This window comes from Fistularia commersonii, chromosome 14, assembly GCF_037954325.1.
Source record: "Fistularia commersonii isolate RoL2024-O1a breed Wild chromosome 14, RoL_Fcom_v1.0, whole genome shotgun sequence".
NCBI classification, from domain to species: Eukaryota; Metazoa; Chordata; class Actinopteri; order Syngnathiformes; family Fistulariidae; genus Fistularia; species Fistularia commersonii.
The window spans coordinates 16085432-16157337 of NC_141297.1; the positions used below are offsets into that span (position 1 = coordinate 16085432).

At 40.6% G+C, this 71906-nt stretch overlaps 3 protein-coding genes across 5 annotated transcripts in view; all 3 read left to right on the plus strand.

Annotated features, from left to right (window-relative positions):
• The first annotated feature begins 11503 nt into the window (after nt 1-11503).
• rbbp8nl (RBBP8 N-terminal like) lies at nt 11504-27520 on the plus strand. Of its 3 annotated transcripts, none has more exons than XM_086159777.1 (13): nt 11504-11593; nt 16373-16438; nt 16559-16601; nt 17024-17119; nt 17222-17334; nt 17980-18055; nt 18154-18329; nt 18623-18666; nt 23052-23119; nt 24407-25109; nt 25226-25325; nt 25413-25477; nt 25991-27520. In XM_086159777.1, the coding sequence occupies exons 2-13, from the start codon at nt 16378-16380 to the stop codon at nt 26126-26128; spliced, it is 1683 nt and encodes a 560-aa protein (XP_086015903.1). In that variant the 5' UTR covers nt 11504-11593; nt 16373-16377; the 3' UTR covers nt 26129-27520. The 3 variants fall into 3 exon arrangements, with proteins under 3 accessions (XP_086015903.1, XP_086015904.1, XP_086015906.1); XM_086159778.1 differs by having other exon boundaries at nt 25229-25325; XM_086159780.1 differs by lacking the exon at nt 16373-16438 and having other exon boundaries at nt 11544-11593.
• A 2409-nt stretch (nt 27521-29929) lies between these two features.
• hck (HCK proto-oncogene, Src family tyrosine kinase) lies at nt 29930-52578 on the plus strand. The gene is made up of 13 exons (XM_086159556.1): nt 29930-30052; nt 32855-32981; nt 38418-38451; nt 38926-39019; nt 43501-43596; nt 44161-44264; nt 45339-45491; nt 46568-46720; nt 46797-46979; nt 48115-48191; nt 48597-48750; nt 48883-49014; nt 50740-52578. Exons 2-13 carry the CDS (start codon nt 32862-32864, stop codon nt 50940-50942), a joined length of 1503 nt encoding a protein of 500 aa, XP_086015682.1. The 5' UTR covers nt 29930-30052; nt 32855-32861; the 3' UTR covers nt 50943-52578.
• A 1873-nt stretch (nt 52579-54451) lies between these two features.
• The window catches only part of tm9sf4 (transmembrane 9 superfamily protein member 4), a 19606-nt gene continuing 2151 nt past the window's right edge, over nt 54452-71906 (plus strand). Inside the window, exons 1-18 of the mRNA XM_086159689.1 lie at nt 54452-54473; nt 58606-58716; nt 62213-62312; nt 62401-62557; nt 62662-62803; nt 63718-63841; nt 63910-64031; nt 65699-65810; nt 65911-65981; nt 66202-66334; nt 67876-67957; nt 68045-68120; nt 68230-68313; nt 68869-69044; nt 69154-69217; nt 69336-69455; nt 69977-70066; nt 71106-71906. The exon at nt 71106-71906 is cut by the window's right edge and continues 2151 nt beyond it. Of these exons, the coding sequence (XP_086015815.1) occupies nt 54456-54473; nt 58606-58716; nt 62213-62312; nt 62401-62557; nt 62662-62803; nt 63718-63841; nt 63910-64031; nt 65699-65810; nt 65911-65981; nt 66202-66334; nt 67876-67957; nt 68045-68120; nt 68230-68313; nt 68869-69044; nt 69154-69217; nt 69336-69455; nt 69977-70066; nt 71106-71255 (1932 nt within the window). The 5' untranslated portion in view covers nt 54452-54455 and the 3' untranslated portion in view covers nt 71256-71906. The remainder of the gene's footprint in view (nt 54474-58605; nt 58717-62212; nt 62313-62400; nt 62558-62661; nt 62804-63717; nt 63842-63909; nt 64032-65698; nt 65811-65910; nt 65982-66201; nt 66335-67875; nt 67958-68044; nt 68121-68229; nt 68314-68868; nt 69045-69153; nt 69218-69335; nt 69456-69976; nt 70067-71105) is intronic.

Here is a 71906-nt window from a genome sequence, read left to right on the forward strand (position 1 = left end):
AATAAAAAAAAGGTGTGAAAATATGCTTTATAAAAAGGTAAGGCTTTTGCATACTTCCCAAGAATCAAGATTTTTCTCCTCAGGTCAGTGACAGTTCAAATACATCTGGGTAGACCTTTTCTTGTGCTATTAGAGCTATTGTGTGATTGGTCAGGCATTTGAAGTGAGTGTTTTTAATCCCAAAAAGCAGGAGACCAGTCTTTCCCTTTTTTCAAAAATTCAAATTTTGAATTGTTATGCGTCAGGCATGTGTATAGCTAGACCCAAAAGCAGACCAGGGATATGCAGAGTTGTAATAGAGTAATTTTTTATGTTGATGTTAAAGGAAGAGTGGACCAGGCTGGGGCCGGGTGTTCCAGGGAACACGTCATCCAGAAAGGATGAAAGGATTCCTACTCAGAGTTGAGAGGCGGCCCCCAAAAAGGAGAAAATGACGGAGCCTGTTTCAACTGCGGGTCGTACAACCACTGGACCAAAGGCTGCCCTCACAGACAACCCCAAGGGAGAGGTGAACGCTCATGGCACAACAAAATGTAACAAACAGATTGACAGGGGGGCTCAGGGGAGCTGAGTCACGCGTAAAACAATGTTAGTAGGTGGGGAAAACCATTCATTTCCCAAGTAGATTTGGGTGCAGCTCAATCGGTGATATGACAAAGCGAGATGCCAAAATGGCAAACGACCGAGAAATTCGTCTTCAGCACGGGAGCAGGAGGCGATACAATGAAGGAGAGGTTCGCTCAACCCCTCCTCTGCAAAGATGGAGAAATAGAGCTCACACACAGCTTTCTTATCTCAAAGAAGTGTCCAATCAATCTATTGCACAGATAACTCATTCTCACATGTGGCCTCAACCTGATCTGTACACCAAAAGGACTAAAAGTTTGAGGGAAAGACCAACAAATGGTTTCACTTCCCTATGAACCCAAAACCAATGTGTTTTCTGTTCATCACTGGTTGATCTCATTGGGCCCCTCACAAAAATTCAATAATATAGCCATAGATCGTGTCTTTCCTTGAGCACAGCTCATGCCAGTCAACCAACTGCACTGCACTGACAAGGTCTCTGACAACAAATTTGAGCAATCATTTTTTGTGGAACTAAACGATAGTTTGAAAATAGACACCACCTCACAATCACAGCTCTATGAGCTATGCAGCATCTTTCACCCTCACACCAGAACAGATAATTCTGCCAAATAGCTGGATCCGCACCTCATCACATTCTCCAAGGCACCTGTAGACAGGTGGAGAGATTTGGGGCCATTCGAAATCACATGCAAAAACATAACCTTACTTGGTACACAAACACACCAACCTCAACTTACCATCAAAGGATGTCTATAAAATGCAAAACCCTACGCAAATTGAAACCCTCTGATCTGTATACTTACAGTACTTGATGACTCCGGCAACCTTTCTACTTTGTTACTCAATTTGCTACTGTAACTGTGCTGTTTTGACTTAATCCCTGACCTCCCGGAATGCTTGAAGAATATTTCCTAAGGTCTATCAGCAGCTCACAACTATGATGTTGGCCTTATACAGTCCACATCACCGGTGCACATAACGTCCTAATACCCTCTCAAACGTAAAGCAATCACAGGAATCAGGATCTGTGAGCAGTAATTGCTGCAGTCCAAGCGAGAAAGCCTGTAGTTCTAAATCCTCTCCCCATTCTGTCTCAAATCCCAAAGGCCTCCAAATGGTTCTCTGTCACTGACCTGTCCAATGCCTTCTTCAACATCCCAGTACACCCAGACAGCCAATTCTGGTTTGCCTTCAAGCTTGACAGCAAACCATACCCGGTCACCAGGCTATGCCAGTGATACTGTGCGTCACCTCAAAATTTACAATAAGGCACTCCAAGACAGTTTAGCCCTTCTGCAGCAATCCTCAGGAAAAGCTATCATCCAGCACCTAGATGACATCATCTTAGCCTCTGAAACTCATTAGCAATGTGAGGCTGACACTGTTACCCTTTTAATACATCTCTACAAAGGCGGGCACAAAGCTATCTCTCCAAACTCAAATTCATACAAACAGTGACATTCCTAGGTCATGGAATATCTCACAACTCCAAAATCGTATCTCCAAATCGAATCCAGGCAATTACATCATTGCCAAAGCCAATTACATAGAAACAGATGATGTCCTTCCCGGGCACGTTCTCCAACAGTCGTTGCTTCATTCCCAACTATTCTACCATCGAACTCTCACTAAGGAACATGATCCATCAACCACGTCTGGGTGCATTGGATGCGCTTACCTGGACTGACGGAGCACACAGAGCATTCAATGAAATTAAAATAGCACTCCAATGACCGTGCACATTTGGTAGTCTTGACCCCTCCAAACCATTTGTCCAAGCGAAAAGTCCAGCTGTATGACATCTGTTTTCTACGCACCATGGAGATAAGCTTAGGCCAGTGGCTTGATGAAAACCCGATCCTGTCGCAGCAGGACTTTAAGTGTCTATGATCAGCTCATTACATTCCAATGCAGAAGTGAAGCGCTGTAATACCTTCAGCCAGATCACACTTATGCCACTCCCTGACAACAGAGTCCCACGACGCTCACAACTGTATAGCAGAACTTGACCTAACCTGTACCCGCTCAACCTGACTAAAAAGACAAACCTCTGACCAACCCTGATCTAATTCTTTATTTTGACGGGTCTGCCTCCCATGGTCAAAATGGGAAGAATAATGTGTTTTTTGCTGTTGTAACTGACCATGGTTTTGTGTGTTTGGGATCTCTGCCCTCCCACTACTTAGCAGAGGTAGCAGAACTGGTAGCTCCCACCGAAGCCTGTATCCAGGTCAATGACAAAGCAGCAACTACACATGTACGCTAGGTACGCATTTGGCGTTGTACAGGATTTTGGTACACTCTGGAAGTGCAGAAAATTTCTGAAGTCTGATGGGAAGCCAGTTCTGAATCATAAACTATTTGCAGAACTCCTACAGACATTCTCTTACCATCAGCCACAACTGTCTGTAAAGGCTCAGTCCCTACAACCCCGTTTCTTAGGGAAATGCCACCGCTGACACGGCAGCCACAAGCACATACAAATCTATTACTTTGCCATCTGCTGATTGCACGGAACTCCAAGATTTCACCACATCGCCCAAAAAACTCTGGCAATCCTCATGGGCCCATTATGACGCTGTAACAAGGGTATGGTGGGTACCTTATGGCCATCCATGCCTTCCCAAACATTTCCTCAACATTTCGCTAAGTACCACATGTAAAAGGGGGGATGATGTTAGACCAGATGAAAACTCACTGGTTCGCAAAGGGTCTCTCTGTAACGGCACAAAAATATTGTGAAACCTGCCTCATTTGTCATCAACAAAATTCAGACCGACTTGTGAAAGTGACAGCCATGGCAGCACATCCATCCCCAACTGTTCTCCAACTGAACACCTAATGACAGATTTAGTTGAACCAACCCAATCAGAAGGATAACAGCAAGTGTAGTCACTAAAGAACTCCTAACCAAAATCATTCCCAGATGGGGAATCCCAAAAGAAATTCTCGAGGGTTGGTGGGAGACATTTCAAAAAATGGAACTCTAAAAGAAAAGCTAGCAAAACATTGCGGACACAGGGTCATCCTGGACAAAAGCCTATAGTGCTATTGTTTATGATAATGAGAAAAAAACGAACATGTACAAACCTCAGCCCATTCGAAATCCTATTTACTGTTCCTTCAAAGGTTGGTGTTGAAGTCGAAAAGGTATCATATCTATATGAGTATGTTGTGTTATCATATTATACTGATCTATCCTCTCAACTAACAGACTTCCAGCACCAGATGACGGCCGCCCTACCAGTCCCAGCCTCAAGCCCACTACATAATCTCCAGCCCAGGGACCACATGTTGACAGATTTTAGACAGAAAAACTGTAATTCCAAATGTTGGAAAGGCCCGTTCCAGATTTTCCTCATCACCCACACCACTGAAAAGGATGCCAAAGGAGCCATGTCAGTCATTGCAAGAAAGTGACGCACCAACCCCAGCAAGAAATGAAATAGTGCTACGTATGATATGCCAGGTCACCTACAGAACAGATGGTGAATTGAAATGCTTGCTCCGATTGAAGACGCAAAACTTCCAGACCATCGATCAACTAGCTTCACCGTTGCCTGAAGGAACCAAGTATGGAAGGCGCAAGACCGTGGCACCTGTTCAGACTGCCAGGACTGTAGTCTCAGAGAAACACTCAGTATTTTTAATATATTATCAGTTGTGCTTACAATACACTGCGTGTCAGAAAGACCAAAATGCAATGATTCTACGATTCCTGCCACCACAAATAATACAATAACTCCCATCACCGCTTCCGCCCACCCGCGTCTGAAATGATCCTCCACTGATCCTGGGCAAGCCCAAACACTCCAACACCACACCTCTCCCCTCTACTTCATTTGAAGAAGAAAACACTGATGTATTAACCCCTTTTTCCCGACCATGTGCTTTATTTCCAATTTCCAACAGTGAAGTAATGAAATGAATACTCTTAACCTGAAAGGGAGTATATTTGCAGAAAAAAAAGATCACTGTGTCCGTACAATTATGATTGATCAAAGAATGATCAAAAGGGGGTAATGTAATGGGAAAAATATTTTGTGAAATTATGTTCCTGTATGAGACTATGATTATTATCTAAACCAATGTCTATGCTGTATCAATGCTCTCAATGGAAAAGTACTGAGCGTGACACCAGCAACAGAAAATTTCAACAACACCAAAGATCTGGTGAGTGTGTGTGTGTGTGTGGGGGGGGGGGGTTAGCTGGTGGAGACGGGGTTAAGGCTCAAGACATGGAAGGTTGGGTGTATCTTTAGGGAGTCCAGTAGCTTGAAGCATACCGCAGAGGGGTTGAAAATCTTTACAATGGGAAAGAGCCTAAAGTGGAGCTGCCTTCGTAGACTCTACCTGTAGTGGGAGGTACCTCCTCCTCTTGTGATGGAAAGAGCGAGGGTTGGAACCTCAACGTCATCATGACAGGTGACATACATGTTGCTGCGGAGTAGGGAGTTGTGGGTATATTCTACCCAGGGAAGCTGCTGCCTCCAGGAGGGCAGATGTGTGGCACACGCACACAACGGAGGGCAGTTTCCAGAACTTGATTGGCACAGTCTGTCTGGCCATTGGACTGAGGCTGGTAACCTGACATTAGGCTAGAAGTTGAAGGCCTTCCCTATCTGAGATGCAAACTGGGGACCAAAGACAGAAACAAAGTCCTTGGGGATACCATGAAACCTGTAGACATGGGACACTAGGAGATTGGCTGTCTGAAGTCAGTGTCCTTTTTCAACACTATTGCCAGGCATCGGTAGGGCCACACTCCAACCAGCAATGGATGCAATCTGCCGTTCTATGGGGGTTATGGAGCCTTAGCCAGGGGAGGCAGAGAACAAATTACTGAATCCTCTCATGATGGTTGCGTAGATAATTAAGTTGATGGACACAGTGCAATGTATGATGGGGCAATGAGTCGGTCATCTAGAGTGTTAGTCCTCTGGTGGTCTTTTGCCAGCTCAAGAGGGAAGCTCAACTGGGTCACAAGCTCGATGCCAATGAAACTATCCACCCCTGAGTCAACGAAGGTTTTTAGCGGGTGGGAAGTGCCGGACCACTTAGGGACATGGGCAAGCTCTTACAGTGATGGGGGCTCAGTTGAGAAATGGTTTGACTTACCAGTGTGTTTGAAAAGAAAAACATGCAGATCCGCTGGCCAGTCAGGGATGGGTGCTGGATCAAAAAAAGTTTGATTTAGTCGAGTTGCAAAATAACCTGCACACCGAAACATCAAAAAATATCCCTTTTCTCAGATGCCTTTTATCAGAGATATGTGTTAACAAATGTATAATTGTGGCACCATTTTTAAAGAGAAGGGAATGATCATGTGATTGATTCCATCTTTTTCATTTTTTGGGGGTCTTTTTCTCTTACCCCTTGGTGACGATTCACCATCTAAGGGGTAAGAAAAGCCCATGGGGACCAAGAATCAAGAAGGTCCCAATGCCGGGAAAATAACATTATCTATGACTTTTGGTGTGAAATTCTAACTAAATCCTCATTCGATTTGATGGCACTGACACTACAGGAAATCTTAGTTAATTTAACTAAAGGAAGGAGAGCACCATGTACAAACAACTACCAACAGATAATATCCATGATAAAGATAAATTGTCACTATTAATGACCAAAAAATGACCAGAAAAAAAGTACTAGAGAAAAAATTACAGCCTATAAAAAGAAAAAGTTTGAATAGTACATAGAGGATTACAAGAGGGACAGGTATGCAGGTGGCGCAACTTATCCAGTGATCAGCGGTAGGTCCCAAACATGGAGACGCAGCAGAAATACACCTCTCTCACAGAGTTATATCTGCCCTCAAAAAAAGCCTATTGTTTACACCAACCACACATGTTAATGAGTTTAATTATTAAACTCATTAATATGTATCAAATTAAATTGTATTAAACTTTAATACAATCATAGACATCAAGAAATTCTGATGATCCCTAAGATTAAGATGAAGACTAAGATTGTTGTCCATTTTTCAAAGGACAACAAAATGATCCTAAGGCACCTGACTCTCAACCTCCAAGAAGTACCCAACATCTACCCACCATGTAGGGACTCTGATTCTTCCACTCAGCCCTCCCCAGCAGCCAACACTAAGCCATCCACTCTGTTCAGAGCAAAATCTATATGCATACCACATAAGTATAGAATTTCCTCACTGGACTCCTGCTGTCGCCTGGTAGACAGAAACACTTCCATAATCTTGAAGAATAAAACAGATTATAAACTGGTAAATAATCTGACAAAAGAACAACAAGAGGAATTGAAAATTTTAAAACAAGACAATAATGTGGTGATACAGAGTGCGGAAAAAGGTGGGTCTACAGTAATTCTGGACCACTCGGACGACGATAAGGAAGTGAGGATTAAACTAAAAAATGTAATTCTACAGACTACTGTCTCACAACCCCACAGGAGAATTCAAACAACATTTACACGCTATGCTCAACAACCTATTAGAAAAAGGATTCATTATAAATTAGGAACACAAATATATGAAGATCATGTCCCCGATTATTCCAGTATTCTATTCATGACCAAAAATCTACAAAGAATTCACAGATATCCCCCCATGCAGACCGATTATTGCAGCCATAGGTTCACTCACCCAAACAATATCAGCTTTTGTGGATTACTTGCTGCAACTTCTGGTGACTCAATTACCATCATACACAAGGAATACAATGGACTTCATTAACACCATTAAACCCATTATGCATATTGCCAACAGTGATATCCTGGTGACAATGGACATTGAATCCCTTCATACAAATGTTCCCTTTGAGGGTGGACTCCTGGTCACAAAATATTTCCTGGATAGGAGACCTACTCCTAACCATAGCACCAAGATCATTGTAGATCTCATAAAAAAACCACACACTACTCGAAGACTTTCATGAATTTTCATGAGGATCAACATCTGCAATTTACAATACAGTCAGACACCAAACAGATTTGGACGTCATGGTTAATAAGGAAATGGATGGCAACCCTCTTTTACATGGGGAGTCCAACCATGTTAGCTCTTTTCCGCTTCAAAATGTCCTTTCTGTGTGCATGTAATGGAGAATTATTTGTTCAACTTTATGGAAGATGTCAGCTGCTTAATAAATTTAATTGAAGTGATTCCAGTACTCAAAGATAAGCATAGGACATTTTCTCTTGGTTTCTGGCAAGCCTGTTTGAATGGCATGTTTGACAGCTGCTCATCCTAGCCTGTGGCTGTCTTTATGTCAACCAGCCAAAATATCTGTGCTCAAAGTAGCTGTGCTGATGATTGAGTCTCCATTGCCTTTGTGAGTGAATTGTCCTTTACAATATATCAGCCACTTGGATCTCTTTCCCAGATGTGTGAATGACAATTGTTCAGAGATGAGAGAGCCGGTGCTTTGTGATGCAGCCGCTCCAGCGGCTTGTGGTCTGAGTCCACAGTCATGCCGAGGCCTACATGTATGCACAGAACCGAGCAGCCATAAATAATGGTGAATGGCCCCTTCCCCATTTCTACTTCTGCTCCTAGATGTTCATCATGTCAGAGGCATTCACAATTGGTCAACATTCTTACATTCCTGTCAGTGTTTTGATTTATTCAGCGTCAGTGGCATTTTTTTGAGGTTGACAGCAGAGACTGGCCCTGACTCAGCTGTGATGAACTTCCTTTATCTGCTGGAATGCCTTTTTGTGTGAATGTTCACATCCGAACTTTGTGTCTTGTTGCAGCAGGTGTCTTGGTGGTGCACTTACTTTAGCCAGATTGGGTGCAAATCTAGCAAGCCGATATAATTTACTGCAACAAAAATGTTCTCGAGCTCTGCCTCATTCTTCTGTGGTTGCATGTCTTGTACAAATTTTATTTTGAGAGGATCTGGTTTCAGCCCTCCTGCTGTGAGCCTGTGTCCAAAAAGAAACTCACTTGTTCAGTTTCAGACTCCTTTCTCTTGTCCAGGTGGAAAGTGAGAGTCATGCTTCTCTTCTGGTTTTTCCCAAAACAACAATATCGTTCTCAAAACCAGCCACACCTCCACCTTGCAAGACCTCGGGAGAGTATCTTATATCCTATTCAACTGGCAGCATGTATATTCACTACTGGTAATGTTTCATACACAATTGCATTAGCATAAACACATACACAGTAAGCAGCAAAAGACAACATGGCAAATTTGCTATCCACCCTCCATGTTCTAAACTACTCTTACTCATTCTAAACAAATAAGAGTGTAGACTGGTGTGATGACAAAAAGACAGCAGGGAGGAAGAGCTAGAGGTCGCAGAGGTGAAGATGCTAGGGTTCTCTTTGGGAGTGACCAGGATGGACAGGATCAGGAATGAGTCTCTCAGAGGAACAGCACATGTTAGATGTTTTGGAGAAAAAGTGAGAGAGGCCAGACTGAGATGGTTCAGTCAGAGGAGGGATAGAGAATATATTGGTAGACGGATGCTGGAATTGGAGCTGCCAGCCAGGAGGTCTCGAGGAAGACCAAGGAGAAGATTTATGAAGGTAGTTGGTGTGAGAGGAAGATACAGAGAATAGGGTTAGATTGAGAAAGTTATTCATTGTTGCGAATGGTGTTCAACAAAATATCAATTTGTGTCAGGAGATGTGGATCCAGCCTTGATAGATGGAGTGACCTCCCTGAGATTACATTACCTTATTTTTTCCACTAGGGTTTTGACAGCAAGGTGCAGTGATGCGGGGATCCCTCCCTGCTTGTTTCAGGCGCCAGGATACTCCCAGGACACATGACACTGCCAGCTGAGGACACTAGCAGATAAAGCTAGCTGCTCTTGGTTAAAAACTCAAGGTCAGGAAGATGGTTTCTGGTGGACTCCAGTTCGCAAAAGAGCCTGCGCCGTCTGATTAGAGTGGCAAGAAAATGTGAGCCGGGCCAGTAACACATACTAACTGCTTAGCACCAGGTGATGTTTTTCAACATTTGCTGGTGGATTTCAATTACCTACTACACCTGCCTTTCCCCCTGCAGTAGTTAAACATGGTGTTGAGCATTTCATTTCCATTCCCAGTTCTTAAACGGGTGTAGTCTCAACGCAGTAAAACTGGCAACAGCAAAGGAGGAGATTGCCACAATGGTTCCCAAGGGTAATGGGACGTGGCAGCCTTCCCATCTCACATACAAGACTTCTCCTTACAGCTGGCATTTGCCACTATTTTCTCCAAGGTGGATCTGGTGCACGGCCATCATCATGTTCCTGTGTGCGCAAAGGATGTGCCCAAGGCTGCGGTGATCACCCCACTTGGGCTTTTTTAGTTTATGTGATGCCATTCGGCTTGAAGGGCGCAGCACAAACCTTTCAGAGCCTGATTAACTCAGTGTTAATTGTGACCTTGCCTTCAGGTTTGTGTATCTTGACAACATCTTGGAGGTCAGCCCATCAGTTGCAGAGCACATGGAACACCTGACACGGGTTTCCATCGTTGAGACCAACACAGTGTGATAGTCAACTCAGCCAAGTGTCGGTTTAAGCTGCAGGTGATTGATCATTTAGGTCACCACATTTCGCCATGAGGCGCGGTCCCATTGCCTTCTAAGATTCAAGCAGTTGCAGAATTTCCCTGCATAGCCTCTGTCAACCCATTGCAGGTTTTTTTGGGCATGGTAATTTTTATAACCATTTTCTCCCTTGGGCTGCCCACCTCCTTGAGACACTTTATGAGGCTCTGTGGTTTAAGAAGGCAAACAGTCCTGTTAACTGGACTCCCGAATGTATCCAGACCTTTACCTGGGCTAAACATGCCCTGGCTAACTCCAAACCCGTTGCTTATTGACTGTCGTCTGTGCTTGTGTGTCCTGGGCATCTCAGGGATGGGCTGGAGTTCTCAGCAACCAACCCAGCGACCCAAAGGTCCTCACCCTTAGATCAAGGGCTATCAAGCTAGATGACGCAGAGCTAAAAATGGGTTGTCCTGCCTTCCTCTTTGACATGTCCACTGGCCGTCCCGGTCCCATGGTTCCAGTGCCTAGGTGCTGTTGAGTTTTCGACTCAGTGCACTCTCTTTCGCACCCTCGAGGTCAGTGAAGTTGGTTGGTTCCAAGTTTGTCTGGCCTGGCCTCCGCAATGACGTCAAGGTGGCATGTGTGCAAGTGAGCTAAGGTTCATCAGAATACTGGGTTGCATACTAGGCGTCAGCTGGATGGAGCTCTTCTTCTTTGTTAGTGCCAGTCACATCCGTCATTTGGTTTAAAATTAACGGAATTGTAAGATTTTCATCACTGAAAAGCACGTTATCTCTCTGGATTAACAGGACGATAGAATGGAGCAGAGTGGAAGCCAAAGTTTTGTCGCTATAGTGTACATGTGATCGACAGGGTTTTTTTTTTGACCGTCAAATTTAAATAACCTTTTTTTATTATTTCCTCCATGTGTACTGAATGTATATTCAGCTCATGTTTGTATATATGCGGACATGTAGGCATTGAGGTACTTTGAAGGTATCTGCTGATTTGTTTTGTCACATGGACGATCTGCATCTCATCCAAAAGCAACCCATGATTTAGCGAAAGGAATCGACATGAGCTGTGAACCAAGACTGGGTGACTCATGTCTAGACCTGATCAGAATGTTGATGTTGGATGATCTATTGACAACAATTATTCATATTGAAAATTATGTGAAGGACGAGTCTCTATTTGATGGCGCTCAAATTGAAGTTTTCTTAAGAGAGACTGCCTCTGTCTTCTAACCGTCTCCGTATCATGTGGGCTCGACAGAGCCAGTTTAGCCAGTTACGTGGGATTTCAGCAGAACAGGAATATCAAGGAAGAACTTGCCCGGGCCTCTGTGTTTGTGTTCCTCAGGGAATTGACTGCTCTGACCGGTTTTTTGTGGTGCAGAGATGTGCGGGGGAGGGCATTCAGCCTCACCTCTTTTCCCTCTTGTCTTCCCCTGGTTCTGTACCAATCAGTCCATCTCTGAGTTCCGAGCGAAGAGAGGGCACAGCAGTGAGCGGCTGATAGAGTCCCAACTGTGCCAGGTAAGCTACCGCTGAACAAGAGCTGCATATGTGCACAGGGAATGGCTTAATTAGTAATTTATAATGACTTTAATACATGTGTAATATGTGTGTGCTCATGCAAGTGTGCGGTATGGTGTTATTTGGGCTTGCATGTGAAAACTGGAGTATGTCTTTTAATAGTAAACTAATGGTCATTAGAACAACTTGCAAAACTCTTTGGTTTTAGCTGCATTGCAAACAAGAGATGTGTTCACAAGCCAAAGTATGTGTGTGTGTGTGTGTGTGTGTGTGTGTGTGTCCACACACATAAATGAATGAGTCAGTGTGTCAGTCTTTTCTGTTCTATTTCTTTAGAAGGGCAAGATTAGAAATTGAGTAAAAAGAGTTTGATCCATTGAACTCTATCATTTTATCTTTTTATCATTATTCATACAGAGGTCGCATTCCATTGGTAGTGATGAGGGGTTCAAAGGCCGTCCTTCGATGGACATTCCAGTGTATCCTAAAACTTCCTTCCAAGATATAGCACCTACCAAACTAATTATCAAACATCTGCAGAAAATGGGCTTTTCCATGGGAATTTTGGATCCAGATGTGTGTCAGCGCTATGTTGGGCTGTTGGGGACATGTTAATCTACTTGTGTGTGTGTCCGCATGTCATTAGCAGTGATAGCACAAAGGCAGACAGGTCTATTCTTGCACAGTGGTGATCTAAAAAGCCATTTTCCAGACATATCCTGACATGTTTTTCAAGGGTGATCTGCTTTGATCCAAATGCAAAATCTTACTGCTTGCATTTGAGCTTTTGAGGAATATATTTCATCTGAGATCGTAGCAGGGATTGGGGACGGGGCAATTTTTTTGTTATCTGAACATTTTCAAAAAGATATTTTTTAGTAAAATAAAATCTGTCAGGTGAAACACTGAAGTTATTTTTTGCAAGGTGTGAGGAGAGTTAATTTATTTGTTCAATTATTTATTTTACCTGCAGTATTTATTTTTGCCACAAGAGGCTGAAGCTAACGACCAACTCAACAGGCACACAATCCACTCTACAATGTTTCCAATTCAATTTTTGCGTTAAAGGGCAAATGCACCTTTGATACATTAGTGGATTCGATTTTGAATTAGAAGGTAAATTGATCTTTGCGCAATGTGGTTAAGAAAATACATCATGGTGCAGATGAACGAACCACTTTCTCTACAAAATCAAAATGTCTTTACTTGTTTTTAGTAATGCAACGCTGACAGCACTTTTAGCCTGTTGGGTTTGCTGTACAAAAGTAATTACCAGTGACCAGAGCTGATGCTGTGAACGTGACACAGCAATCTGTCCAACAGTCTAACAATGGAAGGCTTTCACACTGAACTTGTAGTTTGACATGACACCATGCCACGAAATGATTTATCACTTGCTGACCCTGAAAGAAATTCAGGACATGACAGTGTCATGCACTTCACTTTCTCATGGCTTAGGTCAGTACTACGCCTCCAGACGCTTGTAATTCACATTTTCTGCCTTTCTGTTCTGAAATCACACGCTTTTGCAGAAAAAGAGCTCAGTCCTCTTTTGCCCTCCCATTCGGAATTCATTGCCTTAATCTTACGCAAGAAACCAGTTCCAAAGTCAAACACAAGTACTTTAGAAAGCAGTTGCTCTTGAGGTATCCTCACGTCACATACTTCTTCACCATTGGTGTTCCTGTAAATGGTTTGATGTCACTCATATGCTTGGCCATGGACATAGAACAGACTTGTTATACGTACGCTTAATAAACACATCTGTTCTTGAATAGCACACATATCCTGTCTAATAATGTGTAAGTTATTTATCGGTCAATAAAACAACCGTGGTTGGTGGAGACGCGGGCTCCACTGGACCTCTGTAGGTTTGTTCTGGGTTCTGGTTCCAGGTTTCTTAGCAATAGTTCCTCTCTGAACTGGAGCTTATGAGTCCTGGGGCCATGAAGTTCACCTGCCATTGTGGACAGTTTGATTGGTGGAGACGTTCTCTGACTGGCAAGAGGGTTTTGAGGATTAAACACCTTTATATCAGAACCAGAAAGACTCTTTAACAGCAAGTTAAACTGTGGCGGGTGTTCTGTCTGATCAAACCACAGGTGCCAGCTTTTATTCGCAAACCTGTCATTGGTAGCGCCTAACCCTGTCCAACATTCATTGGCTCTCCTTCTTTTGACCTTTTTTTCCAAAAATGAGTTTTTGCTCGAACTCACCATCTCACTTTGCACCTCGAGTTCTTGCCCTTTGCCCATTGTTCTTTTAACCATTGCATTTCTACCTGCTGTCTGATATGTCTTGCCGCCTGACAGGACTGATTGTAACCAGATCATCAGTGTTACTTTCTTCATCGGTTGTGGGTCAAAATGTGCGTAGTTATCACAATATATCTTCTAAAGTACTTATTTTTAAGTAGCACACTTCAACTTAAGTAACATTTCTGTCCAGATACTATGATCGAAAGTCACACATTACAACTTCATAAATCAGTTATCCTGTCACACACCCAGTGAGAGCCCTTTCTTAAAGTCTTAATGACTTGTCTTAGATCTTAAAACTACAGTCTAGCTCTTGCTGTCAGAAGGGTATTTGATACCCAAGTATATTTGAAATAAAAGTGTTGATATTTTTTTTTCTTGGCCTGACAGTCTCATGCCTTTTTTTATTATTCTTTAGTTGCCACGCAACTGTGTAAACAACACCAGGCTGTACTGACGCCTGGAAGGGGAAGTTTGTGCGCGTGTGTCTGGGAGTCTCAAATGTCATGAGAGAAGGGTCTATCTTCTTGTCATAATCTTTTGTAATATTAAAATCAGTTACATTTTCCCTTGGTCATTTTTGCTTTAAGTTAAATTTTAATGAATGAATGATCGTTACTATATATTTAAGTATTGAATAGTTAATCAAAAAAATTGTGTCTCTTCAATAGCAGTTATAGCAAGGAAGTTACTGAATACTGAATGAATGAGAGTGAATTCTGAATTATGTCACAAAACATCAGAGATAAGTATGCGTGTTATGACAGTTTGACACTAACAGTGACTTGACTATTGTTCTGTATCTAACAGTATATTCTTTGTGTCTTTTCTTAGTTAATAATATCACATAGGTCATGATGTGTTGTGATTCTTTCCTTTCTCTGTCAGGTAATTACTGTTGTTTTTGGTGACAGATAAGCCCAGCCTATTAATGGGGATTAAATAGGTTTGGCTTCAGTTTAGGTCTCCATAATACTAAGCGTAATGCTTCATATTTGTCTTTACATAGTGAATCCATCAATACATGAACTAGCTCATAGACTAGCTTATTAATTGAGAATAAAGGATTGATAACTTGATTAAACCAAATTAGTCTATTAAGCAAATCATTTTTTGGAGTGGGCAGCACATATTATTCTCAAGTGACAAAGTCAAAAGCACAATACAGCTTTTACATTCACAGTGCAAAGCTGCAGGCCGTCGGGCTGTGTAGAAGCTGCTGATGTTTTACAGGATGCCCTTCCCTTCCTTGGATGCTTAGTCTTATTCACTCTGGGATCAGAAGGGGGCTGCATTTCTTTGAGTTTGTGCACCTTCAGTTCAATAATCAAGCCACTTACAATGGATTTAGAGAGTTATAAATACTTATATTTAATATTGTGGTTACAGATTATCTAGGTGTCCTTGGAGTGACAGAACTATTGTAAGAAAACTTCTTCTTTGCAGATCATATTCAGGTATCTCTGTATCACTGTTCTGCTAGAATTTTCAAGACAATCAAACCAGAAAAATATGACTTTTTACCAAACTATTGGCTTAATGTGAAATTGCACACGCATGTCCATCTATGCTTCCAGTGCAATATAGATTCTGTTATAATACATTAATCTTACTCCATACACACATACATATTATAGTTTTACCAATTTGTCACTTTCCTCTCAAGATTTCCAGTTCTTTTATTTACGTCAAGGTCAGTGGGTGTCAGAGAGATGGGAGGTCAGATTCAGTTCAGCCAAGCTGATGAAAGCGTACAAGCGATGGTAGTACTAGCCGCTATAACAATGAGAAAGGAATGATTAGCATTTTAAATATTTGTGCTCAGGCGGTGACAAAGCCAGCAATAAAAATATGCCAGTTACAGACAGATTTGGGGTTTCATCTGCCCTAACAATTGGCTTTGAATCAGTGCTGGTCTGGTCTAAAGGCTTACTATTTTCAAACAAATAGATGTGTTATTGACTTTAGAAAAACTGAAAGTGATGTTAAATCATTTTAAAACAGGGTCTCACAAACAATGTACTGATACTGAGGCTATTTGGTCAAACTTACATGGGAAAAACTACAATACTTTCAAAATTGAAATTTTTAATTTCCAGTAATAGCTAATATTTTTTTTTTGGTTTGTTTATTTGTTTGTTTGTTTTTTCATACCAAAGGAATATGTGATTTAGTTATCTGTCCATTTGTCTTCCCAACTGTGCCCCTGGTTGTGTTAATCGAATGTGAAGTTTAACTAAAGAGCATCAATATAATTCTTTATCAAAACCTTTTAATTCATAAATATTTGAGAATATTGGCTGATATCAAAATATTAGCTAGACCTGAAAAAGCATGATTCAATAAAATAGTTCAAAGCTGTCTCACAAGAAAACTGTTAATAAATAAACAAATATATATATAAACTAATACACACTCACACACACACATCCACCTGGGGTATAAATCATTTCAGACATGACTGTATATATATTTATATATATTGTTTAAGGTTTATTTAAAGATCTCTGGTGGTTTTCAGTGACAATGGAGGGTTTCAACAACCTTCTGCTGAAGCTGAGGGAGGTCCATCAGCAAGAGGTGGAGGGTAAGAGGAGGCCTTTGTATTAGTGAGAGCAGCTTACAATATTAATGAATGGATCTCAAGATGCTTTACATGATTAAGAAGTTAAACTAAAAATAAGTGTACCAATATTTCATCTCCCAGGATGGCAAATGAAGTTGCACGAGCTGTCCAGCAAGAAAGGCTGGTGAGTGTACCACTTTGCTGCGTTTAAACCTCACAGGATGGTCCCCTATATTACATCTGTATTTTCTTACGTGTTCAAAAAACCTAATAAAACAGGGGTTACAACAAATACAGAATTCTAACTGCATTTTTATTATTGTTATTATTATTATTATTATTGTTATTATTATTATTATTATTATTATTTGCAAATAATCCACTTTTGTTAAAAAATAATGTGGGCCCACCTTTGAAACTAAACTGTGTTGCATTTTAATCATATAACAATGGCATGCTTGACTTTTATCAGCAAAGCATAACTGACATCTACCCGATTTTCCTTGTGAATGGGCATGTATGCATTCTTGGGTGTGTGTGTGTTTGTGTGTGTGTGTGTGTGTGTGTGTGCACATGCGTGTGTGTGCGCGTGTGCTGTGTGCACAGTGATTCAAAGCGAATGGAGGAGCTTTTAACAAGGAATCAGCACATGAAAGAACACCAGAGAATACTGACTGAGAACATCAAGACACTGGAAAACAGGTTCTGGTATTTTGTTTCACCCTCGTAACAGAAGTAAAAATGTGGGGACACGCAGAATACAGGTATTGAGGATATATGCTAAACTGTATATTTTGCATACAGGTTGAGGGCGGGGCTGTGTGACAGATGCACCGTGACGCAGGAAGTTGCCCACAGGAAACAGCAGGAGCATGAAGTCTCACAGATACAGAACATGCAGCACATCGCTCTGCTAGGTACTTTTCCTCCCCGGTCAGCAATCCCACTTTTCTTTCAATTTAATTTCTCTCCTGTCCCCCCTTCCTTTGCACACATTATGATTAAAATATTTAAGACACGAAACGGCATTTGTTGCATCATCACTTGCCAACAAAACAACATGCCATTGTTTTCTTAATTTCCTTAAACTAAGTGTCACCTGTTCCATTTACCTCAATAATACTCCACTTTCTTGTGAACATGAAGAAAGTGGTGCTTTTTATTATTTACAGAGGTTGAGGTTTAGAAGAAAAATTAACCAAATGTCTAAGATCCGGTCTGAAGTAATTTTATTGTCTTCCTGGAAAGAGTGGAAGACTTGCTGTATCTCAATGGATAGAAACCTTTTAATACAGTTGAAAGACAAGATGCTTTGTAATTTCAATGCTACTGTACATGGTCTTCCAGCTCAGAGGCTAATACGCTTACATGCTACAACGTAGCAATGGCCAAGTATTTGTCTTAGAAATATAATTTTTTCAACTCTCAGTTTGCAGTCTGCTTTTGTAGTCCATCTTCAGGGCTACTAGGATGTAGGGGGGAACCCAGGAGTCGGGTCTTAGTGTCCATGATTATTCATCATCACCTACTTCAGTAAATCCAATTCTGCCAATCTGTTGTAGTGGCGGAGGTGACAAACCTGAAGAAGGACAACATCAGACTGAAAGATGAGATCAGGAACTTAAGAGCCTCTTTGAAGTGAGTATATATTGTTTGTTTGTTTGTTTGTTTTCTGGAAAAGATGCGGAAACTGTGATAACAGTTTATCACTATGTGTGTTTTTGTGTGTGGATCAGAGTTCATACCGACCCCTCATTGTCCAACTGTACCACGGATATCAAATCGAGCAGATCCCCAGACCTTTCACCCCTATCTGGACCCATCACTCTTCTCAAACCAACAACCAGCAGGACCCCTATTACACCAACAGATGGAGATGTCCAGAAATCTGAGTCAGAACAAAAGATTGAAGGTGAGGATGGAAAGCATTTATCGCTTTTTATTTAGGGTCTTTTTCATATCAAAATGTAAAAAAAACAGATACAATGTTTGACAGGTCAACTGTTTTAGCAACATGAACACTTATATAACCTTCCTCAGGAAAACTTCATCATGTTTTATAGATCACTGACATTATATGAAGGAAGATCAACTTGAGATTTTTAAAGATTTTTTAGTAAAAGCCAAGATCTAAGTTTTTGGGATCTGTCACTTTAAAGATTATTCTGGTTATTGAGTTTATGTCTGTGTGCTTTTAATAAACAGAAGCAGAGCACAGACTCCCAAGAACATCGAGCAGAAGCTCCTTTGTAAGTTCCTGAATCAGCCGCTGCAGAGAAAATTTGAATTTGAAAATTCTTCTTGAGCTCCCTTTTACATTCATGCTGCATTTTCAGAGGAACAGACAGGAGTTCTTCCGTTTTTTTAATTTCCTACCAAGTCCGGGTTGATGTGGTCACTTCCTAATTGTTGAACACAGGTACATTTTCAAAGAAAGAGAGAACGAACAAACGATGGCTCAAAGCAAAATGTATAATAGTTTTTATAAACTACAAGGATTATTTCCACAGTATTTTTTACAACAAATTAATCGCAGATCAGTGAATTTCAATCAAACCTCATTGAAAACCGACAGCGCCTTCATATGTTCTGGAGCTCAAGAGTTTTTGTAATATAGTGTATATAATTGATAAAAGCTCCAAATCTATTGCCTTTATTGTGAGACTTTCTGAGTAGCTAAGCTAACATTTGCTTGGCTGACGCTTTTCTTTTTCCTTCGACTGTCCCGTTCAAGGGTAAACACAGCAAATCATCTGCCACTAATCCTATCCCATCTTTTTGACCTTTTTGACCTTTCAATACATCAATAAATCTTCTTTGCCAATGTCTCTAAACCACACATCAAATTCTGGTTGAAATGTTTCATGGCAACTTGACTTGGGTTTCTTCAACATCTTTCCTTTCATTCTTGCTGATACTCTTTTGGTACACATAACATCTGACACATTTCTCCATGCATTCCAACCTGCTTGCAAATTTCCTTTCCTCTTTTCCACTCTCTAGTTTCTCCTGACTGTTGACCCTAGCTTCTTAAAAGCTTTTTAAATGCTCTGCCTTTTTATCTCTGCTCGTCTCATTCACATAAATGAATTCTGTCTTGTTGTGGTCAACCTTCATTCCTCTCCTTTACTGGGTGTACCTCGACCTCTCTAGATTTTCCTCCACCTGCTCCCTGCACTCACTACAGATCCCAAAATTCATTGGCAAAAATCATTGTTCATGGAGATTCCTGTCTCATCTGTTAGCTTATCCATTATCAATGCAAACAATAAGGGTCTCAGGGACCTACGGACCAGCACTGTCTCAAAGCTCTCATACAATATATGCCCTGCACCAGACATACCCTATATGGCCAAAGGTATTTGCTCATCCATCCAAATAATCGAAATGTTCCAATCACTTCCATGGCCACAGGTGTATGAAAACCAAGCACCTAAACATGCAGACTGTTTTTACAAACATTTGTGAAAGAATGGGTCGCTCTCAGGGGCTCAGTGAATTCAAGTATGGAACTGTGATACAACAAATCCAGTCATGAAATTTCCTGGCTCCCAAATATTTGACAGTATTTGACAGAAGAGACGGGTCCAAGCAGGTTGGAATGGGTGGAGAAAAGTGTCAGGGGTACTATGTGATAGAAGACTTTCAGCCAGAATAAAAGGAAAGGTGTACAAGACAGTGGTGAGACCAGCGATGATGTATGGACTAGAAACTGTTACAATGACCAAAAGACAGCAGGCAGAACTAGAGGTTGCAGAGATGAAGATGTTGAGGTTCTCTTTGGGAGTGACCAGGATGGATAGGATCAGGAATGAGTCTATCAGAGGGACGGCACATGTTAGATGTTTTGGAGAGAAGGTCAGACTGAGATGGTTCGGTCATGTACAGAGAAGGGATAGTGAATATATTGGCAGACGGATGCTAGAATTGGAGCTGCCAGGCAAGAGGTCTCGAGGAAGACCAAAGAGAAGATTTATGGACGTAATGAAAGAGGATATGGAGGTAGTTGGTGTGAGAGAGGAAGATACAGAGAATAGGGTTAGATGGAGAAAGTTGACTCGCTGTGGCGACCCCTGACGGGAAAAGTCGAAAGAAGAAGAAGAAGAAGAAGAAGAAGAACTGTCAGCTGTATTATAAGAACATGGAAGTGTTTTGGAACAACAGCAATTCAGCCACGAAGTGTTAGGCCACAGAAACTGATTGAGTGCGAAGAGGTCGCCAACTTTCTGCAGAGTCAATAGCTACAGACGTGCAAACTTCATGTGGCCTTCGGATTAGCTGAAGGACAGTGTGCAGAGAGCTTCATAGAATGGGTTTCCATGGCCGAGCAGCTGCATCCAAGCCACACATCACGAAGTCGGATGAAGTGGTGTAAAGCACGTCGCCACTTGACTCTTGAGCAGTGGAGATGCATTCTCTGGAGTGACGAATCACGCTTCTCCATCTGGCAATCTGATGGACGAGTCTCTGTCTGGTGGTTGCCAGGAGAACGGCACTCATCTGATTGCACTGTGCCAATGGTGAAGTTTGGTGGAGGGGGGATTATGGTGTAGGGTTATTTCTCAGGAGCTGGGCTTTGCCCCTTTGTTCCAGTGAAAAGAATTCTGAAAGCTTTAACATACCAAGACATTTTGGACAGTTACATGCTCCCTACTTTGTAGGAACAGTTTGCAGCTGGCCCCAACATGACTGTGCACCTGTGAACAAAGCAAGGTCCATAAACACATGATGTGGATGAACTTAACTGGCCTGCACAGAGTCCTGATCTAGACCCGTTAGAACACCTTTGGAAAAAATTGGAGGGGAGACTGAGAGCCAGGCCTTCTCATCCTCATAAAAAAACTCCTGAGCCTTGTGGACACCCTTCCCAGAAGAGTTGAAGCTGTTAAAGCTGCAAAGAATGGACGGATTCATATTGAACCCAATGGATTCGTAATGAGATGTCACTGAAGTTTATTTGTTAGTCGAAGCAGGTGAGCCAATAGTTTTGGCCATATAGTGTATTTCTTTCTCACTCCAGACTTCATACAGTACCATAGCCTCTCTCTTTGCACCCTGTTATATTTTTTTTCTAGATCTAAAAAGGCATTGTGTAGTTCCATCTAACTTTCAACATAGTACTTTCAACATTCTCAAAGCAAAGACTACATCCGTAGTAGCTGCTCACACAAGCTTACGACTGCTCTTGTTATAGTTTCTTGTACTCTTCCCCATAACTTCATTCCATGGCTCATCAATGTTATTCCTCCCCTTGTTAAGAAAATTGGCACCAGCACATCTCTCCTCCATTCCTCGGGTTTCCTCTCATCGTCTAAGAACCTGTTTAATTATGTCGCCAAAAATTCTACCACCTCTCCTCGACAATTTGATACTTCCGCAGGCATGTCATCAGGACCAACTACCATTTCACTTTTATCCTCTCCACACTTCAATATCCACCATTCTTTCTATACATTCCTGCACTTGCTCATTCCACCACCAAGTCACCTCATCTACTCTCCATCCAGGCGACAAGCTGTAGTTGTCCAGTCAGCTGGAAGCCCCTCCTGACCACCCAGCGCCTGTCTCAGCTCCTTCCTGAAAACACACTTCTCTTTTTAAGTCTCCACCACATCATCATCCCCCCTGACTTTGTCCTCTTCAACTCCTTTGTCACTAGAGTCCTCCTACACAACACCATCCTATGCGATTTTGCTACACTTTTTCAAAACACCGCTTTTCAGTCACTGGTATCCCCCAGATTACATTGTCTACATGAGCTGGAGTCAACACACATGTTCCTGCCTCCATTCTTAAGTTAACCTTTGTCCCTGCCTGAAGTATTACTCCAGACATTTCCATCCTTTTGCAAAGCCTACAACCGCCTTTTCAACTGGCTCCTTGAAACCACCACTATTGCCTGCACCAACATGCCCACTGTCTGCACCATTTATCACCGTCTAAGGACAGTGGGCATCACTTCATGTAACTCATTCCAGAATTCCCCTTCCCATTTAATTTATGACCAACCTGTCAGGATAAACCACTGATAATACCGAACAAATACACCTTCAACTCCATCACTCCTCCATCTGACACTCATTTCACTTTCAGAACATTCCTAACAAACTGATTCTTCAAGAGAACTCCCACACCATTTGTCTTCCCATATCATGATAGAACAGCACAAATCCTGCTCCTTACCTTCTAGCTTTCTAGGACACACACTATATCGACCTCTTTCCTCTGCATCTTTTTAACCAAATCTCCACCTTTCCCTGTCATTCCCAACATTCAAGCTCCCCACTATGAGTCCTAGACTCTTGCTTTCCTCTTCACTTTCTACTAAGAACAAACCTTGCTCCTAAAATGCCCTTCTTGACACATCCCTGTGCATTTAACTTGGCTCAGAACCAACTCAACACTAGCTAAAAACCCCTTGGACCTGCATTTGAGTACGACACATCCGCAAATCTTAATACGAGAATGAAAACAAATTAAAGAAAATAACAACAATGAGATTACTGTAAAGCTTGAAGTATTATTCTCAGGTGAACTAAACAAATAGTGCTAACATAACATAAAATAAGAATGCCGCCAAGATTATTGTAACCAACATTTCTTGTGTCTGTTTGCTTCCTGTTTGCTTCCTTAGCCACTGTCAACCCTGAGCCAGCCATCATTAAAGACAGAAGCACGTTCAACCTGTGTTAGAGAGGGGAGGTGAGAAGCTTCAGAGTTTGTTATTCTAGATAACAGTCCATGGTCACTCCAGTTTAGTGTGGAAATGAATGAAAAAATGGGCAGGGGTCAATGGGGGGAGGAAATACCCTAAGGTGGTGATTGTCATTACAGAAAAAACTAAAGTCATTGAGGAAACAAAACTGACATCCCAGGTTTTTTGTGATTTCAAAGCTTCAAGCTGTCATAGCTTTCAGGCATGTCATTGGCGTCAATCTTTAAAGTAGATAAAGTCAGCCAGCTTTCAGGTAAAACACCATCAAATACCATGTAACAGTTTAGCAATCAAAGGTATTGCCTCTTTCTGTTATGATTACAGAGGATGAGCCTCACCCAACCACAAGGACACTCAGGAGGTAAGGCATTTTATTGACCAAGGGAGATGAATAGAGGGCTGTGCTTGGTCTGGGTTCTTTCTGGGGTGGCATCATGGGAGTCTAGGCACTAAGGACTGATGAGGAGAGGCGTCGGGAGTCACATGAACTGGCGAGGAGAGGGTTGTCTAGAGTGGGTACTGCCACAAGGACCCCTCTCCCAAAGTCCACCCATCCCTTCCTGGCGGGTCTCCAAATCACCTGTCCCCGACCCAGCTACCTCCCAGTTCCAGGAATAGACACCTTCCCTCGCCACTACTTACTTCTTGTGACTCCCTATGCCTCTCCTCACCAGTCCGGAGTTCCTGAGACTCCAGTGACACGACTCCAGAAACAACCCAGACCTAGCACAACCCGATTCATCTCCTATTGTCAAGAAAACCCCTTACCTCCAGAGTGTCCTTGTGTACAGGTCAAGCATATCCTCCACAATCATGACAGAACAATGTTGCCCTAAGGGCTGGCAGCAGGCTCTTCTGCTGTGCGTGCGAGTGCCAATATATAATACAGACACAAACTTTGAATATTGCGTGTTTCTGTTTCATAGATTGTTTATAGGTCGAATGATCTGTTTTGTGGGTCATTTAAGCTGAAAATCAGAGCCCATTTCTGATATATAAATTAAGCTGCAATGGGTCATTTCCCAAAATGACGAAAAATGTACTTCAAAATTGAATCATTCTTTTTCTCTCAAACGCTTACCTGACAGCTATTAGAATCATAGTCTTATCCATCTATCCATCCATTATCTACTACTTATCCGGCACTCAGGGTGGTGGGGATGCTTTGGCCTATTCCAGCTGTCGTTGGGCGAAAGGACCAGTCGCCAGTCAATCACAAGGCTCATCGTCTTATGTATCTGTTATTGTTTTTCTTATTTTTCTGTTTGTATTAGATCTCAGAGCGGAGACGGATTAGCCTCTCAACCCTCAATCCCCCCTCATTCTCAGCTCCTTAAGAACTCATCTTCCTCAGTTAGTGGAGATGAGACTTCAGTCAACTATGCAGTCAGTGTGCCCGCCCCCTGCCGTCCAAAGCCAATCAAGAATAGCACTGGTTCTTTTCCCTGGATGTTGTCAGAATCTGACTGGGCTTCCATGGCTGCAGCAAACAGTCTCCTTGTGCAGCCTTCTCTCAAACGCTTCCCCAACCAAATCCAGCAAGTCGGCCCCTTCAGCCTTCGGAGGCCGGTTTTTGGAACTTCTGCAAACAGACAGAGCAACCTTGCAGTTCAGCCCAAAGAACCAACCATAGTTATCAGGATGAACCATCTGTCAGAGTCTGTGGGAACTAAGACTAAGGCTAAGAACCAAGAGAGGGAGGAAACCCCGCCCATCAAATCTGAAAGTGTCTGCAGCCAAGAGCTTCAAGAGTCTTACGATGGGCCGCTGGACCTGTCTGAGAAAGGGAAGTCCGATTCAAGCCAAATGCTTGCAGATGATTTACTGCTATCTTCGCAAAGTTGGGAAAAACGAGAGAAGACCACAGACAAAGACATGAGACCCATACGGGTGTCCCCATCTTCATCAGCTGCTTCTCCATCGTCCTCAGAACCACAAATCAAACAAGAAGAAGAGTCCACCAACGAAAACCGCATGGTAAACTGAGACTCATCCAAATCTGGCAATGACATGAGACAATTGTGACTGGGGTGGAAACAGGATTAAGCTGGCGTTACTTAAATAATACTGAAGGCATTATGGTCTTGTCCCAGCAGGTGATCATTAAGAAAGATCAGCAAGAGGAGGCGAATGGAAAAACAGACCAAAAAAATGATAAAAAAATACCAGTCTTCACTTCACTGTTACATCCTGGTGAGACTTGAGATGTTTGTCTATTTGACTAAATACAGCCCACACTGAGATGAATTGACACACACCCGCCTTCTTGTTTTCACTCAGTTGTGGTACTGGAGACTCTCAATTCAGCTCTACAAAAGCAAGAGTCCCGGTCGACAAATGGCAAGGTAGGCTGAAACAAGACAGGAGGGCTGAGACTTTTGAGAATCATGGCATGCTGTCTTAACACAGAGAAGCGAAAATTAAAATCAATTCTCATGAAACATGAAAGCAAAGTTTGAGAGTCTTTAGAATCATTCAAGTCAGCTTCTTGAAGCCAGAAAAACCTAATTCCAACTCGTATCTCTCATCCTGCACACAGTAAGTAACAGATGATAGCACATTAGTTAAACTAATGGCATTTTGTAACATGGAGAGCAGTTAACTCTGCAAAACTACACTTAGAAGTTGGGAAATTAAATTCTGGATGGTGGAAGTCTTGGTAAAATACACGCTGTTCTGAGGCTCTGATTGGTGACAGTGCCTCCCATTCCTTGTCCAACTGAAGCCATCATGTGTTTAATCAAACTGTTATATATGAAAGATAAATTTGTTGTAACCAAGATTTGTTGTACCAAAGACATACATTTCTGGAAACCGTATTCAACTAATTTCAGTCAAAACTGTTGCTCAAATTACAGTCATCCTGGCCAGTCGCTGATCCAGGCAGCAGCTCAGAAGAACAGGAGGAGGAGGATGAGTCCATACAGGAGAATAGCCGGAGCTGCAAGAGGAAGAGGCCATCAGATGAAACCGAATACAGCCGACACTCACCGTAAGACAGTGGGTGTCCTCTCGATAGACTAAGAGAAGTCATGTAGGAATAAGCATCACTTTGCTGTCTTTGAATGTGTCTTTGACAGACCATTACCACAGGCTACTGTCCATTGAACTAAGCTTATCACTGGGAGAAGTATCTGGCCTTGTAGAGCAGCAACAAGATCAAAAGAGAAGTCAGCTTCCTGACTAGCAGCCAGTTTGAATTTTTGTTTGAATGTTTGTGTGTTCCTCAGCCTGCTATAACTTAGAGGAGAGAGTGGTTTTCTGGATGAGTACTGGAAGAAGGCCAAATGTCATTGGACTGCTGACAGTTCAATGTAGTCATTCTAGTAAATTGAAAGGGGAAGATCGTTTACAGTATGTGATACCAGGACAACCAGAGAAAAGAGCTGATTTACACTGAAATTGTTGGAACAACGCAGTAGCTGAAACTGCTAACAATTTTTCAGGAATATTTTGTTTGTATCCCTCTGCAAGACATCTCTCCCTGAGCTGAGGGGGTAGAGCTGAAGACCCAAATATCCATGAATGATAATTCTGTGACCGGCATTCCCCCAGTGGTGTTTATTTTCCATATATCACCATATCTGACCTGTTGCAAGCACTGATTTGCAATGCTCTAATTTGCAGCTCAGTGGGACTTCAGTGGTTTATAATTTAGTGGTTCCTGATATTTCATTCATCTTAATCATTAATCTAAGACCAAGACCAAGACCAAGGCCTTAAATCAAAGACTTAAGGCCAAATTTATCAGCTGGTACCAGAAACAGTGTGATCTTAATTATGAGCCAAGAAGTTGTAGAAAAGTCCATGTATAATGTCATTCAATAGAAACTGTAAAAATCTGTATGATATCAACTTTACTGTTACTGCGACAGGCTATTTTTTTCTACAATGTGCCCTCTTCCCCGACCCCTCCCCTCCTTCACAAATTCTTATAATTGGACAAGAAAAAAAAGGGAAACAAGTTCTCTTTCCTCTTTTTCAACACCAGAAAGCACTTTTGGAACACAGCAGTCGCAGTTACAGCCTGCGTGTTGATTGTGTGTTAAGGTTATGAATATTCTTTGAATAAGAATCCCAGATCCCATAAAATGATTTTGGAAAGCAACACGTATATATTCTATAATTTTGCCGGTATTTTAATTGTACTCATATACAACATTACAATTGCACTTAAATCTGCTGGCACTATTTTCTCCCGCATATTTGTGCTCCAATAAGTATTGCGTTACAATACTATTTCTTGTTTTTTTGATGCTTCCATTAACGAAACCTATGATGTTATTGGTCAATTCTGAGCCTCAGAAATCTCTTTGAGTCAAAGCTGTAAGCTCACTATTCTTTCCACACTAATCTAGTCGTCCCACAACACAATCTGTGTGGATGTACCTGTGATGCTAGAATAAATATCTTTTTCCAAACAATGTGTCTGATTTTCTTAAAACTAAACCCAAACTCACAGGCTGGCTAAGGGACAGTTTCATGTGTGAACTCTTCGGGGAAAGTGAAGTGACACCATAACAGGCACTCAGAATATTATGCAAAGTCATTTGTGGTGATTGAAGATGTTGAAATTGTGGAAACTGTGGAGGAGTTTGTCATAAAGTTACCCCTGACTGTCACTGCTCAAATGTACTTCACAACCCTCTCTCATGCATGACATGCATGTGTTGCCAGTAAGAGGTGGAGCAGGAAACATGTTGCGTGTACAGAGAGGAGGATACAGTCGGAACTAAAAAGACAGTTTGAAAAAACACAGGTAAAGAAAAGCATTTGTGCAATAACTATTTTCTTTTTTTTTTTTGACATTTTGAGTTTTGCACATGTCAAGAATTTAATCACCAACACAAATTGGAGCATTCAACGCATCACTGTATTTGAGTTTATCATTTGGCATCTGTGTCAATACAATGTGTAGTTACGTATTTCCGGAGGTATGGGTCAACTTGCACAACAAGTTCCTATGTGGGCTACAGCAGATTTGCGTGTCTGCAGATCAACCCATCGTGATGTTCAGACACGGTACTAGGCAGTAAACCCCTCAAAACCTGACGTTGTGCCACATCAGTGTCTCTCTGAGTTTTAGACCTTTGCTTGTCCGTATGCTTCCCGGCACATATCGTTTCTTCGTCTTCCCCACTTTAATGTTCGACAAGAAACGAAGAGCCAAGAATCAAGGAGCTGAAAACAATTTTTAAACACATCCCCTCCGGTGTTATCATGTACCCACTATATGCAGCCACTCATCATTTCTATCTGCTATAAGCTACTGACCTTGTTCTTGACATAGCAGTTATTGTCTGAGTAATAGGGCTGTCTAATTGGCTGTCAGAACTGATTTCAGACCGACAGGAACCCTTGAACGATGGATTCTGATGTTAACTTATAAATAACCTGGCTTGAATGCGATCACACCACCAATCAAATGATACCACAGCTGGATAGCATGTTGTCATTATTTGTTCACTGTCGATTTCTCCACAAAATAAATCCTGGTAACATTGATTTTATCCCGTTTTCTCTTCCAAACCCTCCCATCTATGTTCAGCGGATGAAAAATCACATTGCAGAGCTGAATGACACCTGATTACTATCCTTTCGATATATCCATCAATAAGAGTCCATTTAGGATTGCACAGTAGGCGCTACGGTTGCCCTGGATGCTGATGAGCCCTCTGGAAATAAAACCATGTGGCTTTGGGGGCCTCGACCTCTTTCATCACCATTTAGTGCCCATGAAACAAACATTAAGAAAATTAAAAGGTGGTGCAGTGGTTAACACTTTTGCCTCACAGTAAGAAGATTCAATTCTGTCAGGATTTTTTTTCAGCGTGGAGTTTCCATGTTCTTGTTGAGTGGGTTTCCTCCAAGTTCACTGATTTCCTCCCACAACCCCAAAACATGCTGCATGTCAATTAGAGACCATTAATTGCCCATACCGTAGAGTGGTTGTCGATCTCTGCCATGTGGCCCTGTGATCGACTGACACCCTGTCCAGGGTGAACCCTGCCTCTCGCTCAATGACAGCTGGGATAAGCAACAGCAGCAGCAGCCCCGTGACCCTGTGTGCAGAATAAGTGGCAGAAGATGGATAGATGGATGGATGGATGGATGGATAAATGATGAATGACAGAATAAATTAATAATCCACATGCATCAAATTGCAATTGGCAGATCTATCCTCATCTTTTAAATTCCTTGGATTGGAAACAGAGGGGAAAAGGTTGTCCCGTCCATAATGTCTAGATCGGTCAAAGAAGAAAACATAGAATTGGCAATCAAGATAAGTCTAAAATTTGTGTATTCCTTTCTGTGCATGCGTGTTTGTCTGTGCGTGTCATCCAGCTGTGTCACAAAAATACAATACTAGGCATTTGTCTTGTTCTGCTGAAATCATTTAATCCTCAACCAACCATTGTCAACAGTGTTGTGACTTTATTTGGGTTCGAAGCTCAGGATCACACCGTGCTGGCCACCTCAACTGTGTGTTATACTCATTTTATTAATAGACGCTTAGATTGGTGTTGGAAAAGAACTGACCTCAGAAATGGTCGGAGCATCAGGTTAGAAGAACACACAATGCATCTGTGCATTGTAATCCCTGACACGCGTATGCAAGCCAACAAGCGCACACAGCTGGGGTTACGGGAGCAGCTCTGTTTCTAATCCCGCCTGTTGATTAAGGATTACAGTTGAAGAGCTGGCAGCTTGAGATCTTGTTTTATTACAGACAACCTCGAACCTCCCACCATCAGCCTCCAACCCCAGATGACGCGCACGGCGGCCGTCTAGCCATTATTTTAATACGCGCCGTCCAGCGCGTTACGCAAACATCAGCGGAGGCGGGAGGGGCCCCATCCGCGGCTTTCGAACCCCAAGTGCCTTCCGTAAACATCCGACGAGAGGTTTGATTCGAAGCGGTAAGTCTCTTTTATTTTTCAATTTTATCTCAATACATGTATTTTCTGTCGCTGTGAAGGGACAACGGAGCGCGCCGGTGGAGAAACGGATAACACGGATGTTCAGAAAATAAAGAATTAAGATAACTTGGAAAAAAAAGAGGAACTTTAAGAGCCGAGGCAACCGTCACCCGCTGACCGGCTGCGCTGCTCCCGGGGGACGAGTTTATTATAAATGCCGATGATGTTCTAACCTCAATTTGTCTCTAAACCCCTTATCTTTGGTGTGTGTGATGTCAAGTCAAAATATTCAAATGCACATCGAAAGAACGAACAAAGAGAGGTGACTATTTTTCGGAGTTTTCTACCATTTCTGTAGCAAATACCCAAGATAACGTGCTGACTGCTAACACCTGCTTGATTAGTCTTGATTGTCCACACCTGTTCCGAAATTCTATACGCGTATATGGAAAACTAACTTGTCCACTATATATATATATATATATATATATATATATGGTTGTGTGGTCAGTGGTTCCGTTAGATTGTCTTGACTTGTCGGTTTTGACACCTTGTTTCAGAAAGTAACAGTCGGCATCGCGATATGTCCGGATGCACTCACCAGCTGCTGCTGCTGCTGTGCATTGTTAACTTGACATTTGCATGTTGGTCACTGAGCCGTTGAGTGGTTATATTCTAAAAATAAAAACTACTTGTTAAAGGAACAGTCATATAAAGGTACAGGAAATTTGACTTCTAACTCCAGCTGCCAATCAGAACTGGTGGAGGTTGATGAAAACATTCGGCCCCACATCTGCCTGTGAGTTGTACTGAAGGATGTTTGGAGCGATTTTGATTTCCCTCATTGTTAGTTTCTTCATCATCCAGTGGATCAAATTTGTACTGGTGTTTTACTTTAATAAACAAGTATTCAGCCTATGTATTAATTTAGTTATTGAAGATGGGAAAGCTGTCGCTTTCTCAAAGTAATTTCTATGCCTCTCTTTTTGACCATTTATTGCAAAATGTCAGGCCTTTTTTATTTAGGCAAAAAATAACCCAACGGTGATTTCTTGATTAATTTTTATTATTATTAGTAATATTTTTATTATTTATTTATGTATGTATTTATCTAAATACAGTTTCTTACTTCGGTGGCTAACCAAAATATTGAACGTAAAGGTAGGACAGAGCTGAAGCCGCCCTGAGCTGTGAACCAATTAGTAGGCAAAACTTTTCCAGCCCACGTGCACGCTAGGCCCCACCAGTTCTCACACACAACCTTTACAGAGCGTGCACTCTCACGCCACAAATTGTCACACAGCTAAAGATTATCAAGGCCAGAGCCACCTTCCTGCTTTTGGACCATCCCAGCCCTGGAGTTCATTATTTTGCATGATACAGTTCTCCTCCAATGCTTTGTTAGTCAGTTTCGGTACAGGGACAGAAAAGAGGTCACTGCTGATCAAGCTGCTTGACAAAACTGATAACAAAATGGTTTTGTGACAAAGGTGCAGTCAGATATTTCTGGTCACCAAACCTGGTGGTTGGTGTTAATGTAAATTTAGCTCGTGGCCAAACAGCACCCTCCAGCCTCTGATGCCGCATCCTTTTGTGTTAAACAGCAATAATCTGCCTATGTGATTTAAATTTGGGTAATGGATGGATGATAGATAAAAATGACTGTTGTTTCAGCGTCCCCCAATAACTTCCATAGTTACAAGCTGTTTGCCATTTTCAATAGATGTCGTTTCACTGCCATTTGAAGTAATTTTATGGCGTGTCCTCTAAGCTTTTATCCAGTACCTTCATCATCATCACAGTGATTGAAAATATCATGTAGACCTAGAAATTTGTGTTTTTTCATAATATTCAAAATGTATTTCTATTCAAATTTTAAAACCGTAGACAAAATTAGTAAAGTGAAGATATACTTAACATAATGAAGGGAAATTTGACTCGACCATTTAATAACAGACGATCATGAGGGATTTGGTGTGTGCATGTGTGTGAGTATTTATATGATAAATATGAATGCATTTAGAAAACCTCTTCTTACAGGACTTCCTTTTTTAAATTATAGAAATAAACTACATCTCTGTCGCCAAATACGTCGGGCGCACTTGTTTAAATGATCATTTTATTTAGAGGGTGAGAAAGAGGAAGAGGAGGTTGAAGAAAGAGAAGCAAAAGCAGATCCTAATGACTTGTAAATAGCTTGGTGTGCATTAAAATCCTCTATTATCAGCTGTTTTCTATTTTTGTTTTCCAGTTTTAATTCTGTCACCTGGGTTTTAAAAAACACTTTATATTTTTAAATTAATGTATCACAAGGCCCCTGCTACAACAATAAATATATATCTGGCAGCTGATGCCATTTATTTTGAGTATTTTTTACTATGTGTGGTCTTTTGAGCCCTAAAAATTTTTACAGAAAATTTGCAAAAATTCCCAAGAAAATTACAATTTAATAATATGGAAATTAGCAATAGCAAAATATACCTGAAAACAGTGATGATCCAAGACTCTTAATGGCTATTTCATTCATTTGAGAACCAATGTTAAGATACTAACTTGCCTGTTTTTGGTATTTTAGGGTTCTTAGTTTAATGAGGATTTTTTCTAGGTCTTTAGGTCCTCTGTCTTGATCATTTTCAGTGATGTTCATCACTGTGGAAAAAATCCACAGAGTTACGTCTGTCAGGCATTTGATACATTTCTTTCTGGCAGAGTTTTTTTGCCTTTTTATTTTACCACAACCAGACCATGTGAGTGGCTTGAGCCTCCTGCTGTTTCTGAACCTCCTGTTGTTTCTCCCTACAGAAGCAACATGGGTTGTGTAAATTCCAAGAAGGAGGAGGAGCCTCTGGGCAAAGGATCCAGCAACGAACTTCAGAACGGCACACATACCGGCCATTACGTGAAAGATCCAACCACTGGGAGCAAAACTGTAAGCACAGTAAATTGTACATCCATTGGCATTTAACACATTATCACAGAAACTAGAGTTGGACTTCACTGAGGGATATTTATTTTATCAAGAACATTGATAGTCAGGAAAATCTATTTCCTGAAAGGTGATTTGACTATAAAATCCTTTGTTTACAACTGGTCCCACTTACCAGTGGATCATAACAGGCAGATACTTAGCTTCCACTAAATAATCACATCAACCAAAAATCATCAATAACTTAGTGCATCATCAGGATGCTAATGCAGCTAGTATTCACCTGCTGAGCTGTTTGAAGAAAACTTATCGGATCTGTCAAAGTCTTATATTTGACATATAATTTACATGTCAATATGCATGTATCTATTATATAGAATGTGCCTTTAATCGTCCCACAGTGGGGAAATTTAAAAGCTATCCAACAACATGTTGCTAATTGCTCTTCAGCTAAATTCATGCCTACAGTTATTGGGAAAAAAAGGACACTATTTTATATTGACGGTTTCAGTCTCTTTTTTCATGCTCGACATACGTCAAGCCTGCGACTTGTCACGGGGCAAGGCAAGCGGCGACACTGAATAGCAAATACTAGCAAGTTATACATCCTGTGTTGTTTTTTTGTTTGAGGAATATGAATACAGTAGTTATGTGGCTCTCTACCAAGACCAGTTTTATTCTATTTCCATAAAATCTATCTCATCATGACTGCTATTACCTTTTAAATTGCTTTCCGAAAAGACAAAAGTAAGTTTTGATTACTTTTCTGATTGAATTGTCCATTAAGATTTTTAATTTCATTGTTTTTATGTAATAACCTCCTTTTACAATTTTCTTTGTGATTTTTATATAAAGTCCCTTTTTGTCAGCTTTCTGATGTCTTAATGACTTGCCAATTATCACTATATTTCACAGATTTTTACTTTTAGGACAATATTGAAAATTTATATTTAAAGTATCAAATCCTAAATAACTCAAGAAGAAAATATCAAGATTTCACAGCTTAAACAAACTTAAATTTAAACGAATTCTGTACAGCCCTGGAAGAGCCACTGCCCTGACTTGCACCACTGAGCATATTGAGTCAGACAAAAGGGATTTTGATGGAAACAAGTGTGGTGAGTTTCCCTGCATGTCTGGCGCCTCTTGGCATATCTATATATTTGCATAGAGACGCTGATTCGGGTCTTCTGGTCACTGCTTCCCAAATGAAACTACTAACTTTAACCAATTGAAGAAAGAGGAAGTGTCGAAAAAGATACAGTGATCAAAAACCTTCTTATTTCACAAGATCGCAACAATTCCTGAATGGCTCAACATATATTACACAGCATCAAAGATTATGATTCTTATGCATTTGTAAAGAACGCGCAATAAAATACTTCGGTTTTAGCTTAGTATAATGATATACAACAGTGATATCTGTCCTCATACGAGTCCTTCTAACATCACGGTCGACTCATGACATCACCTTTTTGCTTGCAGCACTGAAACTTGTCACATCAGCCACCTGAATTCAGAACCTCAGGACAAAAAAAAACCTCAGGCATTCTAAAAAGACAGGCATGGGAATGTGTTTAGTTTCTGTTTTTTACATATTTAGACACACAGCCCACTGAATGGTACTGTCATGCGCTGAATATCTTTTTGCGAGTATTCTGAAGGATATGCATTTCCCAACTGATGTGTCAGCAGGAAGCAACTCATCAGCTGCAAACACTACTAAGACCCTAAGGTTAATAAATACAGGTTTTATCAAATTCAAGACAAATCAGTCTCACATATTTGTTTTACAGTATTTTATATGATTTAAAAACGAAAACTGATTTTCTTCAGTCCTCTAGGTTTTAGCCAATTATTTATGTTATAGTGTCGTAACAGCACGAAAATTGGAGCTTGTCACAGCACTATGTTTTGGGAATATTTGATGCGCTCAACTATCACAAATTTGGCTTATCTGGGTAGTAGCGGGCCATCAATTCAGGCAAGAGTTTTTTTTTATTACACTTAAATGGTAATTCGAGGCCAGAAATCAGGTAGTTTGTCATATGCTATCAGTCTATTACATGGACAATAATGTTTTGTTTTGGCTTTTTGTTGATACAGTAAATTTGACAATCAGTGGGTTTTAATATATATGCGTGCGTGCGTGCGTGCGTGCGTGCGTGCGTGCGTGCGTGCGTGCGTGCATTTGTTAGGAAAAAAGAAGTGACTTTAAAAAGAAAGAAGGAGAAATAAGACTGATTTTGAAACTGGTGAAAATATGTCAGACTGAATATTGGAGTATATTGCCATTGATGGTTTAAAAATGGAACTTCGTTAGAGCCAGGCTGCAGGTACAAATCAGAACAACACATATTAGAAGGAAAAAATGGGCACATTAAATTACAAATTATATATTTGTTCGAGGAGCATGAATTTTTTTTACAACTGTAAGCTTGTTCGTATCAGATCATATCATATTTTTGTACAACACTTTTGTTTATGGGATTGTTTTTTGGTTGGAGCTGGGGTCAAATAATTTTTCAGCTGACTTGTATTAGCTCATTAGTAATTTTATTTCATTTAAATGTTTTTATAAGTTTTGTGTTGTTTTAGTTTTTGTTCACTTTTTTTATTAATCTGAAGAAACTGAGGACTAAATTGTCATAGTCTTGGGATCGCTTTATGGGCCAGGAACATAGTGATGGAGCTGGGATATCCAGCCATGTTTTGACATCATTTGACATTAAGCTGCTCCCTAATATTTGTGATCAGTAAATCACAGAAAAAATGGTCAGATTAATTTGTGAACTGGAAATGCAAGAGGAGGTTGTGGGTTTCCCAGTTCTGCTCCTCTGAGCTCTTCTGATGCTGCTGGCTCAAATTCACTTGGGCTACAATTTGAAATCCAGAAATGGAGTTTAAATGACAACAGATCAACATGATGTCAAAAAAGGACTTGTCATTCAGTGTCTCCCTTTTAAACAATGTTTGGTAACAAATGACAAAGGCACATCAAAAAGTTATTAGAAACACATTAACAGCCTTGAAATTTAGCAGGACCTACGATAGTAGAAATGGTTCTTTTTTTCTCTTTAATAACATTTAAATAAATATAAGGGTGGGAGACAATAAATATATTCTATAAATAATCATATTGGTCACAACTTATGAGAGCATATATCAAATTGCATAAAAACGGAATATAAAAAGTGGCAACAATAACTCGTTCCCCTTTGGAAAAAAAAAAAAAACAACATTTCAAGTCATAACTGAGCTAAGAATATCAGCAAGTGCATTTAGTTGAAGGAAAAGGTGCACAAACTCCCTGACATCCACTATTACAGTTTGTTCAACGTGTATTATTAGGATCCTCTTAAAGTGCATATCCCACATTATCCTGCTGACATCCTCAGTGGTAGAAGTGATGTGATTTTTTTTTTTTTTTTTGCTCATACAATGTTAGTGCTTTCAACCCAGGAGCAGTGAGTGTTGCTTTTTATTGAGATAATTTGTGGAAAGCTTGATTCACTCATGTATGTGCATCCAGCCATACTAATCATACAGATTGCATTTTTTTGAATTAATGAATATTGAAGTAGCACTTGTTGACACCGGTTCAAAACTTCACAGGGCCATTTGTATGAAGCTCTTGTGCAATACTTCCTAATGTGCAATTTCACCTCGTCTATGGTGGTGACCAACACCTTTGCTTGGGGAAGATAAGCCCCTTAGTGTTGCACTAATGAAGGATCTAAGGCAAAACTAATTTATTCTGTGGATTGACCAAATCCATCTAGTTGACTAACAAAATTCTCTTTCAACTCATTCTATTTTATTTTCTCTTTACAAGGAAATCCCATATGTATGTGCCTGCAATGAGAGGCTTTTGTTGAGCATAGGAAAGAGCAGCATTCTGCTGGTGCCTTAGTCAATCTTGAAATAGTCCACTTTCACTTTGGTCAAAGAAGCACTTCAGTGCTACAGTGCTCAGCAGACATTTCTGACAGCAGCTTGGGGAATAAGTGATGCCAGAGGCTTGATGAGGAACTAATGAAAATAAGTTTTAGCCATCACACTGTCCATTGTGTCCATTGTCATTTTAAGTTCCCACCAAGTTCCGCATACTACACTGTCTGATGCACAATGCAGTGTACTGTTATCTGAAGTGCAAGAGCAGACCAACATGCCGCCAGTGCGAGTCCACTTACTTTACCTGCCATGGATGAGGTCCCATCTGTTACAAGCATGCCACACCATTTGTCTTTGGGAAATCTTCTCAATGGCTGTCTCATCACTTTTTTGTCAATCTGATGGCAACAAGCATAGCAAATCTGAAGTATTGTCGGTCATAAGAAGCATAAGCACAATTGTGGAGTGTCAGTTCTGTTTACATACTCATCCATTACCAAAGACATGATACCAGCCTTCTGTGGTTCAGACATCAATGTTCCAAATACATCTATAACTAGAATTTCAACCCTCCAGATGTTTGACATGTCTGACAAGGGTACATTTTTAATAGCAGCTGTTACACTTGTTTCCATTTTGTCATCATTTATCACTTTATTCACAATGGCTAGCATAAAATCTTTTTGTAGTTTCGGAGTCTTGTAGATGGCCTTCTATGTTTTGCCAAGATCCACCAAACACACAGGGAATCAGCAGTAGATTTTTCTTGAGTAGTGCATGTCCGCACTACCACGGTACTGTTCCAGCTGTAAGATGCTTGAAGATGCTGCACTTCTACCACTCTCTCCTGATATTCCCCGTGGAAGTTCCTTAGGTGTCTCTGTGTGGTGCCCCTAGACACAATAATCCTTGAGTACCCCGACACACTCATGGCAAATTGAACATATTGGTTTTTGTTTGAGGGCGAGGGTGAAATGAACATGTATTTGGCTGTCCATATAGTGTTGAAACAACAGTTTCCATCATTGTTTTTACATTTTACATTTTTACTGAGACGAAGAAAATGTGTATTAGGCTTTGTACTTTGCGACTACTCTTGGCAGTACTGCTTGCCGCACTATTAGCCACTTTGGAAAACAACTGTGCTTCATTGTTGTCAAGACTGTGGGGTGTCATTGCATTTTTGGTTTGTAATACTGTAGGACCTATATTATTACAGACCGTAAATCTATTACAGATCAAAACTCTACATTGTAGGAATTTCTTAAATCCTGTAAAACATAGTGCCTGTCTGGCTGGGCCTCTCTGGGATTGGTTCTGGGCTGCCTGTGGCCAATTGAATAGTATAATTGAACACTTTGCTCTAGAAGTTTAGTGCTGAAGAAATGAAGAGTGGATAACAACCCATCAGATTGTAATTTTCTATTTTAACTGATAACTACATTATTACATTAATTACAAGTTATTAATGATGATGATTATAGTGATATATATGTAAATATTAACATGTGACAAATGGACTCACCTGTGTGTGTTTGTCCACAGAGCAAATTATCCCCGAATGCAAAGTCATCAGAGGGTGAGTCGAGTTCACTTGTTGCATAAATTTACAAGAAATCATTACAAAATGAACCAAGTGTTTTTTTAACAGTTGACTAAGTATTTTTTGTAGGTTTACCTTTCTTACGAAATACAGAAACTGTGATAACAAACTCCAAAATTATAACTACTACTACTTATAATAATAATAGCAGTACTAATCACAACTTCAGTAATTTGCATTTTGAAACAAAATTAGACACCTTTAACAAGCTTTTAAAAACCGCTTTTAGAAAATAGATTAAACAATCTATGTTTTTTAAAGCAAGAACTGTTCAAAAAAACCTTTTGCAATGATGAATAATTCACTAAAGGAAATATGGAAATCAGCTAAATCAACCCAGCTATTAGATAGATGTTTGCTAAACTATGTCAATTAATTGTTTGCAAAACAACATCACAAAACCAATAAAAATTATCCATTGCTTCACTCTTACTTATCATGCTGGTGCAGGGGACAACATCGTCATCGCACTGTACGACTATGAGGTCATCCATGAAGGGGACCTGGGCTTCAAGAAGGGAGACCGGCTCCAGATCCTGGAGGAGTGAGAACCATCTCTGACCTTATTGCTTGTGTATCTCATTTTTTCACTACCCACTGCTTTATGTGACTGTGCTGATGTCACCTCCAGCATCACGTGCCACTAATGCATAACATAATAGGCTCGGGTCATAAGACATGACTCGTTCGGGGGGTTATTTCATTTAGTTTATATACAGATTTATATATTTTTTAACTTCAATCTTTAAATGTATGTCTATATTTGTTTACCTATTTCTTCTTCTTTTGGCTGTTCCCTTCAACGGTTGCCACAGTGAAACTTCCTCCATTTAACCCTATACTCTGTATCCTCTTCTCTCCTTTCTGTTTCCTTTCTTTCTGGCCGATATTCTTTTATCACCCTTTTCCCCACCTGTTCCAATCTGCTCGCGCCCGTTTCTTCACCTCTTTTCCTCACTCTCCGCTCCTCTGGACTGTTGACCCGAAGTACTGGAACACTTATTTTATCTACACTCCTAGTAGCCTCACCGTTCCTTCTCATTCACAAAAATGTATTCTGTTTTGTTGCGACTAATCTTCATTCCTCTGCTTTCCACCTGCTCCCTGCTCTCACTACAGATAACAATGTCACCTGCAATCATCATAGTTCATGGAGATTTCTTTCTCACCTCATCTGTCAGCCTGTACATCACCACTACAAACACGAAGTGGCGTAATTAATCTCCGATGTGGTCTAATCTCCACCTTGAATTCTTGTCCCACACCTGCAGCCCACCTCACCACTGTCTCACTGCTCTTGACCAAGTCTTCCATACTTTGCTACCTATCCAGACTTCCTTATACAGTACCATAATTCCTCTTTTGCTGCCCTGTCATGTTTTTCCTAGATCTACAAAGGCACAATGCAGCTCCCTCTAAACTTCTCTATACTTGTCTATCAACATTCTTAAAACAAATACTGCATCTGCATTGCTCTTTCTTGGCATGAAGCCATACTGCTGCTAACAAATGCTCACTTCTGCTCTCACGTCTCACTTCTGTAGCTCATCAACTCCTACAATCTCCCTTTTTCTTAAAAATGGACACAAGCACACATCTCCTCCATTCCAAAGGCATCCCCTCACTCTCTTAAGATCCTATTGAATAATCTAGTCAAAGTCTACTGCTGCCTCTCCTGGATACTTCCACACCTCCACAGGTATATCATCAGGACCAGCAGCCTTTCCACTCTTCATCCTCTTCAGTACCCTTCTCACTTCACACTTACTAATCTCTGCTACTTCGTGCACCACAATAGTTATCTCTTCTACCGTTCACTCTCCCCCATTTATCAAGTCTTCAAAGTACTCCTTACATCTTCCCATCACTCTTCTTGTACCTGTTAATATATTTCCCTCACCACTCTTAATCGCCAAACCTGCTGCACATTTTTCCCATCCCTGTGTCTCTGTTTCCTCAACCTTTAAATCATTTTCACCCTCCTTGCTGTCGAGTCATCAAGTGCCCTTTGTTTGGCTTTTGTCACCTCTACAATCATCTTGCTGCCTGTCTTCCTGATCACATTAGCTGTAGTTGTTCTGTCATGTGGAAGCTTCCCCTGACCACCCAGAGTCTTTCCCAACTCCTCCCTGAAAAACATATCACATTCCTCCCTTCGTACTCTGCTCTACCTTTGTCCTCCTTATATTCTCAGTCCCCACTTATCCTGCGAATAGCATCCTACATTGCCAGTATCCTATTTGGCTACATTCTCACCTGCATCTCTCACATGGTCTGTGCAAGATTTAGTCTGCCGGTGTTCTTCTATCGCCACTCTTATTTGTTGCCTTATGTTCCTGCCTCCTCTGGAAGACAGTATTTCTTTGTATGTCTGCGTGTTGCCTGAAAGGTACAGTACATCTCCAGTTATATGCTCCTGGACATTTCCCCAAACACACCATCTCTGTAAGAGAATTTTATCATAAAGGGATCTTGTGGCGATCTTAATTTGATGATAAAGCGGGTAATTATCATGCCTGGTCCTTCTCATTCACCAGTGCAGCTTGTGAAGTTCATCTCACATGCCTCCCAAGCATAGACCTAGTTACAAAAGGGCTGGAAAGACAATCCTGTGAACAGGTGAAGCACATGCATAAGTGCATGCAAACAACCCCTATCTGGCTTTGAATCTCGCATGGGAGGATCCATTCAAGCGCCATGCTCTACCTCAAATCATTGAAAGAAAGTTTCAGCAGTTGGTCAGTTCCCCAAGATTTCAGCTAAGGCCTTGGACTCAAGGCTCCTTCACCACCACAGGTGGCTGCTAGGACGGAGAACATAATGAAATGGCTGTTACAAGAACTGTGTGGTCTGTCAAAGTTACTCTTGCTTATGAGTTAGTACCACTACTAAAAGAAGATGAGTCGTGCTAGTCTGCGATTGATTGGCGACCAGTCCAGGGTGTACACCTCTTGCCCAGTGACAGCTGGGATAGATTAATAACTCCCTTCTTGGTTTCCTCCTATGCCTCTGTAAATAAAGGTTGCAATCCTGGCAGATATCAAACAAATGTTTCATGGTTTCTTGGTGCGTGAAGATCACCACAACTACCTCCAGTTTCTCTGACACAAGAAAATTACATCAGCAAAGAAGTTATTGAGTACCATATGAAGGTTCATGACTTTGACAATGGGCTATCTGCTGTTGTCTATGGGCTAAATTCACTTGTGGAATCAAATCTCTGAGTACACAAGTTTGTGCCAAACTGTCAGGCAGTCATTGAGGCCCTCTTGTCAGAAGATTGCAGCCTAGTTAACAAAGACTTTGGTCTTAGTAGAAAATCTTCCCCCCTCACAGCGGAGTTTAGGTCTGCTATGTGAGATTTGGTCTGATACTTTCACCTTTCCTGCTTCAGCAATGAGCAAACCATTCACTTGCTGTGGAACCTTCTCTACTGTCAACTGTGTTTTTGATCCCCTGGGTCTCGTGGCACCGATTATGATCCAATACAGAGCATTCTAAAGGGAATTTACCTCAGAACTCAGAATGGGACATACTCCTCCCACAAGAAAAACTGAGCAGAAGGCAGGCCTGGAAAGATCAACTCAAAACAGCTTCATGTCTTCAGAGCCTGAGCAATGGTGTTTTGTTCATACAAAGGAAATCCTACAGACCAGGTGACAAGACCCTTGCCTGAAGCAGAAGTTTTTTGGTCATCAAATCATCCTTCCTGCATCAGGCACCTGCAGCGATCCACAACAAGTGAGATGCTGAAGCTAGCTGAACTTGAAAAGGATTCAGAAATCAGGCCACAGGCACAAACCAGTGCTACCTACCTGAATGAATAGATACTTACTCCACAAATGCAAAACCCTCTATAAGTTGTGTGGTAAGATTCTGAGAACAACACAATGCAGATTTATTACACCAACAACTCAAAACTCTGCTCTCCTTTTACACATGGGCTTAATTCATTCTGTCACCATCATGGCTGGCAGGGAGCAAGAAGTGGGCAATCATTTCCAGCTGTTTAATTTCCCAAACTGTCAACACTGAGGTTATTTCAGTTCATGGACTCCAGCAGCATTAATGCTCTGAGATACTCTCAGGGGGCCTGCAAAACAACTCAGATATGATTGCGGCACAAACTTTGCAATGCAGAACCTTATATGAAGACAAAGAACGCTATTTATTGCTGTCAAAATCTTCTTCTCGTGGGTACCGGACTTGATTTTCTTCCCTTGAAATCATTGCACCTCCCACCCAAGAGGCTGAGACTTGGAATTAAAGTACTGCAACAAAAAGAGGATTTTAACAAGAATTACCACAAGAAGAAGATGTAGGCAAGAATAAACCTGGATGACAGAACCTCCACAGACAAAGCTATTTCTTAAGTCATATTTAGTTATACATGCAATGCGACAAAGCAAAACTTTATATCCGCATTTACCTCATCATGGATGAATCATGAGCAGCAGGCATCCGCTTAGCTAAACACAGGTAGTTGGAAGAGGCTGAGCGTTTCGCTCAACAACACTTTGACTGGGTAGGAATAACTCAGGAATCAGACCAGGAATGTTCAGTTCTGAACCAACTGCTCTTACAACCTGAGCAGGTGGTAGCCCCCAAGTAGCCTCTTTAAAGCAAATTCTTTCAAGTTTAACCTTTTCTGTTTGTGATTTATTTTAGTTACCTTTATGATAAATATTAAGTTCACAATCCATATACAAGTTTTCCTTCTTATAATCATTGCATCACTCCCTGTGAGTTAACTTCAGTGTAAGTTAAAAATAATGGTGTTCACACTTGTAACACATTTATTCATTGGTGCTCCTTTTTAACAGTTTTCACCAACTCGTCTGTGAGGTTCTTCATGTAAATGGCCATGTTGTCTACAAGTTCGCCTTCATTGGCATTGTTTTATCATGGTGTTTAGCCAGCATTTCATACATTCTGTACGAGAACACTAGATGGATAGATGTGTCTTTTATGGTCCATGGTAGATGCTTTGGTGAAAAGGTATAAAGCTGAGAACATCTCTTCCAGGTCAGGCGAGTGGTGGAGAGCCAGGAAGTTTGGTTCGGACCAGGAGGGTTTCATCCCCAGTAATTACGTTGCCAAGGACACGCTGGAGACCGAGGAGTAGGTTTCCTCTCTTGATACTCACATTCACCCTGAAGATAGCGCATCTTCCTGAACATTCATGTACTTTTGTATGATTTCTACTCTGAGTATAAATCTGAAAGTAGTCTGATCCATAACACCATGATACAAAATCTAAATTCTTCTGTTGAAATCAAGTAGCCTTTTGACAATCCCCATATAATTTGTGAGAAATAACCACGAATACAAAATACAGCACAAATAAAGGTTTTTTATTTATTCTAAGAATAAATTATATTCTGTAGCCTACAATTGGAGAGGCTACTGTAACATGGAGAAAAAAAATCCCCCACAATTGTAATTTTAAGGTAATCAGTGAGAAAGCCTGACAATTTGCATTAGTTGTTAAATTTTAATACTCCAAAAATATGAAAGTGTATTGAGTGACCTCTGGGGAACTAATTTACTGATAGATCCATATTTAATAATTGTGTTTGTGATAAAACAGTATTTTTGTGTAATGAATCATGGAAACAGAACAATTCAAACGAGCATTAAAACATTGTGGTGATATTTGTGTGCAAATGTGTGTGTGTTATTCAGGTGGTATTTTAAGGGTGTGAGCAGGAGGGACGCTGAGAGGCTGCTGCTGGCCCCTGAGAACGCAGTGGGCACCTTCATGATTCGGGACAGCGAGAACACCAAGGGTAGGCAAAACAAAGCCACAATATCTCTGACGTGGAGGAATCTTGATTTTCTTCTCTGACGATTAAGTTATAAAAGTCACCTGAAAGGGAGCAAGAAATGTAATAAAAAGAAATGGGAATGGCTTATACACATTTGAACATCAAAGATGTGACAACATCTCAGTGAATGTAAAGCTGAACTGTAACAAAAGCCTTGTAACTGAGTGCTTCTGTTAAACATTTATACCATGCACTGATGGGAAATAGACTCAGATGTTCCTCATATGGTACTTATAAGACAGCACAGTATTTTTACTTATAATTAATAACAACTGTAGTCACCCTTTAGATAAAGACTTGTGACAGTCAACATATCATCATTAAAATTTTCATGAGTCAGTTGATTCATTTTCTTTTGTTTTTCTCTATGTGTTTGGCAGGGTGTGTAATAGGCTATGACATGAATGCTATACTGGAATGTAGTACTGTTACTTCTGATACACAAAATATGTAATCACACATTACATATGCAAATAGGACTTTTCAAAATGTCTCACATGTACTTGTTGGTGATAAAAAAAAAAATCAAAAAATATCTCAGTCTAAACAATGAGAAAATCCATTTTGAGTGCACTATGTGGATGATTCTTCTATACTTCAATGATTCTTCTATATTTGTAATATACTTCAATAGCATATTTGGATCTGATTCCTAAGATTTTTTTGTACATGGTTCAATTGCATTTAAAAGGAAATATAAGCAAATGGAAAAAAAACCTTAGTAAATGCTAGAATAACTCATCGGTGGCCTCTTAAGTAACTGAGTTGACATGCCTTGCTACAGTAACCTGTGTGTTCATTAACACACTTCTGTTTTGATGTTTTGCCTGCACAATGCAGTTGTCATGTTGTTTTCTAATCCTCAAGTGGTGCTTCAGTGGAACCTTAGTAACTGTCCAAAATTACATCTGAGTGGGATTCACTTTAAATGAGAAATCCTTTAAAATTGCTTCAAACGAAGTATCCAGTTTAGCTGACCATGAGGGATCTGAAAAGAAGGGATGTTAAAGAGATGTGCTTTGTCTCGGCCCACAGGCAGCTACTCTCTCTCGATCAGGGATAGCAATGATGTCAATTCCAGTGGTGTTATCAAACATTACAAGATCCGCATGCTGGACAGCGGAGGATTCTATATTTCTCCCCGCAGCACCTTCGTAACCCTGCAGGAGCTGGTCACCCACTACAGCAGTGAGTTCAACCTCTGTTGCTTACACACCACTGATTATACATACACTGATTTCTCATTTGTTGTCCTTTGGTAATGTCAAACCTTACCTCAGCTGTGCCTTGCTGCTTCCCTTAAAGGGAACGTGCCCTTGTAACCTTCCATTGCTAGTTCGCAACAATAACCTTAATAATACATGGTGAATTATGTCCATAATTTCCAGTACACCATGTTTTTCTAACAATTTGTGGACAAAATGAAGAGCATCCAACCAAGCTGCATTAAAATTATTCAGAAAGAAATTTTACAAAGACTTTTTGTCAATCACACAAAATGCCGCTGTGGTGATTATATGGAGCACCACCTGCAAGTGGCGTGATTAAGGTAAAGGATGTAGTCAAGTTGGTGTAGAATGTCATTGATTACGCATTTAAAGATTGCATATATTGCAAATCAAAGTGATTTAACAGTCTGTAGACATGAACAATAAAAAAAGAACAATATGAAAAAAGTTTGAAATACTGTCAGGGAGACTCAGGGTGGTAAAATAATAGGTAGATAGCTAAAATGAAAACAAACAGGGTTAGCAGGATGGCGCAATTGATGAAAAACACATAAAAATACACACAATTAAATAAAACCTTATCTACCATAAAACACACAGAGTCCCTGGAGACAGCGATGGTAGCATCATAATATTGGTTTGCCATGCTTATAAGAAGACAGCAGTTAGTTTGCACCGCGGTTTCCCTGGTACCTCACATGAAATTTATCATGTTAATGACCAACAGTGTTTATTTGGTGTTATTTTACAAGATCTTAGAGTATCTTACTACTATTTTACCCAACAGGTATTAGAACACGGCTCTTTCGAATTCGTCAAATGAAAAAACGGGAAGTAGACTCCTGATGCATAATAATGTGAACGTGAATAATGTAATGTGTCCCTTAGTGACCAAAATCAACCATTTCAACTGAATCAGCAATGACTGTACATCAGTTTGCTTCACATTTCAACAACAAACATGTATAAAAATGTTAACAACTTTGGGAACTACATCAAGAACAGATATAGACAAACGGATACTATCTTATACAGAGCAGGCAGATGGCCTCTGTCAAGCCCTAATCAAGCCCTGTTCGAACCCCAAACCTGAGAAGCCATGGGAGAAAGATGCCTGGGAAATCCCTCGATCATCACTCAAACTGGAGAAGAGGTTGGGAGCTGGCCAGTTTGGGGAAGTCTGGATGGGTAAGACAGACAGCCACTGTTGATTCAAGTGTTGAAGTACAGAATGTCACTTGACCTGTCAATGTTTTGTCTGAAGCCACATACAACAAGCACACGAAAGTGGCAGTTAAGACCATGAAACCTGGGAGCATGTCAGTGGAAGCTTTCCTTGCTGAGGCCAACCTAATGAAAACCCTTCAGCATGACAAACTGGTGCGACTCAACGCTGTGGTCACTAAAGAAGAGCCCATTTATATCATCACAGAGTACATGGAGAAAGGTATGCTTCACCAAGCCTCATTTCATACTTCACCTGCTAGAATTTGGTAAGATAATGCCTAGTCTGAGTTTTCAGCGATTATTGCATCTAAAATCCACTATTAATACAAAATTGAAGACTACATGAATCTATAGTGTAAGGAAAGTTTTGATTCTAATCAATTTGAAAATGTATATATGCAAATATATGACTATATATTTCACAAAAAACCAAGTTGATTTATTGATAATGGCATGAACATTTGCAAAAAAAAATCCTCAATATCAGTAAAACACACACTGAGAATTTGTGAACAATGGAAATAAGGAAAGTCATTATCAATATTGTTCCACTCTTTACCTGGCCCCCTGTCACAGGGGCAATGAACAGAACAATGTTCCTGCATCCAGCGATGCACTCATGATCTACCTGGGTGACCCTGAGGCCTTTCCATTCCAGAAAGGATTTTATAACATCAGAGGGATTGTATAACAACCCAAACAGGAGGCTACTACAGGTGGCCTAAACCACCTCAAGTTCTTCTGCAAAGGAATATTGGCTCTACTCCAGTCTCCAGTAGCTCCTCCCACAGAACATCCCACGGCATATATGTGCTTCCAAAATCAACAGTTTAAAAGTATATTTAGAGGATGACCAAACTTCCATGAACCTTCCAGGGTCTTTGAAAGTGTCAAATTGCTGGTACACTGTTGCTCAACGTGGATGGAATCCACATTGTTCCTCTTGGCTCAGAGGTTCAACAATCAGTAAGGGTCTCTTTCCATCACCCATGCTTAGACTTTGCCAGTGGACACCATCCTAATGTGATGATTCCAGGAGGACCTAAAAACTTCAATCGTAATGAGTAGGCATCAAACAGTTAAAGGAGGATATCTAAAAATAGGAAGCTGGAAAAAAAAAATGTCACAATTGGATAACAAGCACTGCACATTGCAGGAAGGGTAACAGAAAAGTTGGTATATAAAGACCGTTTACATGAATATAAAAATGGATTACGTAGTGACTCAGTGTCACAACAATAACTTCAATTTATATTTGTTATTTCATTGTAGATTGGATTATTTATGACGGTTTGTTGTCATGAATTTCTTAAATTTGCTTCTGCATATTGTTTATATTGTGTTTGTTGCCGCAGGTAGTTTATTAGACTTCCTGAAGACCGATGAGGGAAACCGCATTCAGCTGCCCAAACTGATCGACTTTTCTGCTCAGGTTAGACCCAATTAAATCTTCAGGTTAAGCAGTAATATATCATCTTAAATGGTGGGGTGTGTCACCATGGTAACTCTAATATGATAACTATAATATATGCCATGGGTAAAGCTGAAAATGAAGAAAAAATTAACTTTAAGATTATGAAATGTACCTGAAAGTTTGTAAAACAGCAATCTAATAATCTGTAAGACTTTCAAATAATAATCTGCTAGTTATTACTTCCAACAAGTGGAGTAAAGTGCTTCTAATCCCAATGGCATGCCCTTTGCCATCTCTAAGAAAAGCTGGTTTTATATGAGCTCAACCCTGAACTTCCACATTAGAAAAATGAAATTATAGCAAAGATCAAATCTTAAGCTTGTGCCTGTTTCAGGTGATTTATATGTTGTTACTTTGGTGCAGATTGCAGAGGGCATGGCCTACATTGAGCAGAGGAACTACATCCACAGAGACCTGAGAGCCGCCAACATCCTGGTCAATAAGGCCTTAGTTTGCAAAATTGCAGACTTTGGCCTTGCCAGGATAATCGAAGACAATGAATACTCAGCCAGAGAAGGTGTGTAAATCTTAAATGTTGACAAATAGAGATGAGAAATTGCAGAAATATGCATCATCTAAGTTTTACAGCAGCATTAAGCCTTCCTGTGTATATATCATCTGAGTGTTTTTAATTTTCTCCAATTACCAGGAGCCAAATTTCCAATCAAGTGGACAGCCCCTGAAGCTATCAACTATGGCTTATTCACCATTAAATCAGATGTATGGTCTTTTGGCATTTTACTGACAGAGATAATCAGCTATGGGCGCACACCATATCCAGGTAACAACTTCAAGATGCAGCCAGAAGAAAACCACCCCTGTCCCCTATCTGATGGGTTTTTGTTCTTTTAGCATTTTTCACAACTAAACGACCAAATCAAAAGGGCTTTCCCTTGCAAAGATGGAAAGAATGCACCTGAGAGTATCTCTCTTTTTTTACTTTTCTTTTTCTTCCTGATGTCAAGTTAATGACATCAGGGCCATCTTGCGATTGGCTTGATGAGGAATCATGCAGGAGACGACAAAATGAATGAAATTTTGAGATGAGCAATTTCTAATGAAACTGGCCCCATATCAACAGTAACATATGGCACAAGATTGGTGCTCTCACCCCCTAAATATGCAGATTCTTGCAAAAACACTTCTTGTGTAGCAGTGTGAAGTCAGTTAAATGAGACCACTTCATCCTGAGGCAGAGGCTTACTGCTGCACCCTTCAGAGAAGGTGTATCTACCATCTGGACTGACAACTGGTATACTACTTCCTGTCCCCAAATCCTGCCTCAATCAGGTGGTCTTCTCTGCCCCTGTGGCCACCTTACTGAAAACTAAGGACAGAAATGCACAGCGTTTAAGAGCAGCAGAGAGATACAAACCCTACAAGGAAAGATGAGCATTGCAATACTTGCTCATCTGGCAATGAAGTGACAAGTGACAACACTTGAGCTTCTCAAGTGAGCTATTGAGTCAAATGTCACAACAAATGAGGAAGTGGAAATTGCAATGCAATTTGCCCTACGGAAATTGCTGGAGAAAAAGTAATGAAAGGGATGTTTAGTGACTGTAAATGTCATTACAATTTTTTTTCTTTTAAAAAGCATGTTGTCAAGCATCTAGATGTCACTAACAATTTTGGGAAAAACTCAAGTCACAATGTGACAATCCATGTGTCCATAGAGAGAGCATGCTGTCTCACAGCAGTCAAAGCTAAGAAAGTGACTTCTTTTCCCCTCCACCCAACTCACTTCCCCAAAAAGGGACTTTTGTGAAATTGTTGTCGTATGCTAAATATTTATCAGATATAAGTTAAATAATTGAGTGATTTCACCCTGCATAAAAGGTGAGAATTACTCAACATTTACACAGAGTGGGTTTCTTCATTTTCTAAAGTTTCGATTCACTTCAATATTCAACATTGTGTCTGGTTTTGTTTATGACATGTTGAATGAAAATGACACCAAATTTGGGCTAATTTTTCATTATTCATGTCACTGAGTAATGAATAGGGAACATCCTTTTTTCTTATATTAATTTTGATGCACTTTGAAATACCAATATTATCATTTATATTTTAATTTATGACATTAATACTTTGTTCTTTTTTAATATACTTATGCAACTGTGAAAGGACTGTTATCAAACAACATTTTGCTGTAGGGGAATGTGTAGTGAAGATGATAATAATAAATCTTAAAAGCTACCACATTGCAAACACAACTTAAAATATGTATATTTAAAAACATGAAGATATATAGTATCCAAATAAGAGTCTCAAATTTCTCATGAAGGCATTGAACATTTAGTTGATTTTCATGCTAAAATTGGGATATTATTGAGCATCCTGATAGTTCCTATCACCATTTTTTTCACTACAGATCCATTCATCAAAAACCCTACTATTGGTAATTTCAATTATAGGCTAAATAATAAATAAATTGTCAGATAGACAGTTGTGCTTCAGAATATCTTAAGGTGGAATGTTAAAGCAATGGTGCTTTTGCCTCCAGGGATGACGAATCCTGAGGTTATCCGGGCCCTGGGGAAGGACTACCGCATGCCACGTTCAGAGAGCTGTCCAAAGGAACTCTATGAAATAATGCTCCAGTGCTGGAAGAACAAACCTGATAACCGTCCCACCTTTGATTACCTACAGAGTGTCCTTGAGGATTTCTATACTGCCACAGAGAGCCAGTATCAGCAACAGCCATGACACCTGGGAATGGCCATTCCCACACACAGTCTAATTTCCATGTGGTTTGACACACCTCATTGCACACTGTCAGACAGACACACAGACACACAGTGTCTACCAAGGGGGCTTTACATACATTGTTGGGGGAATGTGAGACTGATCTCATGATTTTCTCTCCTTCCCCCCAGTGGGGGAAAATGAGGGCTGAGGTGAAAGAACCGCAAGGTGAAGGTACAATGTATAAAACAAAGGAAAATAGATAAAACCTTCACTTAATAAAACAATGAATAAATAAGGGTTTTAAGTGGCAATTAAGTTGTAATAGAACATGAATATAGTTGTAATACTAGCAGAATAAAGTTGTAATATCTATCAATTTCATTAGTCAACTGGAAGCAGCAAATTCACTCCTGAGGCAAGTTAGGAGAAGGAGGCTTTTCTTTACTTTCCTGTGTTTTTGTTCAGTTTGGTTTTGTTTTTCTTAAGAATACCAATAATCTTCTCTCACTCCAAATCATTATTTTCAGGATGAACTTTGAAACCATGGCCCATTTCCTTCTTTGTTTTTCTTATAACAAAATGCTCCCAGTTCTCATTATATTTGCTCTCTTTGAATAGTCAAAATTTATTCCTGTTAAAATGCTACTCTAATATCGAAACCTCAGGTTTCATGAGGAATGGTCCTGACACTTCATTGTTAAGATCAACTCAGTTTTACGGGTTTGCCAAATAATGAACACAATATTACCCTTTTCCCATTTACATATTTACTTTATTCATGCACATATTCCTTGGATCCAGCAGGATCTCTAAGCTCCAGAGTACGAGATGACAATCATAAATTGCTTAAAAGACCGTTGATCATGGGCAACTGTCAGCTAGGAGCACGACTTGTGACAGCACACGCACTGGAAGTGGCTTATGTAAAATATGTTTATCGATATTTTCCAGACAGACCTGTTTTGGCATGTTGCGTTATCCATATGAGAAGTCACAAAGACAAAGAACACCATCAGTCATGTTTTCCCTGCCTTTTGAAGCCCAGTGTGAATTATGTTCACTTCCACTGATACAAATGATATCGTTCGACTGCTTCCGTTGAAGCACTTACAAATAGGTATTCAGTATTCACAGATAACTAGAGAGCAGCTGGATGGAAAAAAAATAGATTTGTTTTATGTTTTTCCTTTTAAAACCCCAGCAGATGTCTATGTCCATCAGAAGGAGATAGTATGCAGTGCAATGAAAAACAAGACTACTTACCAGGTTTTTTCTTTTCTTTGTTTTTACTTTGACATTGTTTCCCATCAACTTACATCACTATGAATTGCTACCTTTTGCGTTTTGTTTCTCCTCATTTTCTAGATTTAGAAATTATTATCCATTTGCTCAGAATGTCTGCGCATAAACAAACACAAGTCCTGGTCTTTGATGCAAAGATGTTATTTGTACTTGTCTGCTATTTTTCACCAGTAAATGTGAATTCTGTACTTGGGAATGTAATGGAAAATGCATAGAACCTTCAACATCTACTGGTCCTTATTTTTCAGTTGATAAAATTAATTTATTTGTACAAATTTTACTCTTCTGGTATAACTGTCTATCAAATGTAATTGGCATGAAAGTAAAGGCTTTTTTTCTATATTTTAGTGAAGTCTTAGAGGTCTGCTTTGTGTGGTTGTGTTTGCATGTTTTTTTTTTATTTCTGTAAATTGATCTGGATTTTTTTTTTGCCTGGACCTGCTGAACCTGCACCCTATGCTGTAATAATGTGTCAAGCCATCACTGTCCTGAAGCTCAATAACTATTTTTTTTTCCCAAATGCAAATTTCATGTTGCCTGACTCCCAATGGTGTGTTTCAGTGACAAAATTCCTCAAATGTCAACTTATCAAATTCATTTATAGTGTGGCGGACATTATAGATTCATGTTAAATGGACCCTGGAATGGAGGTTTTTGAATAAAGATATGCAGTGACACAAAATCATGCAAATCTGAACCCACAATATTTTTTTTCATGACAGTTTTTAAGTAATGAGTAGTTAATCATATTTTTCTATGTAACCCACCTAAAGGCCACGAGGAGTACTACACAGGTTTAGTTATTCAATAGAATGAATGAAGAAAGGAAGGAAGCATATGTACAGAAATAAGTCAGTTTTATTAAGTTATAATTCACATAAAATTGTGCGTTCATATGTTGATTACTGAAAAAACAAACAAACAATGGAGATGATAAGGATGGCGAACCTAAGAAGAAAGCAAAATAAGTGTAACCTGACAACTGTAGCTCCGACGCCCCAGAGGAAATACTAAATATTACACCTTCACCCCAACCATAAACAATCAACGTCTTTAGAATTCACGCCACACAAAACGTAGCTAGATGACAATGGTAAGTGTTATTCACTAGAAACCAACAGGAACCACATCACAGACAGAACTAAAGGTAGAAATAAGAAGCCAGAGAAATAAACACAATAATGAGGTGGAAGTGGTTTCACGATATAGCTGGAGCTACAGGACAGAATAGCGAGCCCCTGATGGCCCACACATTAACACCTACTAAACAGCACTAGGTTGAGGGTTTTAAGTCTTATAATTCCCCCAAAAAGTGGGGGGAAAAACAGTGGTTACACTAACTGTCTTGACTTGTGTACTTTGCCTCAGTTTTCCTTCCAGGTCAGAGCGAGGAAATGGTTGGTAACTTCTGTAAAGTTCAGTCCCTCAGGAATGTTGTTCCAAAGTGCTGTTTTCCCTCTGTTTGGCGTTTAACTGAATTTGAATCACTAAAATCCAAGAAGATAACTCCGTTTTGACGCGCTGTTTTCTAGTACACTAGATAGCCTTTCGGCGTTTAGCCGTGTGAATGCAGTTTGAAAAAAACAAAACAAAAAAAAAGACTACCGGTGTTACGTCATGTCACGTGACCGTAGGACCTGAAATTTAAAGGGCCACAGCGTTTCCCGTCACATATATTATGGTCATAAATTTGCAATGTCGGAGATGGTTTTCCTGCTGTTGCCGTGGTTCCTTGTCAAAAAGATTAAAGCAGTAACTTTGATCCCTTAAATAGGTCATTTTGTTTTTAATGTAGTCAGCATGTGGAGAAGCTGAAGAACTTTAAGAACATTGTGTTCTGTGGTTTGTGAGGCTTGACAATCAAGCGAATTCGTTTCTGTAATTGAAAGATGCCCCAAAATTAAATTTTAATCGACTTGACTTTATATCAAATGCATAAATGTTTTTGCGTGATCAGTTTTCCAACTTCTGTCCTGTGATGTTACAACTTCTATCTTGGAATTCAGAAGTTTATTGGCATTTTTTTTCTGAATGATTCTACATAATTAATCTTACGATGATTTATTGTGTATGATTACGGGGGAATTTATTTAGCTACTTTCTCTCATAATACAAGCTTCTCAGAATTGTTCTTAAAAGTCAGTTTTCTTTATACGAAATGAAAAAAAAATAAATCTGAGGAAAAAAAAAACTTAACTTCCTTGACGTCACGAATGACACGTATTCAAAATGGCGGCCGCGGCGATGGTGAGTGTCAAAGCGAACCCCTTTCCTCAAACTACATCTCCGTCATTGTTTTCCCCACACAGTCCACGGACGGCTGTCAGGCAAAAGTTCATCTTCTTTGAGAAGGAGCACTGACTTGGCCAGGTTCTGATAGAGTTCGCTTGTTTTCTTGATGCTATTGGTGCAGCTAACTGGCTGATGTTTAGCTAACTCTAGCTAGCTTGATTTTTCAGGAAGCGTTAGCTCTTAAAAGTGACCCGTGCATTCAGTGTGCTTGGTTGGTAGTCAGACTTAGATGGCATGGTGTCTCTGGCCTCTTTATCACACTGTCATCTGCTGTCTCTCCGCGGAAAACCCGCTTGGTGAACTTAGTTGAGTGTTAGCAGATAGCAGTCGAGCCAGCAGCAGTGCGTGGTTGTGATCGTTGGAGTTGTCACAACGACAACATCAGCCGCTGCGCCCACACTCGCACCTTGTTCTGAAAGAGTATGGTATCACGGAGTCAGGATCAGTAACTTCATATGTTACAACCCAGCCACAAGTCTTTGGCCTGGCCTCATATTAACTGTATTCACTCCCTTGATATTGTATTTAATGTTCAAAATTGCTGTACACTGTTGTATGTGGTTTGTCCATCTGTGGGTCATGGGAAAGATACTTTTTCTCTCAGCTAATTTTCCAAATAAAGATAAAATGATAGTTGCTATCCGTTTTTAAAATTCAACAAACAGTTTTCAGAAGTTGTAAGAAAATATGGGTAAAAAGTATCCATGGGACTATGCAAATATTATATGCTTGAAATGACCCAAAAAGTCTGAAACAAATTACTTTTAAAATTATGTATTGAGCACAGCTCACCTGAGTAGGGTTAGTCAATTTCTGTCTCTTGCTTAGACATTGACCAATACAGTTTATAAACGCCTGTGAATACCATGTTTGAATGTTTTACCTGGTAAAACATTAAAAATGGTAAAATTATACCATATGGTAAAATTTACCATATGGTTTCTTTAACTAAACTCTACGCCATCTGAAATTATCAGAAATTAATTATATATCTGAGTTCCTAAAAAATTCTAAAATAATTTATTTTTACTGTTTGTTTTTCCAGTTTTTTACATACATGTGATTACATTTTTGAACAAATACATGGTTCTGTGGGCCACAGGTGCTACAGCTGAATAATCGAGGAATTCATGAATTCAAAAAAACTTGTAATAGTCCCTTTATCTGCCCATACCTAGACTGTCAATTTCTACAAACAAAAGGTGTTTACCCTTTGGGTTCCTTTACCACCATGGGTCCTCAAGTTCTACTTCTGAGATGAAATTTTTACATACTTTTGTCAGCTTGTGGTCCTTCTCAGCTGGTGTTGTACCAAACTACTATCCAATAAATTATTCAAATCTCCCCCTAGTATTATCATGCCTTTTGCATTATCAGTGACAATATTTGCAGCTTCCATGAAGATATTCTGATCATATTCATTTGGAGCATACACATTCATAATAGAAAGTTCTGACTCTCCTCTGTGGCTGCCATTACAGGCTTCCCGGGTTTGTCTTGAATAACTTCCAAGACAGAAAGTCTTGTGTCATGTTAATAAGGATTGCTAGTCCCCGTTTTTCGTAAGGTCATTCTTTAAGCTGTTGCTTGTCATTTTGATGTGGATGGGAATGCAGATATACTTGTCAGGTGGACTCTTCCGGTACCATGGTCATGACAGGTCAGACCTGTAAAGTCTGTTCGAAAGCAAGAGTGGACGATATGCAAGAGCTGATGATAGACAAGATGGATGACAGTTTATATAATGCATGTTTGCACGTTTGATGTCTCTCTTTGTGAAAGAAGTGAGTCACTTGTAGAGTCCTGACCAATACCTCTTTATGTAGGTAAGCAAAAGACTGGCTGATTTAATCAACAATGCAACAATGCAATCAGTTGTTGACAAGACTTTTCAGTTGCTTCCAGAAACAAGAGGAAACGTGTCGTGTCCCTCACTGTGTGCGAACAAGATAGACCTGCTGGTGTCAGCAGTCACTCTGGTGCAAATGAGCCTTGTGTCGGGTTTACAGATTTTTAGTGTTTCCTGGTATTTTTGATCAGCCAGTTTCACTGCCTATCCCTATTATCCCGTTTAGGTGGTTACTTGATGAATTGCCTATATGAGAGGATTTTTTTTAGTCATTGTGAATGGTGAAAAAAACATAAAAAAACAACTATTTTTCCCAAGCACCTGAACAGTCAAACAGAAAAATAGTGTACAAAAATTTTCCATGTGCAAAAACTTTTCATCCCTAGAAAAGTTCTTTCTGTATTAACAGATTTTGAGGGCCATACTTCTATACCTCCACAAGCTTGTATCTCACTGTTTCCCCACAGTGCTTCAAGAGCCTGAGCATAGAGTAAAGCCATCTAACTACTGGATCAGCCCGCATAGCTGCAGATCAATCTTGTTCTTGTTCTTGTTGATCATGTGGAGAAAATGGCAGTCAAATGTGATTAATGTCTGATCTCAACAGAAACACAAAGGTGTCGTATAACACACCAGGGAAGATCACAGAAAAGTTGGACAAGTTGACTGTGCGATTAGACTGACTCTCCCTGCCCTGGAATACAGGGAAACAGCAGCTTACTTTCCAGAACTCATTTTCTTTGCACCAAATTACAGTATCTTGTGTCACTCGAGACAAATGCCACTCAGTCCTTTTGTAATCAAAAGAAATCTGACACCTCTGCAGTCAAAATCCAAAAACAAGTCACAAAACCAGTGCAGGTGTTCTCCTTATTTTGGGCTGTAAATGCCTTTTACTGAATAGGTAAATTCTCACTGTAGGTCCAGTAATTTCTTTATGTAACAGCTCCACCTGTATGACTGAGTATCATCACTGGAGTTCTGGGTTTCAACCACTGAAGTTGTCGCTGCACATGATTTAGATATTCCTCAGTGAGCGTGCAGATGTTTTTACTTTCCATGACATTAATAGTGTTGTTGTATTAGTTTGTCCTAAACAGTGTGTGAGAGACCCAAGCATTGGTCTCTGTACACATTGCGATGAGTTGTGAGATGCTTCCGTGCAGTTACCGTATTTTCACAAGGCGCACCATACTAAAAGGCACAGTCTCAGTTATGTGTGCCATTATTGTATTTACCACACACATAAGGCGCACCTGATTATAGGGTGCGGGTTTTATGTACAATCCACGCCCACACTTCCCCCTTTAACGTTCTCATGGTGTCCTCTACTACGTCCGCCTTACAACAACACACACACAAGCATAAAAGTGTGCGTCTTTAAAAGTAGAGCGGGAGCAAAACTGAGTTGGTATTCACATTTTTTCACCGGTAATCGTCATAAATCGAACCCATTGGAGTCCTCATCCTCTGTTTCTGATTTGAACAGCTGCGCTAAATCTCCATCAAACATGCCAGGTTTACTCTCTTTACTGTCAGTCACTTTCCGTGTCGTGCTGCTCCTCGGAAATGATGCTGACTTTTTCGAAAGCTCAAACAACAGTGCCAGCAGACACGTTAGCCCAAGCATCTACAATCCATTCGCAAATTGTGGCGTAACTTGCCCGGCGCTGCCTTCCACTCTTAGTGAAACTGTGGTCTCCAAGAAGACTTTTCGTACCCCATTGTGCGTATCGCTAGTGTGCCGGTCCCCTCCTTCTCCACAGTGTGACTCACCGGGATGTTGAAAGTGAGCGGCACCTTGTCCATTTTAATGATGTGGCTGGGCTGGATGTATTTGTCGGCGATGTTTTCAGGGTTGTTAAAACAACAACGTTATGCATAACGTACATACCTGTTCTTTTATATACAATCAACGCCCACACGTCCCCCTTTAATGTTCTCATGGTGTTCTATACTACGTTCGCCTTACAACAACAATACACACAGGGCACACTGCACTACAGGGCGCGCCGCACATTTTGAAGAAAATCTAAGACTTTTATGTGCACCTTATGGTCGTGAAAATGCGGTACAAGTCAATGTTTCCCTGAATAAAACTGCTGTCGTTCTTTTCTCTGCGTCAAATTGGATCATGATTGAGATGAATTCTAAAAGAATATAGATGCTTTCAGAGTCGCGTCATAGACTGAGCAAATAGTGTTTGTCAGAGTGTTTGTATTGTGTCTTGTGCTGCAGGAGGCGTGGTGGGCCTTGCTGCTGCTGTCCATGCTGCCTGTGGTGAGGCCTTTCTATGTACCAGGCGTTGCACCCCGGGACTTTCATGAAGGCGAGATGGTGGATATTAAGGTAAGGCTGTATGGACCTACTTATGTTTTTTCTAGACAGATAAAGGAGAGATGACACATCTCTTATGGTTCTATCTAACCTGTGTTTACTCTAATTCACTAAAAAAACAATCCAGCTTCATTCACTGGGTTGAGCAACCCAGTGAATGAAGGCACTCAGTTGTCTTGATAGGTGGGACAAAATGTTGCAAAATGAAAGCCACTGAATCGTATGGTCAGGCTTGATTAAAACGTAATTTTTCGTTACTGCTCCAGAAGCTGCAGTCATAATCCGTAAGACAGCAGCACGGTTGTACAGCAGTTAGCGCTTCTGCCTTACAGCACGAAGGACCCTGGTTCACAGGGGGCCTTTCTGTGTGGAGCTGGCATGTTCTCAGCACCCACGTGGGTTTCCTCCCACACAAAAACAGTTTAAAAGATTGAAATTAGAAAAAGACAATTGAAATTTGCTCAGATTTGTGTGAATGAGAGATTGAAAGGTTGGTTGTCTTTAAATGTGCCAAGTGATCAGTCTAGAATGTCCCCCGATTCTCGCCCAATGACAGCTGGGATAGACTTCAGCATCCACAACCTGAAGTGTAGGATTAGCAATAGATAGTGAATAAATAATCAGTAAGGCATTAATCAACATCCTTTCACACTATGGCGGAGTGACCAATAGTTGAGGTCCTTGTGGTAGTGTGCACATAATTTTTTTCGCACCAAATTACAGTATCTGTCTGATATTCTTTTCAATAAACGAACAATAAAACAAATGTTTGCACAAGACAGACTGCAAGCTGAATCAAGTCAAAACACCCAGAATTAGTTAGAAACCAAGCTTTAGCAAGTGGATTGTAAGCGGTTGGGGACACCGGCTTACCGGACACTAATTGATACTGTTATTTGGGATGGATTATGACTAATGTGAATGTTCTCAGATGAATGTAAAAATAATTTATTCATGAGGTAGTTATTTTGGTCATTACAGTGAAAAGTTTCAGAAACACTCTTAGTCAATATTGAGATTAAACTTCACTAATCATTGACTCTGAAAATAATTAATTGCATTTCAGTTTTGATATAATAAGGACATTGTTAACACACAAAATTAAGTAACTACTTCCTCTGCAACCCTGATGCACAAAAAGCCCTGTGGGTTTTATTAGGGTGGGATGAAGTATTAAACCAGTCAGACCAGATTATTGTTGCAAAATCGAATAGTGTTTTCTTAACAATCATTCCGTCCATTGAAATATTTGCTGTGTGTATGGAGACATCCCTCTGGTTACAAATTATTCAACGTCATGTAAACATCTTAAGGTTGGCCTGATAAATCATGGTCATTACCTGAAAAAGGCCAGAGTGGCAAACTGAATGTACCAGAATGAATCTGAACTGAACAAAACTGTTTATGAACCTTGTATCAACTTCCATCCATCCATCCATCCATCCATCCATCCATCCATCCATCCATCCATCCATCCATCCATCCATCCATCCATCCATCCTCCCCCACTTATTTGAAGTTGGGTCGCGCGGGGGCAGCAGCCGTAGCAGTGAGGCCCAGACCTTGCTCTCCTCTACCACATAGTCCAGTTCCTCTTGGGGGACCTCTAGGCTCTACAGCATGTCCTGGGTCTTCACCGTGGTCTCCCAGATGGACATGCCCGGAACACCTCCCCTGGGAGGCATCCAGGAGGCATCCTGACCAGATACCCGAGCCAGCTCATCTGACTTTTCTCTGTGCAGAGGAGCAGAGGCTCTACTCCGAGCTCACCCCAGATAAACAAACTTCTCACCATATTTCTAAGGGAGAATCCACCCTGTGGAGGAAACTCATTTTGGCCGCTTTTATCCGCGATCTTGTTCTTTCGGTCACTACCCACGAGCTACCCACAGCTCGTGGGTAAGCGCAATGGAAGCATGGAACATGGCCCATTCAGACTCAATAACCCCCAACTCCCTCAGTACGTGGTTGTAGTTCTGCCAGAGGTGGGAGTTGAAACTCCTTCCTGACAGGAGGGGACTCTGCTAGACGTTCCCAGCAGACCCTCACAGTACGTTTAGGTCTGCCAGGTCTGACCGGCATCCTCCCCCACCATCAGAGCCAGCTCACCACCAGGTGGTGATCAGTTGACAGCTCCGCCCCTCTCTTCACCTGAGTGTCCAGGACATGTGGCCACAGGGAGGCTACCCTGTCGTACACCGGGTTGAACCCCAATATGCAGGCGCCAAGACGGGGGGGCAATCAATATGCCCACAACTGCCCGGTGCCTCTCACCAGGGGCAACTCCAGAATAAAATAAGAATCCAGACCCTCTCAAGAGGCCTGGTTCCTGACCCCATACTGTGCGTTGAGGTGATTCAGACATATATCTAGACGGAATCTCTCAGCCTCGCGCACCAGCTCGGGCTCCTTCCCCTCCAGTGAGGTAACATTCTGTGTTCCAAGAGCCAGCTTCTGCAGCCGAGGATCAGACCACCAAGGTACCCTGCTCCAGCTACCGCCAAGCTCACCTTGCACCCGAGCCCCTTGGCCCTTCCTGTGAGTGGTGAGCCAAGGGGAAGAGGGGCCCATGTCACTCCTTCAGGCTCTCGCCACCGAACCCTGTCCCTGGGCCTGGCTCCGGGGGGGGGGTGACACACGTCCGGGCAAGGGAAAACTGGGTTCGATGATTGTCTTCTTCATGGGAGGTCTTCTGAGCCATACTTTGTCTGGTCCCTCACCTGCGACCTGTTTGCCTTGGGTGACCCTTCCTGTGGCATAAAGCCCCCAACAACATAGCTCCCAGGATCACTGGGACACGCGAACCCTTCCACTATGGTAAGGTGGCAGCTCACAGAGGGGTTGTATCAACTTGCTGGAATAATATCTAAAAGATACAATTGTCTCAATAAGGCACAGTTTAATTTTGAAAAATTTTCATCCATACCAACAACAGTGTTATCTTGAATAATACCATGATTGCCTCAGAGTTAATCACCTTGATAGACTGTGGCCTTGCCCTGCAGTTATTGTTAAGCACTGTACAGAGTGTGTGCTTGTGAAGTAGGCCGGTGTGTTTGTGAAATTATGTTCCATATTAATTTGCAAATAATAAATAGACAGTTAGAGGCAATGTCTAAACTGGTTCAAGATGAGAAGAAGTTTAAGTTTCTGACTAGAAGTTGAAGTTTGAAACTCGGTAAGAGAAAAGACTAATACTGTGATGAAGATTAAAGTGATTATATCCTCTTCATAACCCGCTTGACACTGAAATTCGGCAACAGCAACATAACATTGAATCAGAACCTTCTGATTTACAAAGAAACCAGTGAACCAGTGTTGCCGCTCCTGGTTTTAAGCTTTTAACAATAGTGCTATAGTGTTCTGCAGAGTGGGATCCTGCCATTTCATCAGCATCATGGCTTCACAGTCCTCAAAGGAACTGTATATGGGCACAGAAAGAGCACAGTTCCACAAGGCTGTTGAGGGAGTACCTCTCAAGCAGTAAATGATATCATTTGTTTTTCAGGCCGTAAAGCTGACAAGTTCCCGCACACAGCTTCCATATGAATATTACTCCCTTCCCTACTGCAAGCCTGAGTCCGTGGTCTACAAGGGAGAGAACCTGGGTAATGTTGAATAAAGCATCTGTTATTTCTGTGTTTGTTTTTACAACTGATTTTTGGTCCACAACTATTCATTCAACCATTTCTGCAGGCGAGGTGTTACGCGGGGACCGCATCGTGAATACACTTTACAATGTGGAGATGAACAGGGACAAAAAGTGTGAGGTGGTGTGCAGCAGGAAGAAGCTCAGCATACAGAAGAGCAAGTTGATTGCCGAGCGAATACAGGAGGAGTACTATGTTCACCTGTGAGCATTTCTTCAATCTCTGATTCCCCGATTCTTTCTGGCGCCACTTGCGTGTTTGAGATACAACTCAAAGTCGGGGATCCCTCCCATCTTCATTTCATCAGCATTGCCGACAACTTGCCAGTTGCTACCAGGCTGGAGTACCCCAACAGAGAGGCAGGAGGCGAGGATGAGCAGAGGAAGGATGTAGTGAAGGACATCCAGTTTGAGCATGGCTACAGACTGGGTTTTATTGAAAGCAACAAGGTAAGTTCCGTCCTGTAGCCCTCTGTGTTCTGCCTCAGATTGGAGGACACGAATCCCTTCTTCATCAATCCTGACTAGAGGAACGGCCAGGTGTTGCACTTAGGGACAGGATTAGGTTACTGTAATTACAAAGTCCTCTTGTTTGCTTTGCTCCCATATGAAATTCATTCAGTCAAAACAAGAAAATGTGTAAGGGAAGGATCCTGGATGGTCACAAATATTTGGTAGAAAATAGTGGTACTTTTAAAATCTTTTCAATTTTCCATAGAATTGCATTGAATAGTTGCAGTTGTAATGAAACTCTTTATCACCTGTTAAATTTAGATTGAAATGATTCATGTAGATAATGATTCATGAAATCAAAGTGACTAGTTTACTATAGCATCAGAAGTTAAATTCCTGTGAAAGTTAAAATTTGGTCTCAATTCACCCAAGTGTCAATGTAAAACATTTCTATGTCCCAATGTATGTACATGGTCACCTAGACATTTCAGTGATGCTGGATTGTGGTTGATTGAACTCCTGAAATTTTAATTCCACACAATATAATCCTTTGTCTTAACAATTACTGTTGAGGTTGGAAGACTGGGAGGAATACTTTAGAACCGTCATGCAACCAAATCGTAGTTTCTAACTGGAAATTAAAAAAAAATTCACTGATCATTTATTGTACTCAAAGTATTCATCTTTAAATGTAATGTGACACTACTCCTCATAAGACAACTGATAGGCTGATACAACATATCTAGAAAAGACCATCATTGGCCAATTAACTCTGTCTTGCAGTATTTGTTTAACAGTGACGAGGAATATACTTCAGATTAACACCAATATTCTGCCCAGCACAAGTTTATATGCATCCGCTGAAAGTGCTCTAATCTTTGACTGTCCACCATCTCTTCTCTCCCTGCTAGTTTTATCTGCATAACCACCTGTCCTTCATCCTGTACTTCCACCGAGAGAAGTTAGAGCAAGATCAAGTGCACGACTACAGGGTGGTGCGCTTTGAGGTCATGCCGCTCAGTGTAAAAGTAGAGGGTAGGTGGCAGCACACTCTTCCTGTGGTCAAATCCATCTGCAGGTATTTACACTATGTTTAATCTCAGATCTGAATGCTGATGAAGTGAAGAAGACCTGCACGCTGCCTGAGGCCAGCAGCTCCACTGCGCAGGAGATCGACCCGAACAAGGAGAATGAGGTCCTCTTCACCTACTCCGTCCACTGGGAGGTCAGTGACCACAGGTTATACCCAAGCACAAGCAATAGTCAGCATCCCCTTCACCTCGGAATAACAATTCTTTACTCAGGAAAGTGCTTCGAATATATATTCTTGCCTCATAAAACCTAAGGATGCACTGCTGATTAAGTAAGTTTAATCTTTTTTTTTTGACTATTGTAAAGGCAAAAGGTGAACTGTTACCTGAATGACATGAAAATTGGTGCTTCAAATAAAGTTTCAAAACCAGTCTAAAATGTTAGGATAGTAAATTCAAAAATGTAAGAAAAATCACCTGAAGGTAACAAGCAAGGAATAACCTGAAAATGAATAGAGGCTGCTTGAAACATCCCCTGAAAATTTGGAGGAAATTTATTTAAAATTAGAAAGAGAACACGTAAGCCTGGGCAGTATGACAAGTGGAAGGGGGTTGTGTTTGTTCTAAAAAGAAATATCCACCGCTGAGTAGATGAGTTTTTAATTATTTCTTTCATCAGAGTAAAAATGTCAATTTTGTTGCCTTGGTAAGACTTCTCCTGTTCTGTCATTGCCTAAAGAATTATTATACACCATCAACTGAATCTATGTGAATATTCTACAATAGAAACATGCTCTTTTCTACTTGGATAATTCAAACATGGGGAGCAGAATTCATTCATACTTGTTATTTCTACTGCCTGGTGGGCTGCTCTCACACCATAGACAAGCACTCAAATGGGCTCTGCATTGAGTAATTTAGACTGTCAGTCGTATAGTCCTTCGAGATTCGTGGGCATGCTAATTAAACTTTTAAATTAATGACCCACCATTGTGGCAAACTAATCCATTTTTATCTGAACTTGATTTTCCCTCGTGTTTAATGTGTATGCTGGAGCTCATTTACCTTTCAATGACATTATCTTTGAGTTGTAAACGTCTTTTTTGAGACTTTTGAAAACATTGATTTGTAGTCCTTCTATTTGGAAGATTGTCGCTGTAAATTGGAAGATTTTAATCCAGACAGACTTAATAATTCAGTTGAATGTATCAAAAAAGATTTCGATCTGGTCTTTCTATTTTGTCCCTCCCTTCCTTATCTTTTCTGGTGTCTTTTTGGCTCTTGGCCTCCATTTTTAGACCAAATGATCCTGACTTTGAATCAGATTTTAGGCATCAAAAATTAGAGAACAGACATACTGAACTTGGAACCTTCCTCATGGACAATCTTTTACTGCATATATGAGCCCCTCTCATAAGTGAAGCGTACACAAGCAATAACGGCTTTCACAAGAAATAGGGCACCATATTATAAATAAATATTACAGCTATTTAACAGCACTGAAAGGAGAGCAGAGCAGTGATTCCCAGCGGGGACCAGTCCAGGAAGAACGACTGTTATACTGTTTTATGTACATTCTATATGGTGTGCTATTATTTTGAAGGATAGGGTTATCATAGGGTTATCATAGGGTTATCATAGGGTAATCATTGGGTATCATAGGGTTTCAGCTGGAACCAGCTCATTGTGTCATCATTGAAACTGAAGCTATCAAATTTTGGGGCCAAAAAAACTGGAAGCAGAGTGTGTATGCTTATGTAAACCCAACAAATGTTTTGATTTCATTGTTTCCCTCAGCTGTTCTGTGTGGTAAGTCAATTTGGATGATGAGTTTGATGAAAGATGTCCTGCCTCTCTGCAGGAGAGCGAGGTGAAGTGGGCATCTCGATGGGATACCTATTTGACAATGAGCGATGTCCAGATCCACTGGTTTTCCATAGTCAACTCTGTGGTGGTGGTTTTCTTCCTGTCTGGTATGTACTCCTGTGCACTGAGCCTGACAAACCATCAGTCCCATGGCAGATCTATTTTGATGTGGACGACCGTTTGTGTTTCTTGGTTTTTCCTCTGTAGGAATTCTTAGCATGATCATCATCAGGACCTTAAGGAAAGATATTGCTAACTACAACAGAGAGGATGACATTGTAAGTTATTGTATTGCTGAAGGCAAATACTGATCAATCACTGTAAAGATACACACCATGAGTTTTAACTAATGACCACTGGACAGATCAGACAGTGGACAAGAGAGCTCCCCTGTCTCCAGTTTACAACAGACTACCTAGTGACATTGCATCATCCTGCAGCTGCCTTTGGTTTTAATGTCTTATAGATCAGGGTACTCATTTATTCTTTCATCACCAGGAGGACACAATGGAGGAGTCAGGGTGGAAGAATGTCCATGGTGATGTGTTCAGGCCTCCCCAGTATCCAATGATCCTCAGCTCTCTTCTGGGATCTGGGATCCAGCTCTTCTGCATGATCCTCATCGTCATCTGTAAGTCTTGCTTCTTCTTGTTGTTGTTCACCCAACAAGTTTCACAGGCCAGATTTTCACTTTGGTCCCTAAGTGTCTCCCCAAGAACCTGTACAGAGTAAAGTCCACACTCAATCTGTACAAGTTCTATTTTCATTCCTTCTTCAAAGTGGTTTGTATCATCTGATTTGATCCGATAATCTGAATTGTCACTTTGTGATTAATTAATCCAAAAACCAATATTGACATAACAAATTGAGTCAGTATGAGCAAAATTTGAAATTTGACCAATTTAAGGAGCAGGAGAGCATACCAGCATAAATGTGATGTTGTAAATAACTATGCAAACAGCATAAGGAATAGACAGAGCGTGCAGCAGGTAAAAATACTGCCTTACAGACATGTTGTCTTATGTATGTCCTATGAATGTATGTAGCATTTAGCTTAGTCATCTTCAATGGCAGTGTAAGTGATTCTTCTATAGATTTGAGTCAGCTCGCTAACCTCTCTCGAGCTTGGATTCCTTACTCTGCCGGCTGAGCCTGCAGTTTGATTCTCCACTGTAGAAACCCTACTGTACCCAGAAAATCTTCACCAACCTAAACTGATTCCAATTAGAAATACACCCTTGGTTATTGACTGACATGGAGTTCAAATGTTTAGTGTTTGTCGCTTTGTCAAAGAAATAAACTAAGGATTGTTTTTAATCTCTTGGCAGATCAATATTATAAAGTCTGGAAGTGCTTTATTGCCGGATCTTACTTGAAAATGTGGTAGAAATGCCATTTGAGTGGAAATTAAGTCATAACATTATACGAGCACCCTCTAAAACATCATCAGAGTAAAAAACTCCCAAACAATCCCATGTGCCATAATTTCCGGACTATTTAGCGCACCAAAATACAAGCTGCACCGGCTAAAAATAAATAAATATATATGTATATCTACATATATATGCCGCACTTGTCTGAACTACAGGTGTCCATGTTTTAACATGAGATATTTACACAGAAAGGTGTTAAAAAAACAACAACTTTTAATTAAATACATACAGGTAACATCCACAAATATGTACTGGAAAGTCCATCCATCCATCCATCCATTTTCTATCCCTACTTTTTCCTACTCCAACTGATCATTATCTTTGTTGTCCTGCGCACTAAAACCATTAAAGTTGTCTTCTTCTGTGTCAGAATTGAACAGCCTCAGAACAGTAATTTCATTTGTCTGATGTGACGAGGCTAAAGGTTTTGGTGGCATGAAGCTCGTTAGCCAAAAAATCCATAATCAGCAGCATTGTTGCTATAGCTGCAGTATTCAAAGCGTGTGACAAAAGTAGCGGCTTACTGTCCGGAAATTACGTTAGCTACTGACATTATTTTTTTTCATCAATTCCATGTGAGTCAGCTTCAAATCTTCCATTTCTCTGCTCAGTATGACATTTCTATCAACATGCTTCTTCAGTCCAGGGAGCAGAGGGACTCAGTGTAGTGTAAGAAGTATTTACAGTAAGTAACTCCAATCCTTTTTCTTTGTGTGTGTGCGTGTGTGTTTGTGTGTAGTTGTTGCCATGTTGGGCATGTTGTCGCCATCCAGTAGAGGAGCCCTGATGACCACTGCCTGCTTCCTATTTATGTTCATGGGGTAAGAAGCCAATTTGACGAACAGAATGAAGTGTTCTTAGTATGTCTTTGTTTACTGCTTTGCTTAATCCTGTGTTTCCCCCCGTAGTGTGTTTGGTGGCTACTTTGCCGGCAGATTGTACCGCACACTGAAAGGCCATCGGTGGAAGAAAGGAGCATTTTGCGTAAGGCGCCGTAGTCGTGGATTACATTAAAACATCTTAAATGTCTAAAAACTTCTCTGTGTAAACAGAAGCATGTGCTTCAGTTGTTTCTGTTCTACCTCCCCTCTAGACAGCAACTCTGTATCCTGCCATAGTGTTTGGAATCTGCTTCATCCTCAACTGTTTCATCTGGGGGGAGCATTCCTCTGGAGCCGTAAGAGAGAGCGAGAGAGAGAGAGAGAGAGTATACATGTGCTCACACATAAGTGTGTGTGTTGGAGCCTGTGCTTTCAGGCAACATTGTGTGAAATGCAGCTGGAGGCTTTTTCTATTATACAATTGTATATCTTCAAATGACCTAATCAAAAAATATTTGGTGATTGAAAGAATACAATTTTTGTATTCTGGGTTGTCGTGATTTTCAAGATATGAATTATTGCTAAAAGAACTGATGAGTACTTTGTGTGTCCTGTTGTGCTCAGAATGACAAAGCAGGAAGTCAAATTTTATGAGAGCCAACATCAGGTTTTTGTGAAAATATCAGCATTTCTTTGATAAATTCATTATCATTAAAAGGAACTGGTATAAGGTTCATGGGTCATTTTTGAGAGCAGACTGTCAAAAGCCAGTCAGTTCCAGAAAAAGAATGATCAAGTGTTGACAAATGTCAGCAGGTATCAAGTTTGCAAATTTTGATGATTAAACAAGAACCTCACAAAAAGAACCTATGTTTCATTTTGGTGGACTGACAAGCCAATTCTCCTCCCAGGTTCCCTTTACCACTATGCTCGCTCTGCTGTGCATGTGGTTTGGGATCTCCATGCCTCTTGTCTACTTGGGCTACTACTTTGGATTCCGCAAGCAGCCATACGACAACCCAGTTCGCACTAATCAGATCCCCCGGCAGGTTCCAGAACAGCGCTGGTACATGAACAAGTTTGTTGGGTGAGTGTTCAGATTAACAATTTCAGCACTTTTATCCTTCGACTTTTTCTTTATCTGACCGTGAAGTTAAGGTCTATGTTTTTTAAATCCAGTGTTTTGTTTCCACTAGAATCCTGATGGCTGGGATTCTTCCATTTGGTGCCATGTTCATTGAGCTGTTCTTCATTTTCAGCGTGCGTATTGCTCACTCTCAAGCAACTTTGATTATTGAGTGTGTTTCAATTCCTAGTGTGGAAATACACATTGTTCTGACTTAAACTTAACTCGCTCGTGTGACAATGTCACCAACAGGCTATCTGGGAGAATCAGTTCTATTACCTCTTTGGATTTCTCTTTCTGGTATTCATCATCCTAGTGGTCTCCTGCTCTCAAATCAGCATTGTCATGGTCTATTTCCAGCTGTGCGCAGAGGTGAGTGGGCCGGCCAGCTTGGACATTTGCACCATCATTTATCCGTTCATATTTCTGAAGTCCAGTTCAGATCTTTTGTTGTCTTTACACAAGGACTGTAGACAACCCCGAATTGTCTGTAAAGTTGCAATGATGCTTCATAGTCAGATTTTTAATTTTTTCACATGAAGCTACACTGAATTTGATATGCGCTTGAAACACTAATAGCAGGTAGAGCAACACCCTGTTGTGTAGGATCTATGCAATTTTGAGGTAGGAAAATTAAAAAAAAAAAATTTATTTCGTATACTTCGGCTAAGCATCAACAGTAACTGGTCTGTAAAACTCTTTCGTTTTCAAAGGCAAAAGTTAGAATGAGACTTGGATTCACAAGGTGTATCAATACTCTAATCTCAGGGACAAGACCTAGACATTTATGGTTTAAGTGGCAGCAAAACAGGAAATATGGTTGAAATGTGGAGGATTTCTACAGATGTATCCATACAGCACTTGATGCTGTTTTGCTGTTTTCCCACTGACAGGATTACCGCTGGTGGTGGAGAACTTTCCTGGTATCAGGAGGCTCAGCTTTTTATGTCCTCGTTTATGCCATCTTCTACTTTGTCAACAAGGTGTGTGATCCCCTGTCTCTCTGTTATACACACATAAAAACAAACACACAAACAAACTGTGAGGTGGAAAGCTTGGATTATTAGAATTCCCCTCAGTGGAAGAAAAAGAGTTGCTGAGTTTTGTACACAGCTTCCCCTTTAGTCTTTGCTCCAACCCAGAGAACAGTGTCAGGAACACGCAGAGATAACATAGAGGTAATTACTTTATTATGAACAGATTTAAGATTTCTACTTGTCACACTTTTTGTTGAAGTTTAAACACTTATAAAGATGAAGCTTAAACACTTGTAAAGGTTCTGGCAAATTCAAAAGCAATTACACCAGCAGCCTGGGTTGTTCATCACACCACCACTGCATCGGTAATTGTGAAAAAAACAAGTAGCTGCTTGTGTCTAACTTCCAGTAGCTGGTTACCCTTTGGTCCGTTGGTTATCTGTCACCCGGCTGTCACTCAGACCCATCAATCCAGCCAACTGTAATTTTTCCAAACGGAGTTTCAGCAATTTTGCAAGTGGGTTGACACTCTGTTGTGCTTGAAATACATAGGCTGCGTGACTTTTGCAAGTGAAGCTGCATCAGCTTCCACAAAGGGGTTTAAAAAACAATGTAACCTATGTATTTTCACAATAAATCTCTTGACAAACACTTGATATTTGACATGAGTCTATAAGGGCGGCTGTACAGGATCAAAAAAATCCAGCGTTAAGAGGATTTTTGTTCTGAGCAAGAAACAAACTGCAAAAAAGAACAAGAGCTTCATCGGAAATCACTATTCTAATCATAGGAATTACTAAGATGTTTACCTTGCCTTTCAGTTATCTAAAAGTCAATATAAATGTGATTTCTTTCACCTAAGATCATTATGATGGTTGAGAAAGGAGCATCTACTGCAGAAAGCTGTTGGCAAATTTAACACGTAGCCTGTCATAAAACTATAAGAGTGTTGACAATTAAGTAGGATTGTTTGATTTCAAGCTAGGATAACAATATCAGAGAGCAACCCGGTGACAGCGCTGATGTTTGTCTTTCCCCCCCGCAGCTGGACATCGTCGAGTTCATCCCCTCACTTTTATACTTCGGCTACACCGCCCTCATGGTCCTCTCATTCTGGCTGCTGAGCGGCACGATTGGTTTCTACGCCGCCTACATGTTCATCAGGAAAATCTACGCCGCGGTCAAGATTGACTGACATCCATCGTTGCTGCTCCCATTTTTCCTCACATTTTGATTTTTTGTTGTTTTTTTTAATATATATATTTTTATTCTTTATATCCAACAAGCACTGACTAGTGTGTTGAGGGGACAAGAGGGGGTGCTTTTTACAGTGAAACAGCCCCGCCTGCTGGCCGTGCAGGGAAAAAAGGCTAGAGTCACCCCCCCCTGCTCTTTCTGGGACAGACGTGGGGGCGGGGTTTACCCCGCTTGGACAGTCGTCTGCTGTTTCACTTCGCACACATTGGGCCAAAGCTGGTTAAACTACCCTAACTGCAGTTTTGTTTCTTGATACTTCAGTTTTTTTGGATCGTAATTGATCCATGTTTTTATTTTTGTCAGAAATTAACCTGCTTCTTTCCTGTCGTTTCTTGTGAGTTTGGTTTCATCTAATTTCCTGCTGTCCCCCCCTGTTTTCAAACATGGCTTTGGGTTCTTTTCAGAGACTTTAAAGATCAGGGAAGCGTTCAAGAGTCTGACTGTGGTTATCATGATAAGTTTGTTGTTTTGAAAAGTATGGGAGAGAGTTATGTTATACCGTAACACAAGAAAGGATAAATTAAACGGTATATTATTTTTTACTTGAGTTTCCATGTCCTGGTGTGACCATGTTTGACCACAGCTATAA

Bases quoted from the DNA above. Each gene is read 5' to 3' on its own strand.
- rbbp8nl (XM_086159777.1), top strand. From the start codon at position 16,378: ATGGAGGGTTTCAACAACCTTCTGCTGAAGCTGAGGGAGGTCCATCAG. The intron at 17,335-17,979 runs GTACTTTTCCTC...AATCTGTTGTAG, and splicing joins GCAGCACATCGCTCTGCTAG to TGGCGGAGGTGACAAACCTG. The intron at 23,120-24,406 runs GTGAGAAGCTTC...TGTTTGTATTAG, and splicing joins ACCTGTGTTAGAGAGGGGAG to ATCTCAGAGCGGAGACGGAT.
- hck (XM_086159556.1), top strand. From the start codon at position 32,862: ATGGGTTGTGTAAATTCCAAGAAGGAGGAGGAGCCTCTGGGCAAAGGA. The intron at 38,452-38,925 runs GTGAGTCGAGTT...ATGCTGGTGCAG, and splicing joins GAATGCAAAGTCATCAGAGG to GGGACAACATCGTCATCGCA. The intron at 46,980-48,114 runs GTATGCTTCACC...TTGTTGCCGCAG, and splicing joins CACAGAGTACATGGAGAAAG to GTAGTTTATTAGACTTCCTG.